Here is a 65,173-nt window from a genome sequence, read left to right on the forward strand (position 1 = left end):
AGAAAGAGAGGAAACTAAAGGAACCTCTCAATATCTGGCTTCCACCGTGAAAGAGACGCTGTTTTTTCCCTTCAGTTGTTTTTTCATGGGACTTCCAGAGAGGGGATGCTGAGACTCAAGGTGCAAAGGAGGGCAGCTCAGTGGGACAAAAGTGCCCAAGAACCATCCCAACTTCACCATTCTGCCCTGGCATTGTCCGTGGAGAAATGATGTCCTTGGCCTGTCCCCTATTTGTCCCCCTCTTCCCCCTTGCCGTGCCTTCATACCTTAGGTTGCCTTTCCCATCTTTCTCCTGGGAGATTTATTTCTGTCTCTTTTTCATGTAAAGCAGCGGAAATGAATCATCTTTGGGCCTGTTTGGTAAACAGTCTCTGACCCTTCTCTAGGCTCTCTCACTGGTTCCTCTGGAGATGTCCCTAGGCCAGGCAGCACCCCCACAGCCAAGACTGTCCTGGCTGGTTATTCTTGGTCATATTCCCCTCCCCCAGGGCCTGGAGGCCTGACCTCCTCCACCCTGGAGAAGATGGGAAATGACACAGAGCATTCCAACAGATGATCCCATGAGCTGCCCAGAGGCGAAGCAAGGGAGCCACTGAGTTTTGAGGGCTTTGTGTGCCAATGACCATCTCAATGACCCTATTCGGTGATCTCTCGACCCTCATTTTACAGATGAGGAGTCCAAGGCTCTGAGAAGTGAAGGAACTTGCCCAAGGCCACACAGCTAGTAAGTGATAGAGCCAAGATTCAAAGTCTAGATTCCTGAATCCACTCCATTATACATGCTGCCTCACATGTTTGCATGCATATATGCATGCGTGATGAATTGGAGATGCTGGGAGGTCAGCTAGAAGATCAGCTGCAACCCACCAGGATGGAAACTGAAGATCTATGTGCATTAAGCCTTATGCTTATGACAGATAGGTGTTTGTATACAGAGGGAATGGCATGTGTGCACAGCGAGTGCCTTACCAGGAGTCTGTGCATCACTGAGGATGATGTCAAGGAGGGTCAGGAATGGGGAAGGGGGAGGGGGATTCATGAAATGCCCAGATTCAAGACCACCTAAACCCTGCCCACACTTTAAGTGATGAACATTCTCAGATAAAAGTGCCCAGTGGTATCCCATTGGTAAAGCCTCACTTCCTGGGGAACACAGTCAAATAACTATTTATTGAACTTCTAAAACTGTGCAGGTGCTGTTTCTAGGAGGTGTGTGGGATACAGAAGTAAAACTTCTGACATCAAACTAGTGTGTGGCGGAAGTTGGGGAAGAATTAACATAAATATATAAATAACTGTGATGCAAAGTTGGTTGAAAGCTCTCAGGGCCAAAAGGAGAAATGGATCCTATAAGGGCCAGTATTCTAGCAAGGCCAGAAGCTGGAGAGATCACTCCAAGCTAGCTAAGTATCAAGGAGGGCTTCCTGAGGAGGTGGCATTTAACATCTCTATGTCTTTAAGTAGATGTAGGATCTACATTGATATTTCCTACTAGCTCAGCTGGTAAAGAATCCACCTGCAATGCAGGAGAGCCCAATTCCTGGGTAGGGAAGATCCCCTGGAGAAGGGAATGGCTACCCACTGCAGTATTCTTGGGCTTCCCTGGTGGCTCAGTCGGCAAAGAATCCATCTGCAATGCGGGAGACTTGGGTTCAGTCTCTGGGCTTTCCCCTGGAGGAGGACATGGCAATCCACTCCAGTATTCTTGTCTGGAGAATCCCCATGGACAGAGGAGCCTGGCGGGCTACGGTCCATGAGGTCGCAGAGTCGGACACGACTGAGTGACTAAGTAAGCACTGCACAGGACCAACATCAGGAGAATACCTTAACAGAAGTTAGAACCTTTCTAGTTTTCCCAGGGACGGGGGAGCCTGGTGGACTTCCGTCTATGGGGTCGCACAGAGTTGGACACGACTGAAGCGACTTAGCAGCAGCAGTCTTCCAAGGACATATGTCCTCATTCTCCCTTTACAGAGGCGAAAATTGAGGCCCAGAGCGGTTGATCAGGTTGTCCACAGTCACAACGCTAGCCGGTGATAGGCCAGGATTTGATCAGCGGCCAGAGTGAGCGACTCCGAGCCCTGCGCTGAGTCCCTCCCTGACTGGTGCGGCCTTAGAGAGGAACGCGATCCTCGCAGCTGGGGGGCAAACTGGACGCGCCGGGGGCGGGGCGGAAAGCCCAGAATGGGCGGGGCTTAATGCCCGGGGGCGGGGCTGGCGGCGAGATCTTGGCTGCAGGCGCTGAAGCTGCTTCCCGCTCCACCTGCGGGCAAGCGAGCCGGCTATGGGCTGCCGCATACCGAGGGGCTGCCGGGCTGAGCCCTGAGCCCGCCGGGGCCGGCCATGGGCGACCGCGAGCGCAACAAGAAGCGGCTGCTGGAGCTGCTCCAGGCGGCGGGCACCGGCAACGCGTACTGCGCAGACTGCGGGGCGGCAGGTAAGGTCGCGGTGGCGCATGTAGCCCGGTAGTCTGGGCCGGCCAGCGGCCCGCGGGTCCCGTTCCCTGCCTCCAGACCCAGGCGGGTCCCAGACACCCGCGCACGACTCTTATGTCACCTTCGGACCCGGGCCCCCGACAGACCTCTCCTCGGCCAGTACTGCCCCTACTGGAAGCTGGGCCCCCTGACCTGCCCCCTCTGGACCTCGACACTAGATCCCAGCCCCGGGTGCCCTGCCCATTCTACTCACCTCCCTCTGCCAGACACCCTGCCTACTCGGTCCACGGTCCTTGACCTCTTCTTCTCGGACCCAGCCCCTTCCCCCACGCTCGGATCCAAACATCCCACACACCACGGTTCCCAGACCCCGGACCCAGGTCTCCCCGGATGGTCCAGTGTCCCCTCCCGCGCCTCGGACGTCCCCGGGGTTCTGTGCTCTCAGACCCGGCGCACGCCAAGGGACTCTGACCCACCTTCCCAGCCGCAGCTCCCGGCGTCGAGTTGCGGGTCCGTCCTTCCGCGCTCTCCTCTCAGTTCCCCGAAGTGCTGTCACTTCCACTTCGCGCCGCCTCAGCCTCTCGCTCTCCATCCCCCGGACTCCTTCCAAGATCTTCATTCTGGCCGCCGCCGCAGCCGCGTCAGGGCCAAGTGGGCGGACCAGAGGGTTTCATGCTGGTATCTTAGATCGCGCAAGGCGGGGAGGTCGAGAGAGAAGGCGTGGGCTGTTGGTACCTGCCAAGCCCTTGCCTCTCCTGGCGCCCCTAGCCTAGCCCTGGTTTCTTCAGCCAGCTCTTCACCCGCTCCCCACCCTGCCCTCTCACCCCGCAGATCCCGACTGGGCCTCTTACAAGCTGGGCATCTTTATCTGTCTGAACTGCTCCGGAGTCCACCGCAACTTTCCAGACATCAGCAAAGTGAAATCCGTCAGACTTGACTTCTGGGACGACAGTATCGTGGAGGTAGCAAGGGGTGCATGTGGAGAACCTTTGAACAGGAGCCTGCTTCCGTTCTCCAGGGAAGGAAACTGAGGCCGAGAGAGGGGCAGTAAGGAGCCAGTTAGAGTTGCCTTAGACAGAGGCCCTGAGTTCAAATCCTAGCTCCATCGCTTACTTATTTACAAGCTGTGAGGTCCGGAGCCTGCTATTTAACACTAGCTGTGGGCCCTTTCCACACATGTATTATAAATATACCACTATCCTTTCACGGGGCTGCTATGAGGATTAAATGCTGACTCAATGCAGGTACAAAGTAAATAGTCAATTAACAGCTGCTGTTCTTAGTAGCTGAAGTCCTGGACCAGAACAGAAGTATCCTGATTCATGGTCCATAGGCCTTCTCCAGTCCCCCTAGCCAGGGAGGGAGCCACCTCGTTCTCCTGATCTCCAGAGATGGAGAACACTTTCAGCGTGGATGATGACACCATTCTGGCCAGAAAACCTTCAGAGAGCAGGCAGTCCTAAACTGGGCTGGCTGAGGATTTCAAGGACTACGGGGGAAGCAGACCCATGTTTTCTGCGTACCCCTGTCTGTGCCAGGCACTGTGCTAGACCACTGGGCTCGATGCTTTATTCATTCACTCATTACTGTAAGCCTGCATTTGCTGGCTGTAGGAGAGAGCAGTGAAGATAAAGTCTCTACTTACATGGAGCTTACATTCTAGTGCAGGAGAAAGACCAGAAACCGGCATATAAACCTGAAGGTCGTTTCTTTGTGCCTCATCACTCCCCTGTTATGGGCTTCCCTGGTGGCTCAGTGGAAAAGAACCTGCCTGCCAATGCAGGAGACACGGGTTCGATCCTTGGGTTGGGAAGATCCCTTGGAGAAGGAAATGGCAACCCACTCCAGTGTTCTTGCCTGGGAAATCCCATGGACAGAAGAGCCTGGTGCGCTACAATCCAGGGGGTCACAAAGAGTTGGATACTACTGAAGCAACTTAGCACTTAGCACTCCCTGGTTATAGCTTCTTCATCTTTGCAGGTGAGATCCCTGAAGCTCAGGGGGTTAAGTGTAGCCCAGTGGGAACCCTGCTCTATGGAGACTCATAGCCCATGCAAATCCTGCGACACAGCCCAGTGGCCAGTGGGGAAGGGAAGAATAGGGTTCACTCTTTCCAAGAGACGTGGATTAAAAATGGGCTGTTTTTTCCGCATGTGTCCCCAGCCCAGATATGCCCCTGATGTCACTGAGTGCTGACTGATGGCCAGGGCCACTCCTGACACATATGCATTCCCCTGGGTCTCTCTGGTGCGATCTTCCTGACCCACATACGCTATGGGGTGGAGCACTGAAGTGCTCCCTCCTCCAGTTCCATCTATCTCCTACGGACTTGCAGGGACTACTGCTGGTGGTCCTGGCCATCTGTGGAGGGCAGTGGAGAAAGTACATGAGCTTTGGAGTTAGGCGGGTCTGGGTTCAAATTCCAGCTCTCCACTGACTAGCTGTGTCACCTTGGGAAAGTCGCCTAACCTCTCTGAGCCTTGGTGTCCTCGCCTTATAACAGGGACAGTAATATTACAGTGATTGAGGGGATCAAATGGAATAATGTGGGAGAGCTGTAAAGTGCTATGCCTGTATGAGGCATGGTTGTTACATTGTTCCAGGCTGGGACTTCTGAGCATCACGTGTGACCAAGCTGGGTTGGGGGAAATGTCAAACTCCAGGAGGAGTGTCTCCTGACTCAGCCTAGGAGCCAGTGAGAACAGTGGCCTTCTGGGTAGATTGTGGTTTCGTTTCACATTTTTTCAAGTTCTAACATTACCCCAAGTTGCTGTTGTCTTGCAGTTTATGACCCACAACGGGAACCTCCGAGTGAAGGCCAAGTACGAAGCCAGAGTCCCTGCATTCTACTATATCCCCCAGGCCAACGACTGCATGTGAGTGGGTGATTTCCTGGTCCCACCCACTCCCACCGCTACCCCATCTCCAGTGCCTTTGTCTCTGACAGTCTTTTCTGTGGACCTGCCCAGCAGGTGGAGCCAGGAGAGCATTTGGTACATGAGAACACACAGACCTCTGTAGGGCCCTCTCTACCTTCGAAGCTTGGGTCATCACCTCCCTTCTCTGGGACTCAGTTTCCTGGACTCATCTGTGAAATGGGACATCTGCTTTAGTTTCTGTCCCTTTGCCTTGATGTTCTCATAGCCTGCAGGTGATGACTAACTTGATTAACAAGAGTAATGCCAGTATTCTAGCAGAATCAATGTGCTTCAGCTACTTTGCATGGAATCTTGTGCCCAGAGCTGTCCCACCTAAGCTCAGCATAGCTCCAAGGCAGCTGCTTAGGCCCCAGATCCCCAAATAATAACCATAGAAATACTTGTAGCTACTGATATTTGTTGAGCTTTACTTTGTATCAGGCCCTGTGTTAAATGCTTGTGTGCGTTAATTTTCGTTCTCTCAACAACTCTATGAGATCATATTGCACTATCCGCACCATATAGATGAGAAACTTGAGGCTGATAGAGGCAGAGCTGGGACTAGCCCATCTGACACCAGGGCCTTCATGACTGTACCAAGGTGCTAGGGAAAAAAATCCAGTATACTGGGATTGCATGCCATGGAACGGCAGGAGGGTTCAGGTCCCCTGGGGGTGAGGGGTGAGGGTGACATTGGTCTGTAGTGACCCCAGACCTCTGCAGGACAGACTGTCTGAGCCTGAGCTTCCCTCCCAGGGACTCAGCATCCTGTGTGAACGGAGTGTGAATGGGGAGAAGGGTTACCTCCAGGCAGACAGGAGGCGTGGCTTGCAGGAACAGGCTGCATTTCAGCTGCCATTGTCCTCTAACCATGGCAGGATGCTGGTGGACAGCGCACAAACTATACAACCGTATCTAGTGTCCTGTGATGTCTCGGTATTTAAACAAACTGGGAGTGGCGGAGCAAGCACAGCTTTGCGCTCTGGAGACCCCAGTATGCTTCTCTGTCTCTATTCAGCTGTGAAAAGGTAGGCAAGGGAGCAGAACTCTGCAACCTGTGGCAGCCTCATCTCTGAAACGTAGACCGTGATGCCTACATTGGTAGGCATAATGGTAGCATGATGGTAGAGATTAAAGGAGGTAACTTAGGTAAAACATCTCACAAGACACCCCTATGCCATTTGTTTTTTTAGGATTTATTTACTTCTTTTTATTTGGCTGTAGTGGGTCTTCGTGGCTGTGTGCAGGCTTTCTCTGGATGCAGCAAGCTGGGGCTGCTCTTCGTTGAGATGCGCTGGCTTCTCGCTGCGGTGGCTTCTCCTCTCGTGGAGCACAGGCTCTAGGCGCATGGGCTTCAGCAGTTGTAGCACGGTGGGCCCGGGAGCAGTGGCGTGCGGGCCCTAGAGCACTCGGGCTTAGTTGCTCCTCAGCATGTGGAATCCTCCCGGACCTGGGATCCTACTGGTGTCCCTTGCCTTGTAAGGCAGCTTCTTCACCACTGGGCCACCAGGGAAACCCCTTCATGCCAGTTTTAATCTATTTCTACGTCCACTTTGGCATACTGGCTGGTGGCTGGCCCAGCTGTGGGATGTGCCAGGTTTAATGTGAAAGGGCTCCTTTTGCCTTACTGCTGCCACCCAACCCTTTGCTCCAAGGGGAAGGGACTGCGTACTTGGTGAGCACCTACTGAGCTCAAGACTCTCTGCCAGTGCTACACAGATGCTATGTATCATGACCCCAACTACAGCCCTGAACTGTAACCCCTTCTGGTTGAATACTAATGGCCTCCATCCCTAATTCTAAAAGTCCCCTGAATTCTCCACCTCCAGAATCTCGGTCTCCATTCCCTCTCCCAGCTCTGATCCTGTGGTTCAGGGTTCCTCCATGTCCTGGGGCCGAGGGCTGTGCATTCAGTAGGGCTCTTGACTACACACAACAGAAACCCAGTTTAAACCAGCTTATGCACAAGGTGATTTTCTGGGTTCGGATCAGACCGCACAAAGAACAGAGGTGGAGCCACCCTCCGGAAGGACAGGCTGGAGGCTCCGGCACTATCAAGTCTCTGAAATCCCTCTGGTTCCCATTCCTGCCTCTTTTTCTCAGCCAGGCTTTCTTCCTGTTGTTGTTCAGTTGCTCAGTCGTGTCCAATTCTTTGTGACCCCATGGACTGCAGCATACCAGGCTTCCCTGTCCTTCACTATCTCCTGGAGTTTATTCAAACTCATGTCCATTGAGTCGATGATGCCATCCAACCATCTCACCCTCTGTCGCCCCCTCCTCTTCTTGCCCTCAATCTTTCCCAGCATCAGGGAGTCAGCTCCGTTTCCAGTGAGTCAGCTCTTCGCATCAGGTGGCCAAAGTATCAGAACTTCAGCTTCAGCATCAGTCCTTCCAATGAATATTTAGGATTGATTTCCTTTAGGATTGACTGGTTTGATCCTTGCAGTCCCAGGGACTTTCAAGAGTCTCCTCCAGCACCACAGATCGAAAGCATCAATTGTTCGGTGCTCAGCCTTCTTTATGGTCCAGTTCTCACATCCATACATGACTACTGGAAAAACATAGCTCTGGCTATATAGACCTTTGTTGGCAAAGTGATATCTCTGCTTTTTAATATACTTCTTCCTGTAGCTGGGAGCAACACCATATCCATGTTCCCAGCTCCAGCTCCCAGCTCAACCCCGGAGAGAGGGCTTCCAATCCACCTCTCTCAGTTTTGCTCCTTTTGGTCCCCACAGCCCAGGGCCAAGCTCTGATTGACCAATCTGGGTCAGGTACTCAGTTCTAGGTGGCCATGGGGTGAGGTCATATCAACCTGGGAACGTTTGCCTGGAAAAGGCAAGAGGAAACCAAACAATTGGAATGAAGTCCCTCTCAGCTGTGTGGATTTTCTGTAGGGGTCATGGGTGGCAATGTCTGGTTGGTCTAATAGCAAACACCTATTATGTGCTCAGCATAGTACTAGGCCCTCTGTATGCATTTAAACCTCTCAACAACTCTAAGGGATAGGTAGATATAATACTACTGGAATACTCCCCAAGTTCAGAGGAGTAAAGCAACTTGCCCTTGGTCACACGGTGGATAAATGGTAGAGTAGGACCAGGTCCCAGAGGGTCAGACCCCAAGACCACTGCTCTGTCCATTGTAGCATGCCCAGATCTCATGGGTGGGCCTTGAGGAAGGCTCATGGACTCTCCTGGCTTAAGCTCATGAACACAGTGCAATGTGGCAGAATAGACAGTCCAGGGGAGCTGGCATCTGTCTCATTGACCTAGAGGGGCTGAGGTTGGAATAGCATAGCAGTTTGAATTTAGCCCCTGGGGGGAGATATTATTCCCTGGTGAGATACTGGCCTTGTCTGCAGACATTTTGGAGTATCACAACTTGGGAAGGGTTGCTATTGGTATCAAAGGGGTGGAGGTCTGAGATACTGCTAAACATCCTACAAAGCACAAAATAGTCCCCCACCATGAAGCATTACCTGGTCCCAAGTGTTAATAGTATGCAGGTGGAGAAACTTGACCAGGCTGGGCAGGCAGCCAGGCATTGCTGTGAAGCTCCCATCCTCAGCTACAGGGTCTCATAAAATTGCCATGAAAAGAGGATGCATCAGACACAGCTGACTAAAGGTTCTCTCTTTTTAGGGTCTTAAAAGAACAGTGGATTCGAGCTAAGTATGAGAGACAGGAATTTATGGCCGATGGGAAAAACATCTCACCCCCAGGTAAGGTTATTTTCATTATCTCTTGAGGGCTGATTCTGATGCATTCTAGAAAACAAAGTGCCTGAGTATTAGGAACAAGGTCAGCCGCCCTCGCTCTGGCCCCAGAGACCAAGGTATGGGTTCCTCTGCTTCTGAAATAGCAACACCTCGGCTGGTGGGGTTTTATGGTCTTCTTGGCCGAGAAGCTCACTCATTTCAGGTCCTTGCAGGACCACAGGGTGTACAGAGTCTTAGTATAAATTGCAAAAAGATTCACCCCCTGGACAGACCAGGTAGAAATAGACAATCTGCTTCTGGCTAAGGGAGCCCTGGTGTGGCACAAGCCTTGAGAAGGAGAATGGGCTGGATTTTGCCTTCCTTCCCGCCTTTGTGCAGGGCATGATCTCATCGGTGGCCTTGGACCTGTGGCACATTCTACCCCTCTGCTGTGAGTCCAAATGGACACTGTCCCGGAGAGCAAAATGTACAAAACCGCTCGAGGACCAGAGGCAGCTAGTGCTGAACACTCGTAGCCGCCAGGAGCACAGAGTGTTCATCCACCAGCAGGGACCCAGAGGTCACTCATTATCACTCATTATTCCCGTACATGAGAGATTTTCAGTTGGCTGATATCAATGTGAAGTTGGGCCTCTTTCAAAATCAGTCCAGTTTCTCAGTTTTTAGCCTACTTAAGGATTCCTTTAAATTTTAATTTTATTTATTTCTTTATTTATTTTTGGCTGGGCTGGGTGTTTATTGCCGCACTGGCTACTCTCTACTTGCAGTGCATTGGCTTCTCGCTGCGGTGTCTTCTCTTGTTGCAGAGCGCAGGCTCTAGGCATGCGGGCTTCAATATTTGTGGCACGTAGGCTCAGTAGTTGTGGTGCATGGGCTTAGTTGCTCTGCAGCATGTAGGATCTTCCCAGACCAGAGATTGAACCCATGTCCCTTGCACTGGCAGGTGGATTCTTAACCACTGGACCACCAGGGAAGTCCCCACCTAAAGGTTTACTATGTCTTCTTAGGAAACAGCCAAGAAAGAAAGTTGAAGGGACCCCCAACTAAAGTCATACAGCATTGCAAAGTTTCCTCAGAGAGGACCCCACATCCTGCAGCTGTAAGAGCTAAATCAGACCCAAGACGTTTCAGCAGCAGGTGGGCGGTCCACTCCACCCCTGAGACTGCACGGCACGGGGTCACCAATAGGCAGGTGAGTGGCCTGTTGGTCTTAGAGCTGTGGTGGTTCACGCTTTCTCATCTTTGGTGGCAGGTAACCGAGAAGGGTTCCTGTGGAAGCGGGGAAGGGACAACGCACAGTTCCTGAAAAGGAGGTTTGTCCTCCTGGCAAGAGAAGGCCTGCTGAAGTACTACACTAAAGAAGAGGTAAGCTTCTCTTACTCCTGCCCGAGCCAGGGCACACATCCCTCTCTGGTCTATGTTTAATCAACGGTGCCTGGTCTTGCCGATGAGCTCAGTCACTGAGACTTAGGTGCCACATGCTGCTCCTTTTCCTCATTATACAATCCATCCAGTGCACTGAAAACCTCACCTTCTCTTCACCTTGAATGGGCTTAGATTGGTCCATGATTAAGCTTTTGATGATCATTTGACTTGACTTCATTGATTCATTCACTCAAGAAATATTTATTGGGCTTCCTTGGTGGTCCAGGGGTTAAGAATCCGCCTGCCAATGCAGGGGACATGGGTTCGATCCCTGGTCCGGGAAGATCCCACACGCCGCAGGGCAACTAAGCCTGTATGCGGCAACTCCCGACGCCTGTGTACCCTAGAGCCTGTGCTCCATAACAAAGAAGCCACCTCAGTGAGAACCTGTGCACTGCAGCTACAGAGTAGCCCCCGGTCACTGCAACTAGGGTAAGCCCTCACGCAGCGATGAAAACCCATCGCAGCCAAAAAGTGTATATTCATTGAGCACCGACTATGCTAGACCTTATTCCAAGCACTGAAGATACAGCAGTGAACTAAACGAAGTTCCTGATCTCTTGGGGCTTCCATTCTAGTGAATAGAGACAGGTAATAACCAAAATATATGTTACCTATCCAGTGGCGATAAGTTCTATGAAGTAAAATAAAAGAGGGTGAAGGTTAGAGCATGATACAAGTGGGGCATGGGGAGGTGGTCAGAGGAGGCCTCTCTGATGACCTTTGAGCACAGAACAGAATAAACTGAGTAAGTTATGTGGATATATGGGGGAGGGGTAGAAGAAGCAGAGAGAACAGTACATGCAGGAGCATGGTCAAGTGTGCTGATTAGAAAAGATGACCCCGCTGAGAGGTGCATCCCTGGTCCCAGTCTAGGCAAGCAGAAGCCTGGATGCTGGTTCTCCCCCATCCCTTCAGCCAGGAGATTTCTGTTCAGTGCACAAACTGCCCAACCATGAGCCATAGCCGTGGCTTGAGCTGGGAGTGTATTTGGTGAGTCTATAGGGCATGAAGGAGGCCAGAGTGCCTGGTACAGAGTGAACAAAAAAAATAATGGAGAGAGATGAGCTCACATAGTGGAAGACTTTGAAGACCATAGGAAGATTTTTTTTTTAACAGCTTTATTGCAATGTAAATTCGCATACCACAGGATTCACCTATTTCAGTTCAGTTCAGTCGCTCAGTTGTGTCCGACTCTTTGCGACCCCATGAACTGCAGCACGCCAGGCCTCCCTGTCCATCACCAACTCCTGGAGTCCACCCAAACTCATGTCCATTGAATCGGTGATGCCATCCAACCATCTCATCTTCTGTCGTCCCCTTCTCCTCCTGCCCTCCATCTTTCCCAGCATCAGGGTCTTTTCAAATGAGTCAGCTCTTTGCAATTCACCTATTTAAAGTATATAATTAATAGCTTTTAGTATATTCGTGGAGTTGTGCAACTTTGACCACAGTCAATTTTAGAACATTTTCATTACCCTAAAAAGAAAACCCACATGTGTGAGCTCTAGTTCTCTACTCTACTAGCCTCCCCTAACCCTGTTGTTGTTTGTCACTCAGTCATGTTTGACTCTTTGCAATTCCATGGACTATAGCCTGCCAGGCTCCTCTGTCCATGGGATTTCCCAGGGGATTTCCATTTCCTACTCCAGAAGGTCTTCCTGACTCATGGGTGGAACCGGTGTCTGCTGCTTGGCAGGTGGATTCTTTACCACTGAATCACCAGGGAAGCCCTCCCCTTGCCCTGCTGCTGCTGCTGCTGCTAAGTCGCTTCCGTCGTATCTGACTCTGTGCGACCCCATAGATGGCAGCCCACCAGGCTCCCCCCATCCCTGGGATTCTCCAGGCAAGAACACTGGAGTGGGTTGCCATTTCCTTCTCCAATGCATGAAAGTGAAGTCATTCAGTCGTGTCCAACCCTCAGCAACCCCATGGACTGCAGCCTTCTAGGCTCCTCCATCCATGGGATTTGCCAGGCAAGAGTACTGGAGTGGGGTGCCATTGCCTTCTCTGCCCCTTGCCCTAGGCAACCTCTAATCTGTTGTCAGATTTGCCTGTTCTCGACATTTCATACAAATGGAATCATACAATATGTGGTCTTTTATAACAGACTCCCTTCATTTAGCATTAGGTTTTTAAGGATCATTCATGTTGTAGCACGTATCAGTACTTCATTTCTTTTTATTGCCAAGTAATATTCCACATTTCACTTATTTATTCATCAGCTGATAAACAGTTGAGTTGTTTCCACTTTTGGGCTAGTATGAATAATGCTGCTATGAACATTTGTGTACAAGGTTTTATGTGAATCTACATTTCCAATTTTCTTGGGTAATTCTCCCTAGGAGTGGAACTGCTGAGTCATATGGTAACTCTTTGTTTAATTTTTTGAGGAATTTTTCCAAAGTAGCTGCACCATTTTACATTCCCACCAGCAATGTATGAGGGTCCTCCACATCCTCACCAATGTTTGTTATTATCTGTCTTTTTGATCATAGCCATCTTAATGGGTACAAGATAATATCTCATTGTGATTTTGATTTGCATTTCCTCGATGGCTAGTGATGTTGTATGTCTTCTCATGTACTTACTGGCCAGTTGCCCATCTTCTTTGTAGAAATGTTTATTCACAGCCTTTTCTCATATTTTTATTATGTTATTTGTTTTCTGGGTTTTTTTTTTAGCTATAATAGTTCTTTATATAGTCTATATACAAGGCCCTTATTGGGTATATTATTTTTTTTATTACATTCTTATTTCTTAATATTCTTTTTCATTAGGGTTTATCACCAGAATATTTTTACAAAAAATTTCTGTGCTTGGATTTTACTCTGTTATTGGGAAGACATACAAGGGTTTGGGGGCTTCTCAGATGGCACTAGTGGTAAGGAACCTGCCTGCCAATGGAGGAGATATAAGAGACCCAAGTTTTATCCCTGGGTCAGGAAGATCCCCTGCAGGAGGGCATGGCAACCCACTCCAGCGTTCTTGACTGGAGAATCCCTTGGACCTTGGAGCCTGGTGGGCTATGATCCATAGCATTGCAAAGAATCAGACACTACTGAAGTGACTTAGCATGCACACAGGAGGGTTTTGAGCAGAAAAGTGATCAGCTTTGACTAAAACTTTAAAAAGAGACACTCTGGCTGCTACTTGAACAAGAGTGGGGCAGGAGGAGGCAAGCGTAGAAGCAGAGAAACCAGTTAGGAAGCTACTACAATAATCCAAGATCAGGATAATGGTGTTGGAGATGGTTAAAAGTGGGCTGCTTGCATTTTGGAAATAGAGCCAGTGAGATCTACTGAAGGATTGGACATGGGGTGTGAAAGTCAGAGGGATCAAGAATGAGCCACAGGACTTCCCTGGTGGTCCAATGGTTAAGAATCCACCCGCCAGTGCAGAAGACACAGGTTCGATCTCTGCTCCAGGAAGATTCTACGTGCTGTGAAGAACTAAGCCTGTGTGCCGCAACTACTGAGCCAAGTGCTCTGGAGCCCATGAGCCACAACAAGAGAAGACACCGCAATGAGAACCCCATGCAACTAGAGAGAAAGTTGCCTCCTCTCGCGGCAGCTAGAGAAAGCCCAAGGGCAGCAACGAAGACCTAGCTCAGCAAAAAATAAGAATGCATCCCAGATTTTTTGCCTTATGCAACTATGAGGTTAGTTTGTCATTTGCTGAGATGGCAAAGATTTAGCTCCCTAAGGGGATGATCATGAGTCCTTTTTCATTTGAGATGCTTATTAGTCATCCATGTAGAGACTGAGGAAGACGTTCTCAGAAGTTCTGAGTCTAGAGGTTTGGGGAAAGTTTTGAGCTGGAGTCAGCAGTGTGCAAACTGGTTGAGCAACAGGACTGGTTGGAATCACCGAGGTGGGCGGGGGGGGGGTGGGGGTGAGTGAGAAAAGATGTCTAAGGACTGAGTATTATAGGTATTTGTTACTGAGTGACACACCACCCTAAAACTTAGTTGCTTGAAATAACAATTGATTGTGTCTCATAATCCTCTGGGGTCAGGAATTTGAGCAGGTGGCTGAAGAGTACTCCCTGTGACTTCAGCTGGGTCGTTCCGTCTGCTCCATTTTCCTGGGCTGGGCTAGGAGACCCAGAAAGCCTTCGCTCACATGTCTCGTGCTTTGCTTCGTTGTGGCTTTTCTTTCTGTGAATGTTCCTCATTCAGAAGTCCAGTTCAAGCTTTGTTACAGCATGGCGTCCGACTTCCCCCAAGCAAACAAGGATGCTGCCAGGCCTCAAAGCTTAGGCCAGGAACTGCCTGCTATTGGTCAATTCAAGTCATGCAACCAAAACCAATTCGGTTCAGTTCAGTTCAGTCACTCAGTCGTGTTCGACTCTTTGCGATCCCATGGACTGCAGCACGCCAGGCCTCCCTGTCCATCACCAACTCCTGGAGTTCACCCAAACTCATGTCCATTGAGTCGGTGATGCCATCCAACCATCTCATCCTCTGTCGTCCCCTTCTCCTCCCGCCTTCAATCTTTCCCAGGATCAAGGCCTTTTCAAAGGAGTCAGTTCTTCGCATCAGTTGGCCAAAGTATTGGAGTTTCAGCTTCAACATCAGTCCTTGGGGAGGGGATAGAGATTGCACCTCTTTTTTTTTTTTAATATTTATTTACTCCTTATTTTTGGCTGTGCTGGGTCTTCACTGCTGCACTCAAGCTTTCTCTAGTTGTGGCGAGCAGGAGTTACTCTCTAGTGGTACAGGGGCTCCTCACTCTGGTGGCTTCTCTTGCTGTGGAGCATGGGCTGCAGAGCGCACCAGCTCAGTAGTTGTGGCTCGTGGACTTAGTTGCTCTGCGGCATGTAGGATCTTAGTTCCCTGACCAGGGGCTGAGTCTTCATCCCCTGCATTGCAAGGGGGATTCTTAATCACTGGGCCACCAGGGAAGTCCCTGAAGTCCTAACTTTAACTCATTTTAATTTTAATATCTACATGTGACTATAGCTACCGCTCCTATGGGACTAGACTGTTGGTATCATTTTTCTCCCTCTCATCAGTTATAAAAGGAAACATTTGTTTTCCCTTTGCCTTCTTAGCATCAGGGAGTGCTCAAAATGTGTTCAGACCCTGAGAACAGAGTATAGTATGGGAAGACATGCTTTGAGGCCTACCCCTGCTTTTGTTGGTTTATCTGTTTTATTTGATTGGCTTCCATGGATATTCATTGTAAATTCCTTTTTTTTTTTTTGGTTGCACAGCATGAAGGATCTTAGTTACCTGACCAGGAACTGAACCCGTGCCCCCTACAGTGGAAGCGTGGAGTCCTAACCACTGGACCGCTAAGGGAAATCCTAATGATTTATTTTAGAAAAAGTTCTATGGCTGAAAAACTTGAAAAGTGCCAAGTTACGGTCTTTCCAAGCCCCCTTCCAGCTCAGAGAAGCCAATTGATTAAGCAGGATTAGTGGGATGGCTGGATACAGAGAATGGTAGAATATCTGTGGATCTTGATATTAGAGCAAGAACATTAAAAACCTGTGTGGAGTTCCGAATTGGTCACGTTTGCCTTCAGGCTTGATGGCGAAGGTGAGGAGAAGTCACTCCACTGACTGTAGGCATCCTGAGTACCCGATTCCTCTCTTTTAGGGTAAAGACCCCAAAGCTGTCATCAGCATCAAGGACTTGAATGCCACCTTCCAGACAGAGAAGATTGGGAACCCCCATGGGCTGCAGATCACCTACCGGAGAGATGGCCGCGTTCGGAACCTGTTTGTGTACCACGAGAATGGGAAGGTGAGAGGGTGGCGTTGCCGCTCAGCCTCCAGCTCAGCAGCCCCGAACCTCGCGGGCCCAGCTCCCTGACTCCCTGGCGCTGCAGCCTCTTGAGACGCGATGCTGCTGTTCGCTTTCATCTGTTGTCACTTTCTGGTTTTGGCCACATTGTGTGGCTTGTGGGGTCTTAGTTCCCCAACCAGGGATCAAACTTGGACCCACGACAATGAAAGCACCGAGTCCTAACCACCAAACCGTCAGGGAAGTCCCTGTTGTCACTTCTGGTCGGAGACAGAGTAAAGTTAAGGCAGAGCGAGAACTGGGAGAGGAACCTGGTGGGGACCAGGGGTGTGTCTGGATGGTGCACAGCCACCAAGGGGCGTCCGGTTAGCAGACGGGACTATGCCCAGAGGTGGCCAATCAGGTGCAGCCAGAGATTCCAAATATGACAGGAGGGATGACTCGAAGCTCAAACAGCCGTGCGTCACGTGGCCTCCCTTCGCAGTGTGTGGTCCAGCACCAACTGCCTGAGCATCACCTGGGAGCTTGTTAGAACTGGTGCTTGGGCCCATCCTGGACCTGCTGAGTTAGAAACTGCGTTTTCACAGGATCCCTAGGTGATACTCAGGCACGCTGAAGTTTGAGAAGCACTATCAAAGGTCCAGGAAGTCAGCTCCATCAGAGAAGAGTAGGCCAATAGTACAGCTGCAAAGACAAAAGCCGGCTCTAAGTGGCAGGGTCATGTGACTGGGCAAGAGTCAGAGATGCTAAGTGGAGGTGAGGAGGTGCAAAGGTGGGGGCTGATGTTTTGTGATTTGCTATTAATTCTGTGCTGGGCACTTTTCTTGGTGATCACTATACATCATTGCTTTTCTTTTTTAAAAAATAATTAATTAATTAATTTGGCTGTGCCATGCGGGATGTGGGATCTTCATTCCCTGACCAAAGATGGAACCATTGGAAGCGTGGAGTCTTAATCACTGGACTGCCAGGGAAGTCCTGTACATCAGTTCTTAATCTTCAAAACAACTCTGGAAATGTTTTATCCCCATGTTACTGAGGCATGGGACTTTCCTCGTGGCTCAGTGGTAAAGAATCCACCTGCAATGCAGGAGTTGCAGGAGATAAAGGTTCAATCCTTGGGTCAGGAAGATCCCCTGGAGGAAGCCATGGCAACCCACTCCAGTATTCTTGCCTGGAGAATCCCATGGACAGAGGAACCTGGCGGGTTACAGTCCATAGCATCTCAAAGGGTCGCACACGACTGAAGCGACTTAGCACACATGCACTGAGGCGTGGGTGTGTTAAGTAATTTGCTCACAGTTATGTGGCCAATGGTTCCTGAACCCTGCACCTGTCTTACCACCCCATGTGCCTCTGCTGGAGGAAGACCCTTGCCAGCAGGAGTCAGAAACTAGATACAGGGCCTGGATCTTCCCACGAGGCCCCAGCACTGGGATACTGACCATGGATCGTCCTCAGCAGGCTTCATGCTCTCTCCACTGTCTGGGCTGACTTCCTGGCGTGGTCTGAAGAGCTGGGGTTTGGAGTCGGAAGTTGGGACCCTGCTTCTGCCACTCCCTTGTGTGTTCCTAGGGCAGGTCCCTTCCCTTCCTAAGTCTGCTTGTGTGTGGTTGATAATACCCACTTCCCAGAGGGGTCTTGAGGATTGAGAGACTGTGGACCATGAATGTGAATGCATCTCGTTACTGTGAAGTGCATTATAAACAGTAGTCGTCACCGTTGTTATTTGTTCACGATTGTGGCAGCAGTGGAAGACAAGCTCTTGAGAGCCGTTCCTGATCATTCCTGTGTTCAGGACGTCACTCTTTCAGTAAATCCTTACAGCGCCCCTCCCTGCAACGTGCACAGCACTTGGGTGTGGAGTGAATGAGGCAGAGTCATGAATGGGCTTCTAGGATCTCATAGTCTTGGGAAAGAGACAGATGGGGAAATAGGCACTGAAGATACTGTGTGATGATGCCGGTGGAGGCCGTGCTAGAGACACACAGGAGACATGTAAGTGGCCTAGTCTGGGGGAGGGGGCACTCTAAAAGGCGATCCAAAGAAGGAGGTTCTACTTAAGAATTGTGTGAGTATGCTGAGAAGGAGAACACTCAAACCAGCTTAAAAGGGTCATGAGTGGAAAAGAAACAGGGGTATTTATTTCAGAGAACAGAAGCATGGTTGGGCTACCTGAGAGGTTAGAATTAGGAACTGTGGTGTGAGTGATTCTGTGTGTGTTTGGAGAGAGAGAGAATACACTCTTAACAGGAACACATTGTTCTATAAACCCAGGAGTGCAAGTAATGTCTCGCTTCTTACTTTCTCTAAATGCAAGGATCTCATTCCCCAAACTGCCAAGAAGCCTAGTGCCACTCGTTTTTCTCGGCTCCCTCCATTGGCTTTACCAGAGTCTTGGGACTCATGCAGTCCAGGAGACATGGAGGAGATCCCTGGCTCTCAGTCCATGCTGGACTCTCTGCTGTGGCCCCATGTCCAGACTGACTGGATACCAGTGGCTACCTCGCCATGCCCATTTCTGCTAAAGGACTTTTGCTGAGGTGCCCATGATCTCAGACACTTATGGTGCCTGACTCCTTCCCACTGGCCCAGCTGTAGAGCAGCTGACAACCTGGTTCTGGCCAGTCTCCTCTCCCTGGTGATGCCCCAGCTTCTCCCTTAGATGGGCATAAATGGGGTGCTACAAACTCATGGCTGCAGGAGCCAGGTGGGCAGATTAAAAGTGGACAGCCTTCAGTCTGTGGCAAACAGGAACACGTGTATAGAGAACTGAAACAGGCAAAACTTAAGGACAAACCAACCTGTATGAAGGTTGGATTTGTGACCGGAAGAGTCTTTCCAAAGTGAAGGCCTAGGTGGGTCTTCTGTGGGGATGATCCCCTTCCCTTAGTGCCTGAAACCCTATAAGGTTCTTAATGCCGTGGTCAAGAGAGCTTAGGAATACTGAACCAGCAAAGCTTGACCTAAAACAGAAAAGGTACTGATATTTCATACCTTTGAAACCAAATTCAAATGAATTTCTCAATCACAGCAGCTATTTGAACAGGTCTTTCCTCTCCTCTTCCATATTCCTGTGAGATAGGATCTGATAAGCCCTGTTCAGCCTCTGTACTGGTCCAGCCCTCATCCGGATTCTGTGGCCAAGAAGGGGTAGGATCATAGCAGCAAGTGTGACCGCAACTGTGGATGGGTGGTACGTGGTTGAGAATGGGTGGGGCATTTTTCGTAGAATCAGGGTTTGGGTGGAGCAAAAATCTATTCCATCTAAACTCACTCTCAGGATGAATCGAATGTTCTAGATAAAAGGTGTATCAAGGGTGAGGGCAGAGAGGTGGGTGAGGCAGAGTGTTCCAAGAGAAGGGAAGAACGTGGGGGCAGCGATGGCAAATGATTTTGTATGGAAAGAGCTCAGAGAGCAAAGTGAAAGTGACAATGTTAGTCACTCCATCCTGTCCGACTCTTTGTGACCCCATGGACTGTAGCCCACTAGGCTCCTCGGTCTGTGGGATTCTCCAGGCAAGAAGACTGCAGTGGGTTGCCATTTTCTTCTCCAGGGGATCTTCCCAACTTAGGGATCGAACCTGGGTCCCCTGCAGATTCGCAGGCAGATTCTTTACTGTCTGAGCTGTCAGGGAAGTCCAGAGGGCAAAGTAAGTCATACTGAAGAATTTAAGACTCTTTCCCTGAGGGTAGTGGAGAGGACTCTAAGCTAGACTCAATTAGATTTGCAATTTGAAAATCACTCTGGCTGCCGTAAGGACTGAATGAAGAGCAGCAGAGCAGAGGCAGAACCAGCTGGCACAAGGGGTTCAGCAGGTGAGAGACGAGGGTGGACACTGCTGAGGGAGGCGTGCTCCCAGGGAGACACAGGAGGGCCACGCCAGCTTCAGCCTACGTTGCACTCCAGGTGATGAGCATCTGCACTGATGGAGCATCCCCAGGAGCACCTGCCCCCACCTGAAGGCCTGTCTTTGACACCCGAGGACCTTTGCTCCTCAACGTGTCTCCCAATGACCAGCAGCTCATCATCTATGAACTTGTTAGGAATGCAGAATCTCAGGCCCCACCCCAAACCCGCTGAATTCAAATCTGCATTTTAACGAGATCCTCGGGTGATGCTTACGCACAGTAGCAGGAGCCAAGCACCGTGCTGGGCCGCTGCATAACTCCTGTGCGGCTGGCCTTGGTCCTTTCCCATCGCCCTGGGGATCTGTTTCCCACTTGCTCGGGTGACGCCCTGGGCTCAGGCACCGTCCTCCCAGGTGCCTGGGTTCAGCCTGAGTAGGACTCGGGGGTGTGCATGTGCCCAAACCTGAAGATCCAGCTGGCTGCCTGCTACCAGCCTCAGCTGCCCGCCCCCCTGGCCCCCAGCTGGCACTCAGTCTCACTGATTGTCTGTCTGTCCTTTGCATGTCTCTCTGCAGGAGATAGTGGACTGGTTCAACGCCCTCCGTGCAGCCCGTCTCCAATATCTAAAAATGGCCTTTCCTGAGCTCCCAGAGTCTGAGGTGAGCTAAATGCAGACCCCACCTTCCACGGCTCCTGTCTGCCACCTCCTGTGCTCCTGATTGGCTGACCTCAAAGACACGCAGAGGCCAGACTCAGTTTGACTGCAGGAAAGACCTTGAGCCTTGGGGTTGGGGACCTCAGCAGGAAACCAAAAGTTTTTTCCTGGGGAGGCTGGGGGTTATGGCCTCACCATTGGCAAGGCAGTCTCCAAAAAGCAGATCAGACTCTCCCCTTTGGGATCCGTCACTCACAGTGTCAAAAGGCTCAGGATTTGGGCATCTCTTTCTGACTTCTCCCACTGAAATGCACAAATGGTCCCTCACATACTGCTTACAATGTGCTTCTGAACCTGGTTTATCTTGTCATCCCTTTTATCTAATCGTCCTTTTCGGCCAGCAGTTAGGTGAGGTGATTATTCCCATTCCAGCGATGAGAAACTGAGTCCCAGGAAGGTCAAGGGCATAACCGAAGGTGTTCTTCCCACTTGAACATCCCCCACTTTGCCCTTTCCTAGTCTGCATTAAGGAAGGCAGTGGGATCTTTCCCATTATCATTCTAACAGGAAGAGTCTGCCTTGCATGGCCAAGGTGACAGTGAGCCTGAGAACTTCATTTCAGTTGTCTTCAGAGGTCTGGGGCATCCATGTACATCCCTTAGGCTTGGCTGGGGAAGCTGTATAGAGTGGGCTGTGAGCTGGAGGGTGTGAGCTGGGAGGCCTGGGCCCTTGTGGATGGTCTGCTGCTGACTTGCTGTGTGACCACTGCAGGTGAAGCTGCCTCTCTGAGCATCTGTTCCCACATCTGTAAGGTGGCGCTTGGTCTGGGTCATCTTCAGGGTCTCTTCTAACTCTGAGGTGCTGTACTCTAGTCCCTGTGTTAGGCCTGCTCTGGAAGGATTTTGTAAGAGATAGGGGGTCTAAAGACCATGTTAATCGTGTGACTTTTTTTTTTTTGGCCATACCACACAGCATGCGGAGTATTATTTCCCTGATCAGGGATGGGACCTGTGCCCCCTGCAGTAGAAGTGCAGAGTCTTAATCACTGGACCGCCAGGGAAGTCCCATTCCTGGGACTTTCCTATTCCCAACTGTTAGATCCTTCTTGAAAACCTAAGTGCCCATTAATTCCCCAGTTTGCAGGGAGCGAAGTGTCTGGAATGGGGGTCCTCTCCAGACCTAGGGATGCACTGAGATGGCAGATCTCCACGAGTTACTCCAGCCAGGCCTGGCTCAGGGCCCTCCTGGCCTGCAGAGTCAGCAGCCATAGCGGGTGAATGCCCACTTGCATGGGCGTGGCGTGGGGGTGCTGACTGCTGCCTGGAGACACTGAGGGCAAGTTGCAGACGCCCCGCCTCCCTGTCTGGGCAGCTCTCCAACTCAGCGGACCCATGCGGGGGAAACTGGGCTTTGGTAACATCCTCAACGTTCTCTTCCTCCCGCCTCCACTATCGTTACCTCCTATCCACCCCTAGTTTCCTCCCGCCTGCCTCTCTCCCTGTCTTGCCTCCCCCCATGTCTACATAGGGTATGAGGTTCTGAGCAACCACCCAAGTCTGGCTCGAGCTCAGGGATCCAACGCCAGAAACCTAGGGGACCCCAGTGGGATTGTGGTTCCGTAAAAAGAAACGCATGGACCCGAAGGCAGGGAAGCTGATGTGTTACGCAGGGCAAGTGGCCTCACCTCTCCTAGCCCCAGTTAACTCATCTGTCACCACTGGGACAGTCCCTGCCTCCAGGGCTGCATGTGTCCAGTGAGCCAAGGCATCTAAAGTGCAGTGCATACTACCCCATTCCCGGCCTCTTTCTCCTTCTCAAGGCCTAGATTCACCCTGCCCTGGCTTCAGTTCAGACAACTGAGCGATTAGGACTCTTGTCTTTGCTCCAAATGAAAGAATTAAAGCCTACAGAATGCATTTTACGGAAAGGGGAATGGTGTCCTTTATATTTTTTATTTCTCGCTCACAACTTTCTCCCTTCAGACTTCCCATTCCTACTTCCAAACCTTACATCCCCTTTGCCCCTGCTCTCGACCCAGGCTCTGTTCTCATCTGAAGCTCTAGACTTGCCAGTTTGACACCCTGGAGCACAGGAGGCCAGTGTTAATCCCTGGAAGCTTCTCTGAGCGTAGGATGGTCTTGCAGATCACATAATGTGGTATCCTTATTACACAGAAGGAAACAGGCCCAGAGAGGCATAAGGTCTTACCAAGATAACACAGCTGGTTGAGGTCAGACCTGGAGCTAGAACTCAAGTCTCCTGACTTCTAGTCCAGAGCTTTCTCTACTTAATTCATCCTGCCATCGCCTCCTATGGCCCTGGCTCAGAATCCCCACCAATGCCCAGGTCTTGGCCAAGGGCCTGATCAGAAGGTTCTGGCATATTTAAATTTGAGCATCATAGAGTAGCAGTATAGCTACTACTAGGGTCTGGCTGGTGTCTGTCGGCTCTAGGTGGTGAAAGTTCTTCATCCTACCGGCGACATGTCTTCGGGAAAATCCTGTGACTTTTCTGAGGTCTTGTTTCTTCCTTCAGAGCATGAAAATGATAACATCCGCCTCACAGGGTGGTTGAGAATTACACGCAGAGCCTGACACACAGTCAGTCAGTTCAGTCGCTCAGTCGTGTCCAATTCTTAGCGACCCTGTGGACTGCAGCACACCAGGCTTCCCTGTCCATCACCTACTCCCGGAGCTTGCTCAAACTCATGTCCATCGAGTCGGTGATGCCATCCACCTGATGACACGCAGTAGATACTCAGAATACAAACACCCCCCCCCCCCGATACCAGGAGGGTCTCCTCAGAGCCTGACCTGTGTCCTCCTCCTGGAATTGCTGAAAGAACACTTAACCTAAGTCTTTATACCAAGACTCAGCTGTGCTGGTTAGCTCTGCAGGCATCTGGGGTGCTGTTGTCAGGCTCTGTCGAAATGTTAACGTTGCATCCATACCAAATATAACCATGTGCACACATCCTTCCCCATTGCAAACTTCCCCCTTTGTCAGGGAGCCAAGTTCGCTGGGGAAGCTCGGCCTCCTGGGTGGGAGGCAGGGGGTCAGTGTGTGTCTCTCTTCCCCCAGCTTGTGCCCCTCATCACCAGGAACTATCTCAAACAAGGCTTCATGGAAAAGACCGGTCCAAAGGTACATCCCGTGTTCCTTGGGGGGGACTTTCATGGCCTCAGTGCCAGTGGGCAGTGGGGCCAAAGTGGGGAGGTGGGAAAATGGGGAACCAGGGGCAGGGAGGAGGGAGGAAGCGGAAGTAAATGGACTTTTGTGAGTTCCAGGGGTGAAGGACCAAGTGGGAGACAGGGTGGCTGGAGGGTGGTCCAGCCTCACTCAGGTGCTTCTCCCTGCAACTGGGCATCTTCCTTCCTGATCACCATCGCCATCAGTGGCTCTCATCTTTACATCATCTAACTGACCCTGTTCTTGGGAAAGCACAGCTGAAAAGGGAAAGCACAGCTGAAAAGCACAGCTCCTTTGGGGGGCAGCTCTTGAACACTTGTGTGCTCTGAGCTGGGGCCCTACCAGGACCGATCAAGTGAGGCAGGACTAGTGACTGGTCTGAGAGAATTCACCTCGGTACCTATGCTTGGACGCCAGTGAGGCCCCTGCCGCCCCAGGACATCTCAGACCCAGCCTGGATGCTGGTGGGGTGAAGCTCCAAGCCAGAAGATGGAGATGGTGGGGGGTTGTGCAGAGGAGGCGGGGTGCAGGGAAGCAGGGAAGGGGGAGGAGAGAAGAAGGAAGAAGGAAGCAGATGTGTGAGTGCTTAGTCTTGCCTGACTCTGCGACACCGTGGACTGTAGCCTGCCAGGCTCCTCTGTCCATGGGATTTCCTAGGCAAGAATACTGGAGTAGGGTGTCATTTCCTTCTCCCAGAGGAAAGCAGAGGAACTCCCTAAAAAAAAAAAAAGAAAAAAACCCAAAGCAACGGCTTTCCGATGCTTTTTTTTTTAAGGTGTAATACGCTGACGCAATGTTTGTTAAGATGACAGTGAAAGTGTTAGGCAGTCACAGTAAAGGGAGCCTCAGACGGCTGGGTAAAGGGTTGCAGGTTTTCGTCCTTCAGCAGCTGGTGGCACCGCCCCTGTGGCTCTTAGGGGGACTTTCCTTCCCCTGACCTAGGTTCGAATTTGGCCAAGCCCAGGGCTTTCAGAAGCGCTGAGCAGTAGCCACTTCTGATTTCCCAGGTTCCTTTTTCTGAGATATCTTGTCCACAGCCTGAGAAAGAGGAAAATGCTTCTTCCAACGCACATAGGCAGCGGCTGGAGGCCGCAAGGGAAAGCTGGGGTGGAGGAGGGTGTTTGGAGCCGTCAGAGCTCAAGGCCCGGGGGTGGGGCGAGCGCTGGGGTGTCCGACTGCCAAGCCAGGAACTGGCCGGCTCCCTCGTCCTGGCCCAGGCTGGCCCTCTGACCTCTGTGCCCCACCCCTGCCTGGCCAAGCCTGATACAAAGTTCCCTCTTCTGCAGCAGAGAGAACCTTTCAAGAAAAGGTGGTTTGCTCTGGATCCCCAGGAGCGCAGGCTGCTTTATTACAAGAACCCACTGGTAAGAGTCACTGATGGCCCCCCTGCTGAGCACCAGCAGGCAGAGGTGGGGTCAGAGCTGGTCGGGGACCATGGGGATGCAACAGGGCTGGAGAGACCCAGCGAGAGACACCATCACGGTTGTCTCTAAGTCATCCCTGGGCATGAAACTGCTCTCCCTCGCCTTCAAGAAGTCCTTCACGTGTGTCCAAAAGCTGCCAAGTTAGCCAAGAAAGGACTTCCCCATCCTCTAGTCTCCAGGGCTGCCTTCCAACGTGGAGGCTGTGGAGAGTCACAGTTGGGAGTAACAGCTCTAGAACGCGACTGCCTGGGCTCTGGGACCAGCCCTGCCACTTTTAGGGGTGCACCCGTGGCATTTTGACAGAGCACTCAGTTCTCCTTGCCTCAGTTTCCTCAATCAGGAGATGACTTAATAACACTGCTGTCTTCAGAGGTTACCCTGAGGATTATTCTGTGAGTTACTATACATAAAGCACTTGAATTCTTAGTGCAGAGTTCAGTTCAGTTCAGTCGCTCAGTCGTGTCTGACTCTTTGCGACCCAATGGACTGCAGCATGCTAGGCCTCCCTGTCCATCGCCAACTCCCAGAGTTAGCTCTTCATAAACACTGAGTATGGGACTTCCCACGTGGTGCTAGTGGTAAAGAACCCATCTACCAATGCAGGGGACCTAAGAGATGCAGGTTCCATCCCTGGGTTGGGAAGATTTCCTAGAGAAGGGCATGGCAACTCACTCCAGTATTCTTGCCTGGAGAATCCCATGCACAGAAGAATCTGGAGGGCTACAGTCCATGGGGTCACAAAGAGTCGAACATGGCTGAAGTCACTTAACATGCACACACGCAAACATTGTATCATTTAAACAGATGTTGTTTAGTTGCTAAGTCGTGTCTGACTCTTTGTGACCCCATGGACTATAGCCCGCCAGGCTCCTCTGTTCATGGGATTCCCCAGGCAAGGATATGGAGTGGTTTGCGGTGCCATCCTCCAGGGGATCTTCCTGACTCAGGGATCCAACCGACCTCTTCTGCTTTGCAGGCGGGTTCTTTGCCACTGAGCCACCAGAGAAGCTCATTTAAACAGAGGCTGTGTGTGATTTCCTTTATAGTTTGAGCCTTTTAAATTCAGGGGTCCTCCTAGCTGAAATCCCTAGCACAGCCCCCACCCAACACACACACAGCCCTCTTACTAAGATGGACCTGGGGGCTCTCAGGCCTGCAGGTGGCCCTCTGCCCCAGGTGTGGCCTCTGATGACCTCTGTCCTCTCTTTTCAGGATGCCTTCGAGCTGGGCCAGGTGTTTCTCGGGAGCAACGAACAGGGGTACCAGGTGTTCGAAGATCTGCCCAAGGGCATCCGAGGGAACCGCTGGAAAGCTGGCCTCACCATCGTCACCCCCCACCGGAGGTTCGTCTTCACCTGCCCCAGCGAGAAGGAGCAGCGTGAATGGCTGGAGAGTTTTCGGGAGGTCCTCTCCAGCCCCTTGACACCCCTCAACCTCCTTGGTAAGATACAGGGCCATGTGTGTGTTCCTTTGGCCAAGGAAAGTGGGCAGAAAGGGGCTTCTTCCCTTGGGTTCAGCTGTGAGTCCTGAAACCGGGGTCATGGCTCTTGACTGCCCCCTTTCCCTTTTCTTCTTTCCTGGCCAAAGAGAAGTTCAGACAGTGCACATTATTGCCCGGAAACCCTCTCTGTCCACATCGAGTTCCTCTACCGGGAGGCTTTCCCTAGTGGATCCGGATGAGCTTCGTCTCGGTGGAGCTGTTGCTTTCGTAGTTGTTCAGTTTCTAAGTTGTGCCTGACTCTTTTGCGATCCCATGAACCGTAGCCCTGCCAGGCGCCTCTGTCCATGGGATTTCCCAGGCGAAGAGTACTGGAGTGGGTTGCCATCTCCTCCTCCAGGGAATCTTCCCAACTCAGGGATCGAACCCACAGCTCCTGCACTGGCAAGCAGATTCTTTGCCACTGAGCCACCAGGGAAGCCCAAACTGTCGCTTAGGCCCTGTTTTCTACCCTGCTCCCTTCCCAGGAGCCGAGCAGCCTCTCTGCCCCTCCACTCCCTGCCCCTGAGTCCCTTTTCCCGTGAGAAATCCTCGGCCTGTTAGGAAGGTCACACCCGCCGGCAGCTCCTGGGATTCTGGGTTCCTCCCCACCCAGAGGGAAGGCTATTTTTAGGGTGCTGCTCTTTTCTGGGCCCTGGTCTGTCTGCTCCTCTCCTGCTCCTCCCCTTTGCCCCAGATGTGTCTCGAGCAGGCTTCCCCATCTGCAGACAGCCTCATGGAAGGAGGGGAGACATTCTGAGCAGGAAACTTCTGGCCCAGGGCCTTCTGGCTCCTGGGACACCGAGGAGAAGTTCTGTGTTTAGAAAAGTACAGACTGAGTAGGTGACCCCATGCGGTCCCTGGGGAGAAACCCTGGTGCCCTTTGAGTCTGACCAGGATAAACACAGACTTGCTTCACTCTCCAAAAATCCCGCCTCTGAGATGGGCTGGGAAGTTGTTAATGAAGAACATTAGTGTCTTTTCCTCCCGGGGGCCTGTGCTTCTGAGTCTCTGCTGCTCTGTTTCCGCTTTTCTCTCCTCTGCTGTGTCTGTGTCCCTTCATCTACCACTTTTTGGTCTGTTTTTTTATTCTGTTTCCCTCTGTCATTGCTCCCCTCTCCTCTCGCTGTCCCTTCCCTCCGGTGGGACTACGCTGGCACAGCCATACCCTCTTTTTGTTCCCTTTGTAGCTGTGTCAACAGAGAGTGACTGCAGCCACAGGTGACCCACTGGCCACGCAGCGCGCCTGGTGGAAAGGAGAGGTTACCACTTCAGCCTTGGGGGCCCCGCAGGAGTGCCCCCCCGAAGTCGGCAGCTGTCATGGGCAGTGAACTTTGCCAAGACCAAAGCTTTGGCCTTTACCTGCCGGCTCCCTGGGCCTCCTCGCTGCCCTAGGGGTCTGGGGAGCTCGTAAATGTCCTAGGGGCTCAGGACACCGGAAATGAAGGCACTGCAATGGGAAGGCACCCGTGGCATCAGCCAAGATGAAGAAACAGATAACAACAAGAAGTTTAAGCTGAATCCAACCATGAGGAAACAATCAGACAAGTCCACATTAGAGGAATTCTGCAAAACGACTGGTAGACACTTCAAGACTGCCAGTATCGTGAAAGATCAAGTAGTCCGAAAACTGTTCTAGATTAGACAAGACTAAAGAGACATAGACATAGCCACAAAATGCAATTCATGATTCTTGATTAGATCTTGGATTTTAAACAGTTTTTGACATGTAATCCAGATAACTGGGGAAGTTCCAATATGGATGTATATTAGCTAGTAGTATTGTAACATTGTGATTTGTGCTGTATTTGTGTAGGAGGACGCTCTTGTTCTGAGGGATTCTGAAGCAGTCAGGGATAAAATATAGTATGTCTACATATGTCATATGTATGTCATACATGTCATATGTATGTCATATGTATGACATACATTTGACATACATGTCAGCAAAATATAAATATATCTGTACATAGAGAGTATATACATAGATATAGTGTGTGTGTATTTATGAAAAAGAAAGTCTGTGTACACACTCACTCAGGGGGAGAGAGAGAAAGCGGACCACTGTGCAAAATGTTAGCAACTTCATCTAGATGAAGTATAGCTGGATGCTTATTGTCCAATTCATGCAAATTTCCTATAGGCTTGAAAGTTTTCGAATTTAAAAGTTAGGGGGAAATTACTTTAAAAGCATCCACTTTTCACTCTTCAATAGTAGTGGGTTTTCCCCATGAATCGAAAATGTTCCTGGGAGAGTTTTACCTTTGTGCACATCTTAGAAGATATAAAAGTGTAGCTAATACAAAAGAACAAACAACCCCCCTCCCCCCAAAGCACAATGTTCCCATCCACGCACTCTGGAAGGAAAGAAGGAAGACAAGATGACAACTCCCCTGGACCCCAGGGAGAGAGCTATCCAGCCTGAATGCCATGTCTGGCCCTGCCACTAACTCACATGTGAGTGTTCAGTCGCTCAGTCGCTCATTCGTGTCTGACTCTTTGCAACCCCGTGGACTGTATCCCGCCAGGCTCCTCCATTCATGGGATTTTCCAGGCAAAAATACTGGCCGCTAATGAGACTGTTGGAAAACTCACTTCCCCACTTCTGTGCCTTGGTTTTTCCCTTTCAAATGAGGAAGTTGAAGCAACTGCTGAAATTCAATGGAAGCAACAGCTATTTCTGAGCACCTCCCAGGTGCCAGGCTCTGCACGGGCAGGAACCAGATGACGTGGTCCCCGCTGTCACAGATTTCAGCCCGCCAGACAGCAGGCCTAACAAGGGCAAGACAATGAGGCAAGTGTTCAGAAAGGGGATGTGCGGGCTGCTGCAAGGTGTGTGGCAATAGGGTTCACCCTGAGCGGGAGGAGGGAGCCTCCTTCTTTTCCAGAAAGTGACGTCTAAGTCGAAATCTTAAACTGTTCAGAGGTTAGTCAAAGGGAAGAGGGCCAGAAAAACACTGTAGGGTAAGGGAGGAAAATGTTCAGAGGCTCCCAGATGGGCAAGAGGAACGGAAAGAAATCGCGGGTGGCTGCAATGTTAGAGAAATAGATCATCCAGGTCTAGGCTCTATGATTCATTATCTTCATTCAAAACAATGAAGATGTTGTTTTCATTTCAGTGGAGACCCACAGGGTTGGGAGGGTCTTTAAGAGAGTCTCTGCTTTTTCGTGGGATTTTCCTTTGATCAGAGGACAAGTAACATCATCAAGCTGTCTTTCCTGAGGCTTCCTGACTGCCCAGATGAAGACATGCTTGCTTCCTCTTCTGTCTCCTAAAGCACCTTGAAAATGTCTGTTTCAACACCTGCTGGGCTGTATGTATGTTAAGGGTCATGTTACTTGCCTGCCTTTTTTTTTTTTTTAAACCACACTGTTACACTCTGTTGGCTGTACTCTGCTAAGTTCTGAAAATGAGAGAATCAATAAAGGAACTTGTGGTCCAGAGAAGAAGAAAGAGAAGGAAACAGGCAATAACAAAACTACTTGAAGGAGCAATTTGGGATTCTTAGGAGCCCCTCAGAGGGGCCGAGAACAGATATAAGAGATGGAGACTTCCTTGATGGTCCAGTGGTTAAGAATCGCCTGCCAGTGCAGAGGCCATGGTTCTATCTCTGGTCTGGGAAGATTCCAGATGCCACGGGGCAGCTAAGCCCACTTGCCACAACTAAGACCTGATGTAGCCAAGTAAATAAATATTTAAAAAAGAACACTTTATTCAAGATGGTGGGACACATGTACACCCATGGCTGATTCATGTCGATGTATGGCAAAAACCACCACAATATTGTAAAGTAATTAGCCTCCAATTAAAATAAATAAATTAATTTTCTTTAAAAAAAGAAAGAGAACACTTTATTAAAGAGAAGAAGCTTGGCAAACTTTAAGTAGAATAAATACAAAGAAAGTCACACTCAGGTACATTACTGCCAATCTGCTGAAAACCAAAGATAAAGATTTTGAAAGCAGCCAGTGAAAAATGATACATTACATACAAGGAAATACTGTTTCTTATCAGAAACAAAGGAGGCCAGAAGACAGTGAAAATAAATCTTTAAAGCTCTAAAAGAAAAAAAGTCAGGGAGGGGACATATGTGTACCTATGGTGATTCATGTTGATGTTTGGCAGAAACACAATACTGAAAGCAATTATCCTTAAAGTATAAATAAATTTAAAAAATGAAAAATAAGATTAAAAAATAAATTAATTTCTAAGAGAAAAAATCAAATTAGAACACTAGAGAAAACATCTTTCAAGAATAAAGGATACGTAGATAGATATTGGGGCTTCACTAGGGGCTCAGATGGCAAAGAATCTGCCTGCAATGTAGGAGTCCTGGATTCGATCCCTGGGTCAAGAAGATTCCCTGGAGAAAGGAATGGCTACCCACTCCGTATTCTTGCCTGGAGAATTCCAGATATATATATCTGGAATTCTATATAGACAACAAACCAAAAAATCTTTAGAAAATAAGGCAAAATATCACTGAACACCTAAAAATGAGTAAAATGGTAAACTTCCTGTTGATTATATTTTATCACAATAAAAAATGCATAAAGGTAGATTTTTTTTTGTAAAGGCAAACAAAAAACATTTCCCATAAAGATAAGTACAGATTTCTGACAGAATTACAGTATAAGAAATACTAAAGAAAGTTCTTTGAGGTAGAAGGAAATGATACCAAACAGAAACTCTGATCTGATCTGTAAAGCGTAATAGAAATGGTAAAGATATAAGTAAATAAAAGGCTGCCTATTTAAAGCAAGAATTACATGTGTTATGGTTTATAGCATCTGTAGAGGTATAATGTATATGACAACTACCTCATGGAGGCCTGGAGGGGAAGTAAATGGAACTATACACTTCAAGCTTTTTATATTTTACATGAAGTGATACAAAATGAAGTCTAAGTAGATTGTGAAAACTCAGGGATGTCTACTGTAATTCTTAATGAATCTCTAACATGTAGTGCAAAGAGGTATAGCTAAAAAGGTAACAAGGAAACTAAAACAGAATTTTTAAAAGCATTTGATTAACCCAGAAGAAGGCAGGACAGGAAGGACAAAATGAATAAAGAATAGATGGGACAAACTGAAAATAAAGGGCAAAATGGAGACCTGGTCATATCAATAATTAATGCATTCAATATTAGTGGATTAAACATTTACATTAAAGTACACGATTGTCAGAGAAGATGAGGAATCATGACCCAATTGCATACTGTTAAAAAGACATTTTAGGGGACATCCTTGGTGGCCCAGTGCTTAGGACTCTGCCCCTCTGCACAGAGGGGCACAGGTTCAATCCCTGGTCAGGAGAAGATCCTGCATGCCACAAGGTCTGACTCCTCCCCCGTAAAAAGACATTTTAAGACATAGATAAGTTGAAGTAACAAGTATGGAAAAATATACACCATGCAGACAGTAACAATAAAATGGCTGGAGATGCTATACTGAGATCAGATAAAGTACTTTTTTCAAGATAAGGAGTAACACCAGAAATAAGGAGTAATGTCTCATAACTATAAAAGGTGTAATTCATTAAAAGACATAATGGATCATAGATGTGGCATGTGCCTAAAAATATAGCCCCAAAGTACATGCAGCAAAAACGGGCAAAATTTAAGGGAAAAATAGACACATCAATATAATCATGGATCAGAAAAAGAAATCACATGGGAAATTAGAAAGATTTATAACGGAATGATAATAAAAGTTTCAAAATTGAAATGATGCAGCTAAAGCATTAATTAAAGGGAGACACGTAAGAATCAGTGACCTACACAGACAGCTCGTATTTGGCCTTCCCAGGTGGCGCAGAGGTAAAGAATCCGCCTGCCAATGCAGGAGACGAAAGAGATGCAGGTTCAGTCCCTGGGTCAGGAAGATTTCCTAGAGGGAGGGCACGGCAACCCACTCCAGGATGCTTGCTTGGAACATTTCGTGGACAGAGGATCCTGGCAGGCTACAGTCCATGGGGTCACAAAGAGCCAGAAATGACTGAGTGAATGAGCACACACAGGGACAACAGATCCTACTGTGTAGCACAGGGAGCTATATTCAATATCCTGGGAAAAGATTCTTTTCCATAATGGAAAAGAATATAAAAAAGAATGCATATGTGACTGAGTCACTTTGCTATCCAGCAGAAATTAACACAGTATTGTAAATTAACTACACTTAAACTGGAAAAAAAAGAATCAATGACCTACAGCTTGTACTGCCCAATATGGTGACAATAGCCACATGTTTTCATTGAGCATTGAAATGTGATTAACATAACTGAGGAAATGAATTTTTAATTTTACTTCATTTTATCTAATTTTATAATTTAAAAAAATTTATTTTTTGCCATGCCCCCTGGTATGAAGGATCTTAGTTCCCCAATCAAGAATCGAGCCCATGCCCCCTGCAGTGGGACCATGGAATCTTAACCACTGGACTACCAGGAAAGTTCCTAAACTTAAGTAATTTAAATTTAAAATAAGAAACTGGAGCAGTGTAAAACATCATTACTTCAGACACATCTTAGTAGCTTTGGTAAGACATATTTTAATTTAGCCATCCAGGAGAATCTCCCCAACCCAGGGATCGAACCCTGGTCTCCTGTATTGTAGGCAGACACTTTATCCTCTGAGCCACCAGGGAAGCCCTGCAGTGCATAAGATATCTATTATTTTAGTTGTGGAAAAAAATTTAATGATATGGAAAAAAGTACGAACTAAATTTTACAAAAATTAAGCTGCCAAATGATTACCTGTAGAATATGAGTTTTTTTAATAATGTCAGAAATAAACTGATTCAAATTTTGAAAAAATGGCAGACTTTTTTGTTGTTGTTTTAGTTTTAAGTGAGTTATGTGGTACTAGACTAACAATGAATAATATGGGTAAGTTTTGTTTCAAAGGACTTTTACATTTATGAGGAAATGTCAATCCACTGCCTAAAAAGTCAAACTCATGTTGTAGATATTTTTGAATCTTTTACATCTGTGAGAAAAGAATTTCAGGTAGATATGGAAAACCCAATCTTTACTGTGACAGATGGTTCCTTTAGCTGTGTTAGGTCAAAAATTTAAATACTGAAATTTTAAAATAAGGGTCTGATGATTCTCATGACTTTGTTCCATTGTATGACACAAAGTAAAAATATTTATGTTCAGTTTTCTGAAACAGACTATGAAAACTGTCATGGATACAATTGTTAAAATTGCTCAGCATGTACATGAAATTCTATGAAGCACTGCCAATTTATAGAACTGTTGAAAGATATGGAAGACAATTCAGTGAGCTCATATTTTTTTATTTGAGTTTTGAACAAGTTTTACAATTATTTAATGTACTATTCATTTCAACTCAAGATTTTCTTGAAACTAAAGGAGTGCTTGCAAAATAGTCAACAATCAAAGGCCTAAGGCAGTGTGATTATGTTTTCTCACTGATGTCACACTGCATATGAATGAGCTAATTTTGAAGCTCTAAGAAAAGATTAATATGTGCCTTAGCTAAGCAGTTACAAGAATTTATGTTGAGACAAAAACATTTAATAATACAAATCAGTAATAACAATTTTAAAAACACTTTCTATTTTGTATTGGGGTATAGCCAATTAACAATGTTGTGATCGTTTCAGGTGAACAGCAAAGGGCCTCAGCTACACATATATATGTTTCCAATTTCCCCCAAACTCCCCTCACATCCAGGCTGCCCCATAACATCCAGCCGAGTTTCATGTGCTCTTCAGTAGGTCCTTGTTGGTAGTAATAACAATTTTATACACTCTTCTAACATGAATCAATATACAGAACACTTTAATTATAACTGGTAGTAAGGTAAATTGTCCAAAAAAAGCTGTAAGAGGGATTTGCAGGACACTTTATTGATACTGAACTTGCTCTTAAATTTATGTAGTCTCCCTTTAAAATAATACTAGTTTACTCTAGAGTTTGCAAATTTATTCAACTTGGAGAGGCACAGTTTTCAAACTAATACGCTTTTCTTTAAAAGCAATGATCCCCAGAAGATGAAACAGTTTTGTCAATGCAAATGTGATATTAAATGGTTTGTTTTCTTATTGTTTTGAAAAATTTTTTCTGGGTTCTGGATTCAAGTCCTTTGACAGATATAGGATTTGCAAATATTCTCCTCCAGTCCGTAGCTTTTCATTCTTCTAGCAGTGCCAGTGAAGTTTTTTTTTTAAATCAAGGCATCAAGGTCATGGTTTGTGATTTCCTTCATTTATTGCAGATTTTTGTTGGTGACAAAGTTTGGCATTAAAAATAGGGTGTTTGGCTTATATTTGGGTGTTTTGCATTCATACAGAGTGGAAATATGGGTGATGTATGTTTGGTGAAAATTAATTAAGGGAAAACTAACCTGGAGTCAGGAGGCCAGAAGTGGGAACCTCTATCAGTTACATACAACTCCACGTCAATACAAATCCCTAGAGGAAGAGATGTGACTTCCTTGGTGGCTCAGACGGTAAAGCGTCTGTCTACAATGCAGGAGACCTGGGTTCGATCCTTGGGTGGGGAAGATCTCCTTGAGAAGGAAATGGCAACCCACTCCAGTATTCTTGCCTGGAAAATCCCATGGACGGAGGAGCCTGGCAGGCTGCACTCCATGGGGTAGAAGAGTCGGACACGACTGAGCGACTTCACTTCTCTATAGGAAGAGATGTACCTTGCATCGCCAGCAGGGAATGACACTGCTTTATTTCTGCCAGCAGGGGGCAGAAAGAGTTTCCCCGTTGCCTGGCAACAGTTCAGCCAATAAAAAGCCACTGAACTTCAAACTTCTCCAATGGACCTTTGTTTCTAGACGTCTATCCCAACTTCCCCTCCTCTATAATAAAAAAGTTTCCTGTCCTTTGAGTTCCCTGTCCTGAATTACAATTCTTTGCTGCTCCTTTTGCTACCCCTTTTGCTGGTAAAATAACTGGCTGTTTTATTATTTTAGGTTAGCAGTTTACTGACGTTTCCCCTGACAAAATATGCTTTGTCCCTGAAGTGAGAACAAAACAAAGAAAGGAGCCTTGACAGAATATAATAATGGCAGTTGCATACAAACTCAAGACCCTTGTCTTTTCCCATCTGACTTAGCATTAGAGCTCAGCATCACAGGGATGTATATTAACATATCCACTTAAATTTAACAACGATGTCAGACTCGCTGATAGAAGATGAGTTTGATTTGACCAACTGGTTTAACTATGAGAACTGGCACAGCCAATTAGATTGTGTGGTATATATTTTACCTGTACTGAATGAGCTAATTTTGCAGCTCCAAACTTTCGAGGAAATATATTTCAAGCATTTAAGATACAAGTATCTTTCCAAAAAATTAGATTAACAAAGGTCTATATAAATGAACAATATTCTAATTCACCTAGGCCTTTCTGGGTATATTAGGTTAAACAAAGTGCCTCTAGAGTAACTGGTATAATTGATAGTGTCTGATCTGATAGTGTCTGATCTGGGTTCAATCCCTGGGTCAGAAAGATCCCCTGAAGAAGGGAATGGCAACCCACTCCGGTATTCTTGCCTGGAGAATTCCGTGGACAGAGGAGCTTGGTGGGCTACTGTCCATGGGGTTGCAAAGAGCTGGACACAACTGAGTGACTTTCACACATTTTTCAAAGTCTTTTTAGCCTACCTCCCAGCAAATGAGAAAGTGGTTAATTCCAATAACTTTTGCAACACAGGGGGTTTCAAATTCTTTGCTTTCAACAAAAAAAGTAAAGGAAAATCTAATCAAGTTGTCAGCTGAGAGGTTATTAAAAATAATGTCTGGTGGTGGATCACTATGCTATTTTTTTCACATATAGATAGTGCAGACTTTGATGAGCAGCACTAAAGAGTATTTCTTGTCATTTCCAGTATTGGAAGTAGCCACAAATTTATATTATCCGGTACCTGTATTTTGACCCCAGGCAATATGGGGTGAAATAAAATATAAGACACTTTTAGCTCATTTCAACAGATAACAGAGATAAGGGTCCTGGTCTCTGCCATTCAGGTATTGCTACATAAGCCTGTAAGTTCATTTGCCTCTTGGGGACTTTGCTCTTCCATCTCTTACATGTTATGTGTTTGTCATGCACATAGGACTAGAATAAGAGAGGAGGAAGAGAGAAAGCCCCACCAGGGCCAGGTGTACTCCCTCAAGAAAACGGACTTTAGTTATTTTCATCCTGAAGTCTAGCAGGCAATGCACTTTCAGCCAGCAGGGAGCAGTAAGGAAACAGTGGCACAATTCTGCATTGTAATAACAATTTAAAAAGTCTAAGGGTGACTTAACTTTGGCTACACATTAGAGTCATATGTGTGTGTGTGCGCTTAGTTGTGTCTGACTCTTTGCAGCCCCACGGCCTGTAGTCCACCAGGTTCCTCTGTCCCATGGAGTTTTCCAGGCAAGAATACAGGATCAAACCGGTGTCTCTTTCATCTCCTGCATTGGCAGGTGGATTCTTTACCACTAGTGCCACCTGAGAAGCCCCAGAATCATCTGGGTCAGGTTTTAAAAACTACCCATGCCGGGTTTCCATCCTAGACAAAGAAACCAGACTTTAAAGCGCTTGCCAGCTACCTGCACCCAGTACTCTCCAATCCCTCACTGCTTGATGGAGTAGCTGAATGACACCTAGTGGGCGCATCTCAGAAAACAGTTCTTGGATCCTCTCCTTTTTCTTCACCAGAGAGTTGTCTAGGTCGCAATTTAATGGGATTGGGGAACTTAACAGAGAAGGTGATGGCACCCGACTCCAGTACTCTTGCCTGGAAAATCCCATGGACGGAGGAGCCTGGTAGGCTGCAGTCCATGGGGTCGCTAAGAGTTGGACAAGACTGAGCGACTTCACTTTCCCTTTTCACTTTCATGCATTGAAGAAGGAAATGGCAACCCACTCCAGTGTTCTTGCCTGGAGAATCCCAGGGACGGGGGAGCCTGGTGGACTGCCGTCTATGGGGTCGCCCAGAGTCGACACTACTGAAGTGACTTAGCAGCAGCAGCAGGGGAACACAAAGCTAAAGAAAATTTGGGAATATCAGCACATTTCTTTTTAAAAAATTTTATAGTTTTAATGAGCTGGCTTTTCTCTCTTTTTTATTTTTATTATTTTTTTTATTTTATTTTATTTTTAAACTTTACATAATTGTATTAGTTTTGCCAAATATCAAAAGGAATCCGCCACAGGTATACATGTGTTCCCCATCCTGAACCCTCCTCCCACCTCCCTCCCCATTCCATCCCTCTGGGTCGTCCCAGTGCACCAGCCCCAAGCATCCAGTATGGTGCATCGAACCTGGACTGGCAACTCGTTTCATACATGATATTTTACATGTTTCAATGCCATTCTCCCAAATCTTCCCACCCTCTCCCTCTCTCACAGAGTCCATACGACTGTTCTATACATCAGTGTCTCTTTTGCTGTCTCGTACACAGGGTTATTGTTACCATCTTTCTAAATTCCATATATATGCGTTAGTATACTGTATCGGTGTTTTTCTTTCTGGCTTACTTCACTCTGTATAATAGGCTCCAGTTTCATCCACCTCATCAGTTCTCTCTTTTTTAATTGGAGGATAGTTGCTTTGCAATATTGTGTTGGTTTCTGCTATAAAACAAGAATCAGCTTTAAAGTATACATATATTCCCCTCCCTCTTGAGCCTCCCTCACATCACAGAGCACTGAGCCAAGCTCCCTTTGCTATGCAGCAGCTTCCCACTAGCTATCTACTTCACACATAGCAGTGTATATACGGGACTTCCCTGGTGGATCAGCGGTAAAGAATCCGCCTGCAATGCAGGAGACAGCAGGTTCCATCCCTGGGTGGGGAAGATCCCCTGGAGGACATGTGTATCCACTCTAGTATCTTTGCCTAAAAAAATCCCATGGACAGAGGAGCCTGACGGCCTACAGTTCATGGAGTCACAAACAGTCGGACATGACTCAAGTCACTGAGCACTCGCATGAATGTATATATGTCAACGCTACTCTCTCCATTTCCCCGCTTTCTCCCCTCGCTGTTCCCCTCAAGTCCGTTCTTTATGCCTGTGTCTCTATTCCCGCCCTGAAAATAGGTTCAACGGTACTATTTTCTTTTTTTTTATTCTATATATATGTGTGTGTGTTGTTGTTGTTGTTGTTTGTTGTTCAGTTGCTCAGTTGTGTCCAACTCTTAGCAGCCCCATGGACTGCAGCAGGCCAGGCTTCCTGGTCCTTCACCATCTCCCCGAGTTTGCTCAAACTCATGTCCGTTGAGTCCATGATGCCATCCAACCATCTCACCCTCTGTCGTCCCCTTCTCCTCCTGCTTTTACTCTTTCCAAGCATCAGGGTCTTTTCCAATGAGTCAGCTCTTCGCATCGGGTGGCCAAAGTATTGGAGCTTCAGCTTCAGTCCTTCCAATGAACATTCAGGGTTGATTTCCTTTAGGATTGGCTGGTGTGTGTGTTAATATACAATATTTGTTTTTCTCTTTCTGACTTACTTCACTCTGTATAACAGGCTTTGGGTCACTATAGCCGGACTCAAATTCCTTTCTGTTTATGGCATCGGCGTGTTTCTAGCGGCTTGGGGCGAGCTGATTTCCAGTGAGCTCGCAGTAGGACTGGAAAAAGGAAACAAGGGGGGACCTGAGCGGCAGCGAAGGAGGAGCGGACAGGCAGAGACCGAGGGAGGAGCCTGCGAAGACGTAACCTGAAGCTGGCGGTCCTCACGTGGCCCCGACTTCCGCGCCCGCGCTTGCGGGCGGGGGCGGCCTGGGGACCATGGCGGGCCGGGACGCGGGCCGGGCCATTCCCGTGTGGCTGGCGGAGGACGACCTGGGCTGCATCATCTGTCACGATCTGCTGGCCTGGCCCGCCACGCTGCCCTGCGGCCACACCTTCTGCCGCGACTGTCTGCATGACCTGTGGACCGCGAGGCGCGGCCGGTTCTGCCCCACCTGCCGCGAGGGCGCCCCCGGGCCGCCGCAGCTGCGGAAGAACACAATGCTGGAGGATCTGGCCGACAAGTACAGGCTGGCGGCGCGAGAGCTGGAGCCCCTGAGCCCCGGCCCGGAGCCGACTCCCGCACCTCGCCCAGCGTCCCGACCCGGGCGCCCCACGGCGCAGCTGCGGGTAGGGAGGCGGGACCAGCGGTTGCCCTCTGCCCTCCGCTCATCCGCGCCGCCTGCACCCCGGTACCGACAGGGCGCTTCCTTTCTTCCTGATTGTTTCTACTTTCACTTTAGTTTTCTCAGGCTGTACATAGAACCCGTTCTTTGGAAAGTTCAGAGAAATATGAAGAAGCAGGAGAAAAAATCCAAATCTGAAATCCTATCAACTTAAGTGCTATGTACCCTGGACTATTTACACTTATTTCCCGTCTTTCTGCAGCCTGTCTCTCTGACGATTTTTAATTGTGCTAAAATATGTTTGTTATATAACAAAATTTGCCATTTAACCATTTTTAAATGTACAGTTCAGTGGCATTATATTTACATTGCTGTGCAATGATCAACACTATTCTAGTTCCACAACTTCTTCATCACCACCAAGAGTAACTCTGTACCCATGAAGCAATGACTTCTCCCTTCCCTCCAGCCCGTGTGGCGTCTCATCTACTTTCTGTCTCTGTGACTTGGCCTACTCTATGTATTTCATGTAAGTGGAATCCTGTAGTATTTGCCGCTTTGTGTCTAGCCTCGCCTTCTTTCAATTGCTATACCATTTTCAAGATTCATTTGTGTTGAAGCATATATCTGAAATTCATTCCTTTTTTTTTTTAAACCATTCATTCATTTGTTTATTTTCTGTTGCATTGGATCTTCATTGCTATTCTCAGGCTTTCTAGTTGTGAGTGGGGGCTACTGTCTAATTGCGGTGTGAAGGCTTCTCATTGCGGTGGATTTTCTTGTTGCTGAGCACTGGCTCTAGGGCATGCAGGCTTCAGTAGGTGCGGCTCTCAGGCTCTAGAGCGCAGGCTCAGAAGCTGTTGGGCAGGAGCTTAGTTGCTTTGAGGTAGGGGGAATCTTCCCAGACCAGGGATCGAACCCATGTTCCCTAAATTGGCAGGCGGATTTGTATCCACTAGGCCAGCAGGGAAGTCTGAACTTCATTCCCTTTTTTGTGGCTGAATGATAATTCCCTTGTGTGGTTATACCACTTTTTTTTTTTAATCCATTCAAACATTGATGGACATTTGGATTGTTTCCACCTTTTGGTTATCATAAGTAACATTGCCGTGAACATTGGTGTACAGATACCAAGTTCCTATTTTCAGTTCTTTCCGGTAGGAGCAGAATTGTTGGGTCACATGACAGGTCTGTGTTTAGCTAACTGAGAAACAGCCAAACTGCATTCCACACAACAACAATATTTTGCATTCCCATTAACAAAGTAGAAGGTTTCTAGCTCTCCTCAACTTTTGCTCCAGGGACTTAGGTCTATTTGCTCCTCGTCTGTTAGCCACTGGGACTTAGGATATTGTCAGTTTACACCACGATCTTTTGCCCCGGACACCTGCAAGTTTGACTCCTCTTGCAGCATTTCTGAGCAATGCCCACCACCTCTCTGGGCTGAGCTCCAAGTTAGGTGAAACAAAGATGAACGAGCACCCTGTGTCATTCCTTCAGACAGCCCCGAGCCTGGTTAGAACAGACATGTGCCATGGTTTGGGAATAAGATCTCTTCTGTGCCTTTGGGAACCGGGGCCAGAGTTTCATGCTGGAGATGTTCAGTGCTGTCGCTGAGCCAGGAAGGGAAGGAGGTGAGTGCAGGTCAGAATGTCACAAAGCTTCCTACTGCCGGGCTGTGTTTTTTTGAGTCAGTGATTGCAGAGTTCTGCCTCAAAAAGTTGGTTCTGACAGCTGCTGCTTGATTTGTGATGTTTCTGTGTGTGATGTGTTGGGGCAGGCTAGGGAGTGATGGAGGGTCAGAAAGCTTGGAGCTATCTACTCCTGTTTTTTTTTTTTTCCCAAAAATAATTAATAGACTTTACTTTTTAGAGCAGTTCTAGATTTATAGAAAATTGAGCAGATAGTGCACAAAGTTCCCTTATTCCCCTCACAGTTTCCCTTATTATTACTCTCTTGCATTAGTTTGGTTCCTTTGTTACAATTTATGAACCTGTATTTAAATTTTTATTTATTTTTTTGGCTGCACTGGGTCTTCATTGCTGCCTATGGGCTTTCTCTAGTTGTGTTGAGTGGAGGCTACGCTCTAGTTTCAGTGCTTGGGCTTCTCGTTGCGGTGGCTTCTCGTTGTAGAGCAGGGGCTCTAGGGCACGGGGGCTCAGTGGCTGTCGTGCACAGGCTTACTTGCCCCGTGGCATGTGGAATCTTCCTGGACCAGGGGTCAATCCCCTGCATTGGCAGGCGGATTCTTAACCACTGGATCACCAGGGGAGTCCTGTGAACCAATATTGATACATTGTCATTTACTAAAATCCATAGTTGAAGTTCACTCCGTGTTGTACCATTCTACGGATTTTGACAAATGCAGGAAGTCAGGTATCTGCAGTTATAGTTGTACTGCCTTGAAAACCCCCTGAGCCCCACCTTCGTGTATCCCCTCATCCCCCCGTCAACCCCTGGCAACAACTGATTTTTTTGCTATCTCTTTGGATTTTCCAGAATGTCATACCATTGGAATCATACAGTATCTAGCTTTCTCAGACTAGTTTCTATCACTAAACATAATTAAGGTTTGTGGCTTGACTGCTCATTTCTTTTTATTGCCAAATCATATTCCATTGCATACATGTCCCACAGTTTGTCTATCCACCTTTTAATGGACATATTGGTTGCTTACTTTTTTTTCCCCCTTATAATTAAAGCTGTTTTCTTCTTTTTGGTTATAAACCAGCATTGGAAGTTCCCTGGTAGTCTAGTGGTTAGGATTCAGCGCTTTCACTGCCGTGGCCCAGGTTCTATACTTGGTCAGGGAACTGAGACCCTACAAGCCGAGCACTGTGGCCACAGATGAATAAATACAGCATTATCTCTCAGGTCCTTAAAACTATTTGTTAGTATAGTGACTGAATATACTTTGCATTGGCTTTCAGATTACAATTGTCTATGGATGGTAGGATATTGGATGATTTAAAATGTTTCTTCTTTCAGTTCTTTGCATTTTCTAAATTCATCACAATAAGTGTGCAGTTTTATAGATAGAAAAAGCACCAACACTTATTTATAAAAGTTTTTAATTTGCTCAGGTGTCTAGATAAGGGCTCCACTCCAGAATTCCAGCTGCCAGAATGTTTAGCAGTGAGACCTGGACATACAAGAGCAAACAATGTTACCAGTGGTCAGCCACCTTCCTCTGCAAATTAGTCTGCATATGGCTTCTGAAACACATGCTATTTTGAGGGACATAAGTGCTTCTTAGAGATGAAAAATTAGTTCCAGTTTTTGAGGTTCCAGCATAATTTAAAAAGTGAGAGCTGTCCCCCCAAAGTTATTAAAAACTCTGGTTTATCTAGAGTAGAATGATGAAAATCTTGTATTTCCATGATTCTATGTAGGACCCCTTTGGGAGGTAATTCAGATTTCTGGGCCCCGCCTGCCTGTGATGATGGTCACCAGGTCTTGAGGTTGTTGCCAGAATATGTTGGTGGCCAAACTTCCTCCCACTCTCAGCCAGGCAGCTGCGCAGATGAAGCTCTGGAAGTGGAGCTGTTTTAGCATTCTCATCTGAATGTTTCTTTAAATGTGAAGGACGCCAATAAACAAAAAGAGCTTGCATCTGTACAGCAATCTAGAATCTCCACGATCCTTTCATAGTAGGTGCTTTTCACTATTAAAGGGAACTAGGGGTGGTCGCTTTAATTTTTGAAAGGAGTGGTAAGGACACAGGATGAGTCAGAGGTGAGAGTGGAGCTGAAGCCTGAGCCAAATGCCTTCCACTCGACTTAACAGCTGCCACCTGCACCAGATCTCCAGGCTCCCACCCTGCTTCCTCTCTGACTTCCCCAGTTCAAAATGACCCCAGGCTTCCCTTCATGCCTCACTCCCACCCCCCTACTCCCCTGGCCCCATCTGATGGATGAACTCTGCTTCCCTATTACGGCTACTAGACAATCAGCAGGGGGACGTGGGAATGCGGAAAGTCCGAGGACTTTACCTCCTTTTCCTCTAGACATTTTTGTCACTTCCTTGCCCGCTTCCTTTATCCAGTGTTTACGGCTCCCTCTGTCTAGAGCTGGTTCCCGGGTCCAGCTTTGTGTTCTGCTTTGCTCTTTTAAAGGTGGAGGCACCGAAGAGCATCACAGAAGTTGACCGGGAGCTGGCAAAGCTGGTGGAACGGCTTATAGATATTGTCAGGAACTTTCAGAGTCCGAGACACGTCCCAGAATCTGAACCAGATAAAGAAGTGAGCATTTTGGCTATGGTAGGCTCATCTGGGAGAAGAAAGGATGCGCCAGAGGGTGGGGCTAGGGACGACTCCCTAGAACCGCTGGGAATCTAGATGAATATGTTTGCCCTTGAAGGATGCGCTAAATCCGAATCTTTCACCTTGCTCTTCACTACCCAACACAGATAATTGGGAGTTTGGAATGTTTGAGGTGAGGTGTGAAGGCATCCATCCTTATCACTCCACGTAACCAGCTTACTCCCTGAAGATCACCAGTGACCTCTATGCAAATTCTGCAGACCTTCTAGCTTTTATTCTCCTTGGCCTTTCAGCCGCCTATGACATAGTCGACCACAGCATCATTCTTTTTTTTTTTAATTTTTAAAAAATTCTGTATAATTTTTAAAAGTTACACTTTGTTTACAGTTGTTACAAAATATCGGCTATGTTCCCAGTGTTGTACAACACATCCTGGTAGCCTGTCTCACACCCAGTAGTTTTTACCACTAACTCCCTTGCCCCCATGTTGCCTCTCTTGCCTCTCTCCCCACTAATTTGTTTTTTAAAAATATTTATATATATTTAATATACATATTTACAAAACGCTGTGTAATAGCTGAATATATTTAAAAGAAAATGTGTTTTTGAAACCTGTTCTGCCATGACCAGTGATAAAAGATCTTTTTCTTCCCCCTTTTTTCTTTTTTAAAAAATTTTATTATTGGAGTACAGTTGCTTTACAGTGTTGTGTGTGTTTCTGCTGTACAACACAGTGAATCAGCTACATGAATACATATATTCCCCCTCTCTCTTGAGGCTCCCTCCCATCCCCCTCCCATCCCACCCCTTAGGTCATTAGAGAGCACGCAGCTGAGCTCCCTACAGCAACTTCCCGCTAGCTATTGCTAACCACAGATTTGTTTTCTGTGTATCAGTGAGTCTGCTGCTTCTCATAACTTCATTCTTGAGACTTCCTTTTCCCTTAGCTCTGAGATACAAGCCTTCCAGTTATTTCCCGTGTCTCTCTGGCTGCTCCTTTTCCGGCTGTTTGGCAGGTTTACTGTTCTCTGCTAAGCAGTGAAATGCTGGGATTCCTCAGGGCTGAGTTGTAGGTCACTGTCTCTTTCCCTCAGATGGCCCCGTCCACACCTGTGGCTTTCATTACCCACCCTGTGCACAAACGTAGCTTCAGCCTGGACCTTCCTCTGATCTGGTATCTTCCTTCTCATCTTTTCCTCTTGGCATCTCAGAGGCACATCACACTTAATCCATCCTGAACTGTCTCTCCTCTGGGTACCCCATCTGAGCAGCTGACCCTGCTAGTAACCATTCCTAGTGTCCAAGTCAGAAATCTGATCACGTTGCCCTCTTCCATCACCTGGCTAAACATCTCTTGAACCTATTTATTATTCTGGAGCTCCTTAAAAACATCTCTAATCCAATCCTGTGACCATCTCTGATCTGGATTTCTACCAAAGCCTCCTAATCACTCCGTTCTGTTCCCACTATAGTGTCACACGTCTTCTCATCACGGGGTCCATACCATGATGGAAGGTTCTTCTTTTCCTCTGTCATGTAGGTCATGCCTGCTCATCCTTCAGACCTCGACTAGATTATCACTTCCTTGAAGAAGCCTTCACTGATTTCCTTGAACAAGTCAAGTTCCCTTATTAGAGGCTCTCATGTATGTGATTCCATGTACCTTTCATTTGCAGCAGTTGTCCCACTTGTGACTTGATAGTGATTGATACCATAATTCATTGTCTTTCGTTCCTCTTCCTGCTGCTGCTGCTGCTGCTAAGTCGCTTCAGTCGTGTCCAACTCTCTGCGACCCTATAGACGCAGCCCACCAGGCTTCCCCATCCCTGGGATTCTCCAGGCAAGTACACTGGAGTGGGTTGCCATTGCCTTCTCCAATGCATGAAAGTGAAAAGTGAAAGTGAAGTCGCTCAGTCGTGTCCGACTCTTAGCGACCCCATGGACTGCAGCCTACCAGACTCCTCCATCCATGGGAGTTTCCAGGCAAGAGTACTGGAGTGGGGTGCCATTGCCTTCTCCAATTCTTAGCTCATACCCCCCAAAAAGTTTTAAAGTTTTAGGCCCATCTTATAGGGGCCTTACAAAATAAATAATACAGATAGTCACTAAGATAAGCCACAGAGGCTGAAATAGTCTTCCCCCGACTGCTGTCATCTTATCATAATAACTCTTCCCCTGGGCGAAGACAATTATGTTGCCTGCATCATGAGGGCCTAATTATATTTTGAAAAACCTGTTGGGAGGTAAGTAGAAAATTATAGATGGTTGGCAGGACTGGAATATATTTGATGCATTCTTTAGAAGATTTTCTTTCTTCCTTCCTTCCCTCTCCTTTCCCCCTCCCTCTCTCTCCCTTTCTTTCATTCTGTTCTTATTCATCAATAGACTTTGTTGGAAGGGGTAGACCTTTCCTTGGCTTCTCCCAAAGTGAGTTCCAGTCCACCTGAGCAAAAAATGAAAGATATTCTCCATGATCTAGAAGAGATCCAAGAAAAATTACGAGAAAACTTCACGCAGAAAGGGGCCCTTGAAGAACAAACACAGGGTGAGTTGATGTTATTTGGTAAAGGAGGTTTGATTATGGAAGCTGGGCCAGTGTCCCATGGCTTCCTTTTGAGGGAACAGGATCTCTGAGCCCAGCTGCGTGTTCCCTGGGATGTGAATGAGGAAGGAGTGGGCTGAGCTATTTTTGTGGCTGGATGTGTTTTTGGACCTGACAGGAGGTGTGATGTAACACAGGCCCTTAATAGACAGAAACTCATTTTCTAAGGCCTATAAATCCAGAACCTAGACCTGATTTTGCTAGCTCACTGCACACCTGTGTTATTCTACTTGAGGAGATTCAGAAATAGGCAGCTTTTTAATTTTTCACTAGTAAATGTCTTATTAATGAAGAATGCAACTTTGTATACAGTTCTTGACAAATTCTATTCAACTATAATCTCTGGTGGATGTGTTAACATGTTAAGTAGTAACAATGTAGATTATAACAGAACTTTGCTGGTGGCGCAGTGGGTAAGAATCCACCTGCCAGTGCAGGGGAAACTGGTTCAATCCCAGGTCAGGGAACTAAGATCCCACATGCTGAGAAGCAACTAAGCCTATGCAATACAACGACTTAGCCTCTGCTCTAGAGCCCAAGAACCATGACAACCGATGCCCGCATGCCCTAGAACCCATGCTGTGCAACAACAGAAGTCACCACGATGAGAAGCCCGAGACTGCAGTGAGAGAGTGGCCCCCATTCACTGCAACTTCAGAAATAAAATAGTTTTTAAAAAAGTGTAACTTAGAAAATTCAAGTATGTCTTAGCGAGTACAATTTTTATTATCTTGGCTTTTTTTTTTTTTTAAGCTCATTCCGCTATAGGGGAAAAAGGAGTCTTTTTTTTGCGGGGTGGGGGTCAAGGCGCATGGAGTCTTAGCTTCCCTGACCTGGGATAGAACTTGCAACCCCTGCACTGGAAACTCAGAGTCTTAACCATGGGACTGCCAGTTGTCGTGGACCTCCAGGGAAGTCCCTGTTTCGGGTGTTTTGATTTTGATTCTTTGGGCCTGTCCAGGGCAGCTTTCAAACACAGGATCTGAATATTTCCTGAAACATCATTCCCTGAAGTTCTCACAAGATTGTTTTTAAGACAATAGATTAGCTGTTCTTCAAGTCAGCACTTTTAACAGCTGCTAAGCAATTCGGCTGCCTCCTCACAATGATTTCCTTTGACCTATGTAAATAGACCATGAGCTGCCATGGAAATCACGCAGCCTAAACAGCACAGTGTTTCTCAAGGCATGGCCCAGGACTCTGTATAACAGTGGAAAGAATGCAGATAATCTCCAGTTTGTTAGCCTATGTTTTTTTTTTTCTTATGTGTTTTTTCTGACTTTGATATCAATATTATGCTCACTTCATAGTATTAATTAAAAATCTTCTTACCCTTAAAAAATGAAAATTCAGAATCCAGGCCCCATTGCCAAACTATTGAGCTAGCATCTCTGGGACTAAGTACCAAAGATTTGTATTTGTACTAACTTTGCAGGGGATTTTAATGCACACTACAATTTTGATGACCATTTTGGGCTTACCCAGTATGGGTGATTATTTGTAGTACAAATTTGATTATTGAGGAGTGCAGTTGCCCCTTGAACCCATGAGGATTAGGGGCACCAAACGCCCATAAAGCCGAAAATCTGACTCTAACTTTTCACTGCCCCAAAACTTAACTACCAGTAGCCTACTGTTGACTGGAAGCCATAGTACAGCATGAACAGTTGATTAACACATACTTCGTATGTTTTGTGTATTATACGCTGTATTCTTACAGTAAAGTCGGTTAGAATAAAAGAAAATGTTATTAAGAAAAGCATAAGGAAGAGAAAATACATTTACAGTGCTGTACTGTATCTGTCTACACCGTAAGTTTACATCATCTGACTCTGAGGTTCAGTTTATGCTGCTGTTGCTTCAGGATACCAATGGAGAAGATTTCACCTTCATCGTCCATGTCCAAGCATTTCCCTTACTTTCCCTTCTGCCACTTACTGTGGTCATTGTAAGCACACAGTAGCTTTAAGGTAATAATAAAATTGAGCACAGTTTGGGGTTAGCTCGTGCTCAGTCACTCAGTCATGTCCGGCTCTTTGCAACCCCGTGGGTTGTACCCTGCCAGGTTCCTCTATCCGTGGGATTGTCCTGGCAAGAATCCTGGAAGGGGTTGCCATTTCCTCCTCCAGGGGATCTTCCTAATCCAGGGATTGAAGCCTCATCTCCTGAGGCTCCTGCATTGGCAGGTGGATTCTCTACCACTGAGCAAGCCTTGGGATTAGCAGGTATAACTTAGCTTGTCTACCTGACAAGCCTTGGGATTAGCAGGTATAACTATTATATACAGGATGGATAAACAACAAGGCCCTAGTGTATAGTGCAGGGTACTATATTCAGTAGCCAGTGATGAATCATAATGGAAAAGAATATAAACAAGAATATATATATGCATACATGGATCACTTTGTTGTGTAGTAGAAGTTAACACAACACTAAATCAACTATACTTCCATAAAATGAAAACAAAACTTCAGTATATTGAGAGGAAATAGGTATCAGCAGTTGTGATAAGTCTCATATCAATTCATGTTTCCCAGTTTAATAATGATTTAAAGCATTGACCTGAGGTCATGGAGATTCTGGGGGTGAGGGTGCTGTGATCTCCTGGAACCATATTAGTTAATTTATTTGATAGATATGCATGAAATACTTCCTATGTACCTGGCAATGGGCAAATGCTTAGAATACAGAGATGAATAAAATCTCTGCCAGCAAGGAGCTTAGGACTCAGTGAGGGGAAAAAGTCCACAGTAAGAACATGGGACTAGATACACCTAAGCTGGATGTATACTGCCTGATCAAATGCTGACAATGAGAAAGACAAGCTGTGTGTGTTGATCACGATGTTTGGATATCTTCTACGTGCATTTTTTTTTTTTTTTTTTGATGGGACTGTCTCCCTCTCCTAATATTTTTGATTCCGTAGTTGAACTCCCAGAAGTTCCATCTTCTTCCTCATGCCCACTGCCTGACCAGAGCCGCTTTGCACCCAAGAAGGCTTCCTCGTTTGCTCGATGTAAGTATATGATCTGCCTACAACTTGGGTTTGGCTTGGCGGAGCAAGGAGCTTAAGAGCATGTTGTGTCCATCTCTCTGCTGTTAGACCCCTTGGCTAGTTCCTCTACAACTGGCCCCTCCCCATGGGGAGCTGATGACAAAGGCAAAAGGGGCTCCAGGCTGAGCCAGACCCGTGAGCTCTCAGAACCCTGGCAGCCTTTGGGCATCCATGCCAGAGCCACCACTTACAGCCAACTGCCAATGCCCCAACCTGGCTAAACTACTATCACGGCCCCAGTCTGGAATAATCCTTGAGGGCACGGATCCTGGAGCCAACTGCTCCACTCACTAGCTGTCTGATCTTGGAGAAGTCATGTAACCTCTCAGAGCCTCGGTTCCCTCATCTGCAAGATGGAGATAGTAGTACTTACTTTCTTGGGGGATTGTCATCAGGGTAAGTGAGTAAATGTGTGTAAATATGACTTTCAGTAGGAATGCCGTGTATTAGCAATTATTTACGCCCTTAGTGGAAAACAGTATGGAATATACAAAATGAATAAGACATGAGCCTTAATCAGGAAGCTTAGTGTAACCAGAGAGATGTAAATAGCCATGATCATCAGTCACTCTACTACAGATAGAAAATGGTTAAGTATCACTAGTGATCAGGTAAAGCATTAGGGGAAAAGCAAGAGGTGACTTTTGTGGGGTGGGCTTCACAGACAGCTTCCTGGAAGAAGGCTAAGTAGAAATGAAGGTGGGAGAGGGGAGTATTGTTACTAGAACAGCATCAGGGGTATATATAACAAGTTTCCACTGTAAGTTGATGTTCCGACTGTAATGCATTTAATATAAGAAAACCTGTATCTCATTCAAAGATACACAGCTGCTTTTTGCTATTTGAGGACCTCGTAGCATGAACCATCAGAGCTGACTGGTCATGTTCTGTTTTTTCCCCCAGGGGCCATCAGTCCAACCTTTGACCTTGAGAGCCTCTCCTGTAATCTGAAGGTCTCCGTGGATCGCCGGACAGTGACTGTGTCTGACTTCCTAATGCTCTATGCCTGGAGTCCTGAGAGGTTTGACTCCAGCCAGGCTTTATGTTCCCAGGCCCTCTCTTCTGGGCAGCATTACTGGGAAGTGGACACTCAGCATTGTAGCCACTGGGCAGTCGGGGTGGCTTCACGGGGGATGAAGCGTGACCAGATCCTGGGAAGGACCACGGACTCCTGGTGTGTAGAGTGGAAAGGGACCAGCCAGCTCTCTGCGTGGTGCATGGTTAAGGAAACTGTCCTCGGCTCAGACAGACCCAGTGTGGTGGGCATCTGGCTGGACCTTGAGGAGGGAAAACTTGCCTTCTATTCCAAGGCAGATCAGGCGAAGCCTCTGTTTGAGTGCCCCATCTCTGTCTCTGTTCCTCTACACCCTGCCTTCTGGCTGTATGGCTTATACCCTGGAAATTCTCTGACCATACGGCAAATGAATGTGTAAACATTCCCTGGGTGTTAAAACACATCGATTTCCTGGTCTCTCTGACTTTTAGCAGGGTGGCAACTTAAGAATCCGTCTTCCAGCACTCCTCTGGTGGTCCAGACGGTTAGGAATCCACCTGCCAATGCAGGGGACATGGTTCAATCCCTGATTCCCAAAAGATCCCACACGACACAGAGCAACTAAGCCAGTGCACCACATCTACTGAGCGCTGGAGCCGTGGAGCCCATGCTTGGCCATAAGAGAAGCCACCACTGTGAGAAGCCCACACACCCCAAGGAAAAGTAACTCCTGCTCACCGCAACTAGAGAAAGCCTGCACACAGCAACCAAGACCCTACCCAGCCAAAAATAATTTTTTAAAAATAAAGAAATTGCAAACAATAAAGGAATGAACTTTGAAAATTGAGGGATGCACAATAACTGTTTAATTCGGCTAACTTGCATGGTTCAAACCCTGCGAGAAAGAAAGGATAGGCCATTGAGTAGGAGATAACATCTAAGCCCTTGGAATATCCTTCCTGATAAGATTGTCTTTATCGGAGGCCCTTGGGCTACACAGTATCAGCGTGATCTCTGGAGGAGCTGGAAACTAAGATCAGCCATAAGAGCGGTGATTCTGCCTACAAAATAAAGTGATTCAGTCGTGTCTGACTCTTTGCGACCCCATGGACTGTAGCCTGCCAGGCTCTTCCATCCATTGGATTTTCCAGGCAAGAATGCTGGAGTGGGTTGCCATTTCCTTCCCCAGGGAATCTTCCCGACCCAGGGATTGAACCCAGATCTACCTCATTGCAGGCAGACTCTTGATCATCTGAGCCACCGGGGACTCTGCCTACCGTGGGCCAATCAAGGCCTTGGACACCGAGTCTTGGATGCGCTTTCCTCGCTGGCAGTGTTCCATGTGTGTTGTCACACATCATACTGGGAGAGTTAAGCAATGGCCCTATAACTCCACTGAGAGAAGGGTGGGGTCTCCCAACCCCTCCTTGTGTGCCTTTTTCTAGTTAACCTGTATCCTTTCATTGTAATAAACTGTTATCACAAGTATAGCAGCTTTGCTGAATTCTGTGAGTCCTTCTAGTGAATCACTGACAATGAGATTGATTTTAGGGGACCTCCTCCCCACCCACAAGGGGCTTGCTATCAAGCACACATTCAGTGGCTTCAAACAACACACATTTATAATCTCAACGCCTCTATGGGCCAGAGTCAGGGTACGGCTTAGCTGAGGCTTCTCTTCTGGAGTCTTGAAAGCTGCAGTCAGAGTATGAACTGGGGCCAGTGACATGGAGGCTCCCCTGGGGAAGGACTTGCTTCCAAGCTCACGTGGCTGTCGGCAGCATTCAGTTCCTTGTGGGTTGTCGGACTGAGACCCCAGTTCCTTACTCAGTGGGCCTCTGCAACATAGCTGCTCACTTCATCACAGCCAACGAGGGAGATCAAGTCTCCCAAAAGGTGGACATTCCCTCTTTTAAAAACTTTAATTTTTAAAAAAATTGTTAATTTTTTAATGGAAGAGTAATTGCTTTATAATACTGGTTCGGTGTCTGCCATACATTCAAGAGGGAGGGGACATCTATATACCTGTGGCTAATTCATGTTGATGTGTGGTAAAAATGTTTTTTAATTTATTTAGTTTTGGCTGCACTGGGTCTTCATTGCTGCATGTGGTCTTCTCTAGTTGCGGTGCACAGGCTTCTCATGCAGTGGCTCCTCTTACTGTGGAGCACAGGCTCGAGCACAGGCTCAGTAGTTGTGGTTCATGGGCTGAGTTGCCTCATGAGTTGTGGGATCTTCCCAGACCAAGGGATCAAACCAGTGTCCTCTGAGTTGGCAGGTGAATACTTAACCTCAGGAACACCAGGTCAGTCCCGACAAATCTTATGTAATGTAACCACATGGACATATAACCAACGCATCCCTTCGCCTTTGTCTTATTCTGTTGATTAGAAGCAAGTCAAGGGCCCTGCCCACATTTAGGGGTGGGGATTCACAAGAATATGAATATCAGGAAGTTGGGGGGGGGGTCCTTATAGTCTGGCCAGCTCATGATATCATCTCATACTTGATTTCCCCCATTTTTTAAGAATCATTTTATCCCATAACAGAATGGATAGAGAAAACTACACAAAACACATGTGCAACATAAGGAATAATTATTATTATTATTAAGCACCCTTTACACTTCAGGTCAAGAAATAAAACCCTGTGACTGACTCGAGAGGCTCTTTCCCCATTGCAGTTACAAAACCCTCTTTCCACCTGAAAGGCATCTTGACTTTTACAGTAATCACTTGCTTGCATTTCTTTAGAGTTTTAGCACCCAAACATGCATCTTTAGCATAAACTCAAAAAAAACCCCCACAAACCCTGATATATCTTAACAGCTTTGTTGAGATATAATTTGCGTACTATAAAATTCACCTATTTAAAGTGTACAAATCAATGTGTTTTAGTATATTTAGAGTTGTGAAACCATCACCATAATCTAATTTTAGAACATTTTCATCACTCACCATAGAGAGAACCCTCATATCTATTAACAGTTGCTATGTCTTTGAAGTCACCTGATCTACAGCCTTCCCCTCCCTTTCTTCATCTTACAATCCATCTGTAGGCCCCCAGGTTGCATGAGCACCTGCTGGAGATGTGGAATCCATCTCTGTTGGACTGGGTTGAACAGAAAGTCTTGCCGCACAAACCAGCCAGGCGACCTTTGGCAGTGCATTTCACCTCTTTGTCTTTCCCCTGTAAAATGGAACTCATTATTATTGGCCCTTCCTTCTCTTCCTCAAAGGGTTGCAAAAGAATTAAAGTTATGGGTGAAGATGTTGGAAGAATGCCAGGGTGGTTATAGACATGACAACAATGACAGAACTATATTTTCTTTCTCTTTTTTTGGCCACGCCATGCGGGACCTTAGTTCCCTGACCTGGGATTGAACCTGTGCCCCCTGCATTGCAAGTGCAGAGTCTTAGCCACTGGACTGCTAGGGAAGTCTCAGAACTATACTTTCACATCACCTACCTTGGTCTCTGGGGCTTCTCTGGTAGCTCAGCTGGTAAAGAATCCACCTGACGCAGGGGATCCCAGTTCAATTCCTGAGTCGGGAACATCCCCTGGAAAAGGGATAGGCTACCCACTCCAGTATTCTTGGGCTTTCCTGGTGGCTCAGATGGTAAAGAATTCTGCAATGTGGGAGATCTGGGTTCAGTCCCTGGGTTGGGGAGATCCCCTGGAGGACAGCATGGCAACCCGCTCCAGTATTCTTGCCTGGAGAATCCCCATGGACAGAGGAGCCTGGTAGGCTACAGCCCATGGGGGTCACAAAGAGTCAGACACGACTGAGCCATTAAGCACAGCAGAGCACCTGGTCTCCAACATCTTTAGAGTCACACCTCATTTTCACACATGTTCTTGGAAACAGGAACACCAGAATTCTTCCCCCATGATCTACTCATTTGCTCTCTGAGCCTCATAAACTACCCTGTGTGATGAGTATTATCACCTTTTGTTAACACTTGAGAAAGGAGAGTGGGGGCCTGGACCAACTTAGGGGTTTGCGCAGGATCAGTCAGCTGAGCATGGCAGATCTGGGAGCCGGCCCAGCGTTCCCACTCTCCAAGTCTCAAAGCTTAACATCCTTTGATAAGATCCTGGCTGAGACCCGGACCTGGCTGTCCACTTTGATAAGATACAGCCCTGAAGCCACGAGATGCCCTTTCTTCCCTGGGCGTTGGTGTCATGTCTCAGTCTAGTGGCCTCAAGCTCCTAAGCAGGGCCAGGGCCTCTCTCTTTGTGCCAGATGACCATTCAAAGGCTCTCTGTTCTCACTTCCAGTTTTGTGGAGCCTTTATCGACTCACCCAGAGTCACCTTGATGTTTGCCTTTCATTTTTTAAAAAAAGTATTTTATTCTACTTTATTATTTTCATTTGGCTGGGCTGGGTCTTAGTTGTGGTGGGTGGGATGCGCTCCTTGCAGCGCGTGGGATCCAGTTCCCTGACCAGGGATGGAACCCAGGCCCCTGTGTTGGAAGCACGGAGTCCAAGCCACTGGACCACCAGGGAAATCCCTGATGTTTGCCTTTTAAAACTTAGAATCTTAAGGCCAGAGTTTTAGCCTATTTAAGTCATTTGGTTAAATACCATTCTCTCAGGTGATTTGGACAATGGGGCCTTTGTCAGAGTGGGGTTTAATTCTTTGGTCACATGAGTTCCCCAAACTGCAGCCAGAGCACAAGAATTATAAAGGTGAGAATGAAGGTTATCATTTTTGGATTCTTTGCTTTTCTTTCAAGCTTTCTTTCTTTCTTTTTAAATATTTATTTGGCTGTGTGAGTTAGTTGCAGCATGAGAGATCCAGTTCCCCGTGTGTGAGTGCTCAGTCGATTCAGTCTTCTCTGACTCTTTGCGACCCGGTGGACTGTAGCCCACCAGGCTCCTCTATCCATGGGATTCTCCGGCAAGAATGCTGGAGTGAGTTGTCATGCCCTCCTCCAGGGGATCAAACCTGTGTCTCCTGTGGCTGCTGCATTGCAGGCGGATTCTTTATAGTTGAGCTACCAGGGAAGCTCCCAGTTCCCTGGCCAGGGATCAAACCCAGGCTCCCCTGCATTGGGAGCTCCGAGTCCCAGTCACTGGATCACCAGGGAAGTCCCTTGCCTCGAGTTTTCTGTCAACATATCCTTTCCCATGCAGTGTGAAAAATATCAATCACACCCTTTCCTCGAACAAAACTGAAAATCCTACCCAGAAGAAGAACGGAAGTTGAAATGCCAGTGGATGAAGGACCGCTCACTCGGGTCTGCACTGTGTGGGCGAAGCATCCACCCAAGGACCAAGCCGGAAAGACTTCACGTCGGGGACTCTGAAGGCAGCCTCTCACCCCATCTGGAGGTGTTTCAAACATCTAAGTGGTTGTTGACATGGTGGCTCAGACAGTAAAGGATCTGCCTGCAATGCAGGAGACCTGGGTTCGATCCCTGGGTTGGGAAGATCCCCTGGAGGGTGGGCATGGCAACCTACTCCAGTATTCTTGCCTGGAGAATCCCCACGGACAGAGGAGCCTGGCGGACTGAAGTGCTGGGGGTCACAAAGAGTCAGACAAGACTGATGACTGAGCGACTAAGCAGAGCACAGCAGAATTTCCGGTTCCTGGAAGAACCACCTACGAAGGAGGAAGGCACCACCTTCTTAAGGCTCACGACAGCTCCTAATACAGTTATATCTATCTGTCTCTTGTTTTTCCTCCCTCAGGTACTTTTCTTTTTTTTCTGGAAAAGTTTAATTTAAAAAAAAAAGTATTACTTTTTGGCTGTGCTGGGGCTTCATTGCTGCATGGGCTTTTCTCTAGTTGCCACGAGCAGGGGTGGGGGTTACCCTCTAGTTGTGGCGGGTGGGCTTCGCATTGCAGTGTCTTCTCTTGTTGCAGAGCATGGGCTCTAGGGCTTCAGTAGTTGCAGCACGTTGACTCAGGAGCTGAGGCTCCTGGTCTCTACAGCACAGTTCAATATTTGTGGCTCAGGGGCTTAGCTGCCCCATGGCATGTGGAATCTTTTCGGATCAGGGGTCAAATCTATGTCTCCTGCATTGGCAGACGGATTCTTTACCACTAAACCACCATGGAATCCCCAGGAAAGTTTAATTTGAAGACTTTATTTCCTAGCTGATTATAGAGACAAATCACAAAATGAAACAAAGCTGCTCTCTGGGAGACCTCTCAAGCTCCTCTGCTATGTTGGAGGGAGAAGACCCTTCCCCGGGGGCACCTGGGGATTTTGACAGGAAAGGAAGAATCATCCCTGGTGTTTGCTCAGCTCCATCACCCCTACTTTGCTGAGCCTTTAGCCCCAAATTCATCCTTATTCAACCCTAAACACTGGGTCCTTCTAGACGACTGAAGTTTTCTTCCTTAATTATAAATACTCAGTTTATGCTGAAGATTTGTGATTTTTTCTTCCTACCCAGCCATAGGCTTTTTAAGGACAAGGTTTCTTAAGCTTCAGCCTTTCATATGCCATGATTTTTGTTACATCTTCAAATCTCCTGTACCATTTTTTATTTAATATCTTTCCTAAACCAACTCACTTTTCCCTCTTCAGGTACATGGGTTTCAAAAGGAAACTTTAAAAAGTTGATATAAACGGAAACCAGAATCATATGTTTGAAATGGAGATAAGCGTAAATATATGTTTCAAGGAAAACAAAACACTATAACTAGCTTGGAACCTTTGTCTTAACTTCTGAACTGAAGTGTTCTCTCTCTCTCTCTGGCTCAAAAGGAGATTATCAGGTGTTACAGATTTACTGAGGCTTTCAGCTTGACTTAATCAGGATGGAAAGATAATAGAGAAAAGAAAGGTTTCTGTCCACAAGACTTACAGTTTCTGCTGTCCCTACACCACTTACACACCTCCTCTTCTACCAGGTGATTCTAAGAGATTGATCTGGTGCAGTATGGAAGACTGTGCTCAGTGAAAAATTTCACCTTTATTCTTCAAAGTAAATACACCCTGGGGGCAGAAAATTTATGGCTTTGGTCAGTGACATCTCCAGGACTCAATGTCTGGGCATTGCCACGGGAGCTTTTCTGGTGCAATTGTACCTTCCCTACAATTAGTCACCAAGTTCTGATCCTAGCTTCTGCCTTCTCAAGGCATCTCAACTCTGCCCCCCCCAACTCTTCCCTCTGCATCTGTGCTCTGGTTCAGACTCTCATCCCTTCTCTCCAAGATTATTTTAATTCGAGTTCCTCCATCTCTAGTGAGGAGCCCTCTCCCCATCTATTCTCATTCTAATGTGAACTTTCCAAAATGGGAGTTAGATCATGTCACTCCCCAGCTTAAAACTCCTGGGTGCTCCTTAAAGCCTCCTAAAATAGAAAGTTCTGCTTCCTGTCTCTGTTCTCACCTACCTCGCCCCCATTTCCTGTCATCTCCCCAGATACAACGTCCTGCCCAGCTTCCTCCTGTATGTCACATCATATACTTTTGCAATTGCAGTTTGCTTGGCCTGGAGTCTCTCTCTCATCCCCTTGGCCAGAGTTGAAAACTGTTTACCCAGAGTGGATCTGGTTTCTACCAAGGGGACTGGAGCCTCTCACTGTCACTGTGTCTAACATGGTGATGTGTGCGTGTATACTGAGTTTAGCTCAGATCAAAGCTGACGCACTAATTGTAGAAGAAGGTACAGGAAGGCCACTCAGGCTAAAATCATAGTCGTTTTCCTAGGAGCTTTATGGGGATATTTGCAGTTTTTTTGGGTTAAGGCATTGTGTTGCCTTGGAGGCTGTCTGTGAACACAGCCAGGCAGGGGGAGCGGATTACTAGAAGGGGGACAGTCACACAAGTCTGGCTGGTTTTGGCTAGGGGTGGGATGGGGAGAGAGGAGGTAGAAAGAGATTTAGAGTAGGAGATGCTACCTCTCATGAAAGGTTTTCAAAAAAAGGCAGTTTGGGCTGATGGGAGAATGATTTGGAAGATTCTGGTGAGAAAGATGAATGCCCAGACTTCCTTATCCACAACTTGCCCACCGTGATCGTCTGTGTTGCTCATTACTGCTTCCTTAGAACCTAGTACAGAGCAGTGCACATGGTGGAAGCAATAAATATTTGTTAAATCATTTTATAAACACGATATCCTACATTTTGTGCACGCTAAGTTGCGTCCGACTTTTTGCGAATCTATGGACTGTAGCTGGCCAGACTCCTCTGTTCATAGGATTCTCCAGGCAAGAATGCTGGAGTGGGTTATCATTCCCTTCTTCAGGGGATCTTCCTGACCTAGGGATCCAACCTGCGTCTCTTAATGTTTTCTGCATTGGCAGGCAGGGTCTATACCACTAGCGTCACCTGGGAAGCCCTGATATCCTACACTAATGTCTCACTTAAAGCACTGCTATTTTTCCAAATATTTCTATTAGTTTTATATAAAATATGTTATTAATGTTGACATTTTACAAGAGATGATTGTACTAAAAATTAATTCCTAATCTTCAGCACGTTTTCTCTTTCCTTTGTACTCTCATCTTTTATGTACATCTTTAGCACGTTTTCTCTTTCCCTTGTACTCTCATCTTTTATGTACATCATTGTTTTTTAGTTGCACGAGGTCTTCCCTGCTGCACGTGGACTTTCTCTGGCTGCGGTGAGCAGCGACTGTTCTTTGTTGTGGTGCATGGGCTTCTCATTGCGGTGGCTTCTCTTGTTGCAGAACATGGGCTCTAGGCGCCCTGGCTTTCAGCAGTTTCAGTGTGCGGCTCCAGAGCATGCAGGCTTTAGTAATTATGGCACATGAGCTCAGTAGTTGTGGCTCTAGGGCGCAGGCTCAGAAAAGCACAGGGCTAGTGTTGGGGGCCGGCGTGAGGCACTCCGCCCATGGCAAAGGTCATGAGGAAGGAGGCTCGACATACGCAAAGGCGGGATCGAGCCTCAGGAGTCCCCCTGGAAATCCTTGAACATCTACCCCCATAACCAGAGCCTGCCTACTTTACTACTTTGTGCTCTCACCTACACCTCTGGCTTTACAAGGGGCTGTCCCCCACCACCTCTTTCGGTGAAGGAGTTAACTTAGAGCTCCAGTTAATAATAATTCCTGGGCGTGATAGGAGTGTTTCAACCTACAAACTCCTCTGAAGGTTCTCTAGCCTGCCTGACAGGCTTGTCTGGCCACATGTGATTGCTCACAGCCTCCCAACTGTGAGAGGCACGAGATGCTTTAAACCTTCTAAAAACAGGTTCTTTAGAGAAGTTAGAAAACATTAGTATAAGTATAGTGGGCTGATTAGAAATTGTATTGGTGAAGGGTTTTTCATTTGTTGAGCCAATGTTTGTTGCTAAGTCTCCACATCCCCTGCCCTTACACACATTAATGAATATATAGAAGGAATAAGTATTAACCTTTGATATAAATCACGTTAGACCTTAGGCTAAGTAAATTCTTTCCTTAACTAAAACCCACTACACCCTCACCCTATAGGAATGTAACTTTATTTGGGTGGCGTCTGTTTAAGAATAATCACCCCTGGAGAAATAAGTGTCCTGGTTGACTGACCGCTGTCACAAGGAGAGGGTCATAAATTGTCAGCAGGCCCCCTGGCCAGAAGATGATGTAACACCCCTAAGACCTCTGTATACATTTGTATGAAGCACCTGACTTTGATAAAAGTCAGGACTGCTGACCCCGCGTGACTTTTGCATAACATCTCAGTGTATAAAAGTAGACCATGGAAAATAAAGAATTGGGATCAGTTTCTCGAAATACTGGTCTCCCCATGTCGCTCTCTCTCTCACTCTGCTGAGTCTCCATCTGGAGCGCGGAACCCACCATGCTTACTAATTATGCCTGGGCTTCTAAGATCCGACCGGGGAGGCCTCAGTGTCTCCTCTCCTTCGGGAGAACGGAAGGACGCCTGTGGCCTACGTAAGTGGTGCAAACTTCTTGTCTTGAAGTTTTATTGGTCCCCCGCGTAAACCAAGCTACTCAGCCTCTTTTCTCCACTGAATTTTCCTACTGAGCTATCCTCATTCTATTACTCTTTATATCTTTGATGAATAAATAATTAAATAGGTCGCCGACGCCATCCCCGCTTCGAATACCCTGGATCAGCCGGGGCTGGACCCCGGCAGGCTAGTTACTCTACAGCATGTGGGATCTTCCCAGAACATGGAATGAACCCGTGTACCCTGCATTGGCAGGCAGATTCTTATCTACTGTGCCCCCAGGGAAGTCCCATCCATTAGTTTTTAATTACCCGATTAATACCTGTGCATGCCTGCAAAAGTTCAAAATTGCAAAGGTGTGGAGGGTAAAAGTTGGGAGAAGGCAATGGAACCCCACTCCAGTACTGTTGCCCAGAAAATCCCATGGATGGAGGAGCCTGGTAGGCTGCAGTCCATGGTGTCACTAAGAGTCAGACACGACTGAGCGACTTCACTTTCACGCATTGGAGAAGGAAATGGCAACCCACTCCAGTGTTCTTGCCTGGAGAATCCCATGGACAGAGAAGCCTGGTAGGCTGCAGTCCATGGGGTGGCAGAGTCGGACACGACTGAAGCGACTTAGCAGCAGCAGGAGGGTAAAAGTTCCAGAAATACATATTATACTTAGTTTTTAAATAGTTGTAATTGTATAAATAATTTTATATTCCTATTTTTTCACTTATTTTGTGAATACTTTTCCATGTCTTTGATAGGCATTAGTTTTTCCTTTGTTTGCCATTAAAAATTTTTTAAAAAATATGAAAATATGATAATACATTTACAGGAGTCTTGGAAAATATAGAACAAAGTTACATATAGTCCCACTATATATTAAAATTATTTTTTAAGTAGATGAATTAAGATGCCATTAGTTTTAATGACTGCAAAATTTCCAGTAATTTTATGTCATACTTAATTTAGCTATTCTTCACAATTGTATATTTTTCCACTTTCTACTACTGTGTAATGATGCTATAAATAGAATAGGTATATGTAGATGGGCTTCCCAGGTGGCACTAGTGGTAAAGAACCTACCTGCCAATGCACGAGACATGAGATGCAGTTTCCGTCCCTGAGTCAGGAAGATGCCCTGGAGGAGGGCATGGCAACCCACTCCAGTATACTTTCCTGGAGAATCCCATGGACAGAGGAGCCTGGAAGCTACAGTCCATGGGGTCGCAAAGGCTCAGACATGACTGAGCGACTAACACACACACACATACCAAACAATGGCTTCCCAGGTGGCGCAGTGGTAAAGAATCTGCCTGCCAATGCAGGAGATGCAAGAGAAGGAGGTTCAATCCCTGGGTCAGAAAAATCACCTGGAGGAGGAAATGGCAACCCAGTTCAATATTCTTGCCTGGAGAATCCCACGGACAGAGGACCTCAAAGAGTCGGACATGACTGCAGTGACTTAGCATGCATGCGTCATGTGTAGATATATATTTCTTCTTTTAGATTATTTGCTTGGAACATATTTACTTGTGGTAATTTCTTTGCAGGATAAGCAAATTATAATTTTACTATTGTACAGAATTTTTTATTTTGTGGAAATGGCTTGTGGCCTAAATTTTTTTTGAGAATCACTGGTTGGCATAGATAACAAGTCAGCACAAATTTTAATGTCTCTGCAGTAATTAAAAATTATATTAAATGCACTTTTGTCATTCAGAGTTTACAATTTGTGCAGGCAGGCTAATCAATTTGCCCTTAGAAAGATAAAGCAAATCAGCAAATGAATCCCAAACTTAAAAATGCACTTGCTGGGCTTCCTTGGTGGCTTAGTGGTAAAGAATCCACCTGCCAATGCAGGAGACATGGGTTCAATCCCTGGTTCAGGAAGATCCCATAGGCAGCAGAGCAACTCAGCTCGAGCACCACAACTGTTGGGCCTGTGCTCTTGAGCCCAGGAAATTTAACCATTGAGCCCACATACTCGCATGCCCGCAAGCCTGTGCTCTGCAAAAAGAAAAGCCACCGTAGTAAGAAGCCTTCACAATGCAATGAAGAGTAGCCACTGCTCGCTGCAACTAGAGAAAAGCCCGAGCAGCAACACACACCCAGCACAGCCAAAAATAAATAAATACGTAAAATTATTTTAAAAATCCATGTATTCTAAAAAAATAAGTAATATTAAAAAATGCAGTTGTTAAGGATGATATATGAACATGTCCCATATGTTAAGTAATGTAATAAATGTTTTATTGAATTATTTAATTCTCAAAGAGCTCTATGAACTAATTTTGCTGATGGGGTTTTTCAGAGAGGTTATGTAGCTTGTCTAATATTGCACAGGTAGCCAAGTACTGAAGATGAAATGTAGACTCCAGAGCTCATGCTCTTAACCTTGACATGAGGGAATTCAGGCCACCTGGGGGGGCAAGAAGGTCTGAGAGTCTTCTCAATATCAATTATCTCTTAATCAAGAGTGTTTTTACAATATTATCTGAAAGCTTGAGAAAATTCAAAAGAAAACTGGATGCAACCTCATCACGAGATGAGGCTCTTGTCTGGAAAAATGTCCCCTTAGTATGGTTAATTATAATCAAATATCTTTTTAAAGTCATGGTGCTGAATGATGTCTCTCTTGGCCAAATTAAACAAATAGAATCCACGTCCTCTGGAGACCAATCCATGTGACTATGCAGAGGACATAGATGTTTGACCAATGAGTCAAGAACAAGTGCATTCAAAGCTAAGATAACAGATTTACTCTGTTATCAAGTCATTAGACTTTTCTGCTCTGCCAGAGCAACTTGGCAGGAAAAGAGGAAGTCTTCCTGGAAGAAAAAGGAGACACGAGTGAAGACGGATTCCACTTTGGGTTTAATTTGAGAGCCCAAAGATAGATGGATCTGAAGAGTGGGACCAATGCCAACCCATCTTATTTGGCTTCCTGCCGAGGACTGTGTCTAACTCACCCTCAGAGACCAGCCTCCTGTTCCACGCAGTGTCAGTCATTTAACACACACTGTATCTTCTACCCAGCAGGCCTGCCCAGTAGCCCTGGGCGTTCCACTGTCCTGAATCTCAGAGAAAGGCTATGTTGCAAGTTCCTTCTTTGATAGGTATGAAAGATGGAGCCTCTTATCTCCTGGGAAAGTACTTTGTTCAGACTTTCCAGTGTCCCCTTCACAGTTGAGGAGCCATGAAGTTTGTCTTGTGAAGGCAGAACTGCTTCCCAGCATTCCAGAGGAAAATTCCACCAGTGCCTTCTAGATACCAATCTGTTCTCTTGGCTTTATCCAATCTACTTAATATCCAGTCATCAATCTACAATATCCCAACTGTAAATTCCACTGCCAACAACTCCATTTTCTGACTTCTATTTTGCTGCAGTGTGGGTCATGGTGTGGCTCAGTCCTCAGGCTCAGAAAGTTGTACAGAAGCACTTTTCTGACGAGTTATTTTATTTATTCAGCATTTGTATATATTATAGACCATGTTTCAGACATTCTTTGAAGCATTTTCCTATTATATTCACTCATTTAATCTTTGTAACAATCTCATGAAGTGTTATTTCCATCTGGCAGATGAGGCTTAGAGAAGCTTAAGCAATTTGCCTGACGATGCACAGCTAGGAATTGGTAAAGCTGAGGTTCAGACTTAGGCAGGCAGATTCCAGAGTCCCTGATTTTAATCACTGAGCTATGCTGTTTGCAAGAGAACTTCAGAGTGGCCCCTGATGAATGTCTGTTAGCATAGGAGAAGGGCATAAAGCTCAAGGCAAGGCAGGAGGCCAAAGCTTCAGAAGTATAGCTGATTGGGAGATGGGAAGGGATGGTAAAAAGGAAACTTACATTGCTTGAGAGGCACACTCTGGCTTGTCAGGCTCCCCACTCCCACTAATTAGGGACTGTTGCTATTCTTTTATAACAAACCATTAATCCTTGCTGGAGAAGGCAATGGCACCCCACTCCAGTACTCTTGCCTGGAAAATCCCATGGATGGAGGAGCCGGGAAGGCTGGAGTCCATGGGGTCGCTGAGGGTCGGACACGACTGAGTGACTTCCCTTTCACTTTTCACTTTCATGCATTGGAGAAGGAAATGGCAACCCACTCCAGTGTTCTTGCCTGGAGAATCCCAGGGACGGGGGAGCCTGGTGGGCTGCCGTCTATGGGGTCGCACAGAGTCGGACACGACTGAAGCGACTTAGCAGCAGCAGCAGCAGCAGTCCTTGCCAGTAAATAGGCAAGACGAGTTAATGAGTGGAGGAAAGTGAGGAGGTGGAGATGGTAGAGCAGAAGGACCATCAGCAATAGGAGATGGAGGGCAAGCTGCAATTTCACTCACGCCTGACCTTGATGGCACAGGTTCTGGTTCCTTGCTGGATGCAATTCCATGTACCCTCTTGAAATAAACGATCCAGTGATGTCTG

At 47.0% G+C, this 65,173-nt stretch overlaps 2 protein-coding genes across 3 annotated transcripts; both read left to right on the forward strand.

Moving 5' to 3' along the window:
• The first annotated feature begins 2,268 nt into the window (after nt 1–2,268).
• ADAP2 (ArfGAP with dual PH domains 2) lies at nt 2,269–33,947 on the forward strand. Of its 2 annotated transcripts, none has more exons than XM_055577209.1 (11): nt 2,269–2,437; nt 3,267–3,397; nt 5,220–5,311; nt 8,998–9,077; nt 10,327–10,439; nt 16,105–16,251; nt 20,679–20,762; nt 23,840–23,902; nt 25,234–25,311; nt 26,584–26,812; nt 28,039–33,947. In XM_055577209.1, the coding sequence occupies exons 1-11, from the start codon at nt 2,344–2,346 to the stop codon at nt 28,071–28,073; spliced, it is 1,146 nt and encodes a 381-aa protein (XP_055433184.1). In that variant the 5' UTR covers nt 2,269–2,343; the 3' UTR covers nt 28,074–33,947. The 2 variants fall into 2 exon arrangements, with proteins under 2 accessions (XP_055433184.1, XP_055433185.1); XM_055577210.1 differs by having other exon boundaries at nt 25,237–25,311.
• A 5,642-nt stretch (nt 33,948–39,589) lies between these two features.
• On the forward strand, nt 39,590–52,738 carry RNF135 (ring finger protein 135). The gene is made up of 5 exons (XM_055577211.1): nt 39,590–39,966; nt 44,077–44,202; nt 46,609–46,768; nt 49,752–49,841; nt 50,784–52,738. The coding sequence occupies exons 1-5, from the start codon at nt 39,616–39,618 to the stop codon at nt 51,311–51,313; spliced, it is 1,257 nt and encodes a 418-aa protein (XP_055433186.1). The 5' UTR covers nt 39,590–39,615; the 3' UTR covers nt 51,314–52,738.
• Nucleotides 52,739–65,173: the final 12,435 nt, after the last annotated feature.

This window comes from Bubalus kerabau, chromosome 4 (assembly GCF_029407905.1).
Source record: "Bubalus kerabau isolate K-KA32 ecotype Philippines breed swamp buffalo chromosome 4, PCC_UOA_SB_1v2, whole genome shotgun sequence".
NCBI classification, from domain to species: domain Eukaryota; kingdom Metazoa; phylum Chordata; class Mammalia; order Artiodactyla; family Bovidae; genus Bubalus; species Bubalus kerabau.

What these genes read in the sequence shown, in the direction of transcription:
- RNF135 (XM_055577211.1), top strand. Translation starts at nt 39,616, where the DNA reads ATGGCGGGCCGGGACGCGGGCCGGGCCATTCCCGTGTGGCTGGCGGAG. An exon ending in GCCCCACGGCGCAGCTGCGG is followed by an intron (nt 39,967 to 44,076) that starts GTAGGGAGGCGG and finishes GCTCTTTTAAAG; the next exon opens with GTGGAGGCACCGAAGAGCAT. An exon ending in CCTTGAAGAACAAACACAGG is followed by an intron (nt 46,769 to 49,751) that starts GTGAGTTGATGT and finishes TTGATTCCGTAG; the next exon opens with TTGAACTCCCAGAAGTTCCA.
- ADAP2 (XM_055577209.1), top strand. Translation starts at nt 2,344, where the DNA reads ATGGGCGACCGCGAGCGCAACAAGAAGCGGCTGCTGGAGCTGCTCCAG. An exon ending in TGGAAAAGACCGGTCCAAAG is followed by an intron (nt 23,903 to 25,233) that starts GTACATCCCGTG and finishes CCTCTTCTGCAG; the next exon opens with CAGAGAGAACCTTTCAAGAA. An exon ending in TTTATTACAAGAACCCACTG is followed by an intron (nt 25,312 to 26,583) that starts GTAAGAGTCACT and finishes CTCTCTTTTCAG; the next exon opens with GATGCCTTCGAGCTGGGCCA.